The sequence below is a fragment of the Camellia sinensis genome, chromosome 8, assembly GCF_055761805.1.
Source record: "Camellia sinensis isolate YWXY chromosome 8, ASM5576180v1, whole genome shotgun sequence".
Taxonomy (NCBI): Eukaryota; Viridiplantae; Streptophyta; class Magnoliopsida; order Ericales; family Theaceae; genus Camellia; species Camellia sinensis.
The window spans coordinates 142107415-142179503 of record NC_138968.1 but is presented as its reverse complement, the minus strand read 5'-3'; the positions used below and the strand labels follow the sequence as shown (position 1 = coordinate 142179503).

At 33.5% G+C, this 72089-nt stretch overlaps 4 protein-coding genes and 2 pseudogenes across 11 annotated transcripts in view; 5 read left to right on the top strand and 1 right to left on the bottom strand.

The window, feature by feature from the left end:
* Positions 1-8929, top strand: part of LOC114303058 (cytochrome P450 CYP72A219) — a 12479-nt gene extending 3550 nt beyond the window's left edge. The window contains exons 2-6 of one of the 6 annotated variants that reach the window (XR_014339036.1): positions 552-769; positions 1321-1568; positions 2062-2449; positions 5067-6787; positions 8350-8929. Coding sequence is in view for 2 of the 6 variants with exons in the window: in XM_082884715.1 (XP_082740841.1) it covers positions 546-769; positions 1321-1568; positions 2062-2449; positions 8350-8778 (1289 nt within the window). In the remaining 4 variants the exon portion in view is untranslated. Of the gene's footprint in view, positions 1-545; positions 770-1320; positions 1569-2061; positions 4840-5066; positions 6788-8349 lie in introns of those variants that run through there. The other 5 variants (XR_014339035.1, XR_014339034.1, XR_014339033.1 and 2 more) reach the window with 5 other exon arrangements.
* A 4031-nt stretch (positions 8930-12960) lies between these two features.
* Positions 12961-21470, top strand: LOC114303057 (cytochrome P450 CYP72A219-like; annotated as a pseudogene). Its single transcript, XR_014339032.1, has 5 exons — positions 12961-13178; positions 18117-18334; positions 18890-19137; positions 19620-20007; positions 20891-21470. The product of XR_014339032.1 is annotated as a cytochrome P450 CYP72A219-like (transcript).
* An 11816-nt stretch (positions 21471-33286) lies between these two features.
* On the top strand, positions 33287-37175 carry LOC145798139 (uncharacterized). The gene is made up of 3 exons (XM_082885619.1): positions 33287-33809; positions 34238-34491; positions 37101-37175. The coding sequence occupies exons 1-3, from the start codon at positions 33290-33292 to the stop codon at positions 37173-37175; spliced, it is 849 nt and encodes a 282-aa protein (XP_082741745.1). The 5' UTR covers positions 33287-33289.
* A 6933-nt stretch (positions 37176-44108) lies between these two features.
* LOC114270852 (cytochrome P450 CYP72A219) lies at positions 44109-55326 on the top strand. The gene is given in 6 exon segments (XM_082884712.1): positions 44109-44338; positions 44340-44490; positions 47517-47734; positions 48285-48529; positions 49015-49402; positions 54747-55326. Coding segments are annotated over 6 exon segments (1542 nt in total). The 5' UTR covers positions 44109-44227; the 3' UTR covers positions 55176-55326.
* Positions 55327-61495: 6169 nt separating this feature from the next.
* LOC114321764 (cytochrome P450 CYP72A219) lies at positions 61496-69054 on the top strand. Its single transcript, XM_082884710.1, is given in 6 exon segments — positions 61496-61737; positions 61739-61889; positions 65939-66156; positions 66699-66946; positions 67425-67812; positions 68441-69054. Coding segments are annotated over 6 exon segments (1545 nt in total). The 5' UTR covers positions 61496-61626; the 3' UTR covers positions 68870-69054.
* Positions 69055-70168: 1114 nt separating this feature from the next.
* On the bottom strand, positions 70169-71505 carry LOC114270854 (plant cysteine oxidase 4-like; annotated as a pseudogene). The gene is made up of 3 exons (XR_014339031.1): positions 71223-71505; positions 70550-70755; positions 70169-70431 (listed from the first exon to the last, which is right to left on the bottom strand). The product of XR_014339031.1 is annotated as a plant cysteine oxidase 4-like (transcript).
* Positions 71506-72089: the final 584 nt, after the last annotated feature.

Genomic DNA, 72089 nt, shown 5'->3' with positions numbered 1-72089 from the left:
ATTTTTGATAGTGACACAAGGGAGTGAAATTGGATACAATAAAATCTAATCAAGAAGGTAAGATTACTGTAGATGCAGAAGAATTTGAATCAGCAATTGAATATGTAAACCAAAACAACTCAGATAATTGAAACAAGACAGATTTGACTAACGAGGATACATCTCAACTTGAGAAGTTGCAGTTGTGGAACAAAGTTGAGAACAAACTCTAATGAGATTGCCAAAAGACGGAAAATTGTTACCAGAGTAAGAAGAATGATGTCTTCAGTTGATGACGGACGGAACAGCGTAGCACTACTAACTAACTCAATGATGGACACAGTCGTAACTACCATAACTAACTCTTTTTGCTTACTATAAGCAAGAATTTTACTTTCTTAATTTGGAAAATATAGGTCCTGTGATATTATTAATTAACTCATCATGTCATTGTCTTATGAACTTCACTATTTACGTATATATATTGCTTGCTTCAGTTTGTTCAAGGAATATTTATTTGATCGCTCTTGATTCTTGAACTTCTATTTGACGTTTTCGGTTATAAGTTGCAGGAAAGAAGTCTTTTACGTGGTTTGGACCAATACCTAGTGTTACCATCATGGACCCTGAACTTGTAAAGGAGGTCTTGTCTAAGAATTTCAAATATCAAAAGGCCAAGTCTAATCCATTTGTCAAGTTGTTAGCCAATGGACTAACTAGCCTTGATGGTGAGCAATGGGCTAAACACAGAAAAATCATCAACCCGGCTTTCCATATGGAGAAGTTGAAGGTTATTTCCACCATTTTTCTTATATCATTAGGGTTCAATACAGTGTTGGTTCCCAAAGTATGCACTCTGTTTCATTTTGGTTTCCCACTCTTCGATTTTTCAATGGAGTCAATTTGATCCCCAACTAATATGGTTCGACATTTCCATTCAAATTTTGGGAAAAAAAAAAAAAAATACCCCATCCTTCCATTATAAAATTTGGTTGAAATGGTGCTAAGGACCATTTAAACACAAATTGGGCAAGTTGGGGACCAAATTGACGGGTTGAAATATCATGGATTAGAATGACATAGAATGCATACTTTGAGGACCAATAGTGTATTTAACCATATTAGTTATTTAAGCTTAGTTGCTCTATTTAGTTAAATATTTTAGTGGTCATTTGCTGTGTCTAAATACAACTTCATGATAGAACAAAATTCTACATATATATATGTATATGTATCAATTGGTTTCTTAGTGTTGTCTTCTTCTTCTTCTTCTTCGTGTACAGCCTGCAATATGGTTACTGACGGAGTCTTGGTTTTTTGGTCTTTTGATTTTGTTTATAGCATATGGTACCTGCATTTTATTTGTGCTGTAGTGAGATGATAAACAAATGGGAGAACAATATTGCCTTAACAGAAGGGTCATGTGAGGTGGATGTGTGGCCTTATCTTCAAACTTTGACTAGCGATGTGATATCTCGCGCAGCCTTTGGTAGCAACTATGAAGATGGAGGAAAGCTATTCAAACTTCAGAAAGAACTAATTGTCCTTATAATCCAGACTGTCAGTACAGTTTACATCCCAGGTGCGAGGTAAAATCAAATTGTCTCAAATACTTAATTTGAATATTTTTTCTATTTGGTTGGACTTGCATATATTAGTTTGAGAGGAAGTATAGGTAAAATTCTAGGTGTATCTAACAATGCTTTATTAGTTTAGCTCCTTTTTTTGTTAGAAAATGTGAAAGATATATATTTCAGTACAAGGGAAGATAAATGGAAATCTAAATATATGATATTTGAGGGGGGGGGGGGGGGGGGAAATTGAAAAGAAAAAAAGATAGGGTGTACAATGACCAAATTGACACAAGGGATAAAGCTTAAGGACCATCTATATAATTTTCCCAAAAAGATGTTTATTTCTGTTTTTATATTATTTATTGGGTATATTGAACGGGGAGGGGGAATCGAACCTATGACCTCCTAGTAAAGTTGATGAGCTCTGGCCACTCGGCTAATGCCAATAGTTAAAAAGATATATCATGGTTGTTAGCTTGCTATATATGCTTCGCTACTGCATGTGTAGGTTTTTGCCAACTAAGAGGAACAGGAGGATGAAAGAAATTGACAAAGAAATACATGTTACACTGAGTGTTATCATTGATAGAAGAATGAAGGCAATGAAGGAAGGAGAAACTAGTAAAGACGACTTACTGGGTATATTACTAGAATCCAATCTCAGAGAAATTGAACAGCATGGGAATAACAGGAAAGATGGAATGACTATTGAAGAAGTAATTGAAGAATGCAAGCTATTCTATATTGCTGGGCAGGAGACCACGTCGATTTTGCTTGTGTGGACTATGATTTTATTAAGTAGGCATCAAAATTGGCAACAACGTGCAAGGGAAGAGGTATTGCAAATATTTGGGAACGACAAACCCAACTTTGATGGCTTAAATCGCCTCAAAATTGTAAGTACATACCTTCTATACACACTCTGGGAAATCATTAATTCTTGTGGACATTATTGCATAAAAGATTATATTCCTACTTACCAAACAAGTATTCGTTGTGCTTTTGTTTCCCTCATTGTTTCTTTTTTTCCCTTTGAAATTCAAATTCATGACCAGTATAAGACCCTTAAAATGCATGTATCATTTTGTTATGCCAATAAGATCTGGGAATGTTAATTTTCTTGCATATTTATATAAAGAAAATGTTAGGCTACCAAAATTTCTATGCAAGATCCAAAATGATATATGGCAGTGACATAGTTATAAGAATAATTCTATACACCATAGTGGACTTCTAAACCTGTCTTAACCAACTCTGGAACAACATATTTATGCAGAACGCCATGTTTAGTACTATATGACATGTGTTTACATATTTTGTTACACAAATTTTTTAGAATAGTTGAAGCTATGTGTCATTTATTTATAGTTGAGGTCATGTGTGTCATTTATTTATATAATGAGGGGTACAATTGTCATCATGTAAGACTTGAGTTAAATATAAATAAAGTGTTGAGGTGAAGGGTTGAATTAATAAACCCAGAACCCTATTACTTACGTATTCCTCCTCTGCCTTCTTCTTCTTCTCTCTCACCTTAACCTTAAATTCTGTATACTTTAATCTTTGACTTGGTATCAGAGCAAGGTTTAACAGACTCTGGAGATTTTTGCAAGGTAACAATGGTGTGCTGACGTCATCGTACGAACATCATCCGTACGATGACGTCAGCATAGTGTCAGGTCCGTACGGACAACTTGATTTGGGAAAACCGTTGTCTGATTCGAAATTTCGTCCTGGTATTTATGGTTATTTTTACACAATTAATTGGAGACATCTGATGTAAGTGTTTGATTTTTGAATGTTTTTCGGCAATACTGTGGCCCATCCTGTGATATATGATTCCAGCACCTGTTGCCTAGTTTTGGTTGTTAAAACATCATCTATGGGAGCTGACTGAACCCATTAGGGCTTTCTTTGATGTTTGTTTGATGTCTTGGTGCACTTAGGCTGAGATTTCATTCGTTTTTGGCATTTCTCTACCTATTTCAGCACAATGTTGTTAGTCTGATTGCTTGTCTATGGCTGGAACAGCTCTATAACTACCTTAATTAGGTAATTTGGATTGTTGCTTGTTGGTGTTGGGTGGTTCTTTAGGTGGTTTTGTTCTATAGTTTTTTTTTTTGGGTATTTCTTTACAACTTGGGTCTGATGGCTGATGCATTACCTCCAGCAGTGAACGCTGAGGTATCTCACTCTCCTTTGTTCAAAGATGATGACGTGCCAAGTCTGTTACTACCAAAAAATTGAATGGTTTAAACTATCTTGCTTGAGCTCATGCTGTTAATGTTTTTTTGCAAGATAAGAAAAAATTGTGTTCCATCACTGCACTTCCTCCATCTGAAACGGATACCACTTATGATGATTGGTGCAGCGAGGATTCTTGTGTTATGGGTTGGCTTTGGTATAGCTTGGAACCTATTGTTGTTACCACTGTTGAGTTTTGTGAGACATCTAAGCAAATTTGGGATTCTCTTGCTGATTCTTTTTCGCATCAGAGTGATGTGTCTCGCATGTATGATTGTATGAGCAGATTTTTGCTACTAAGCAATCTAGTCGACCACTCTTTTAAGTATCACAGCAGACTTACACATCTATGGGATCACTTGTTACAACATCGACCTTTCACTACAGACTTTGGGAGGAGTTTATGGTTGCTTCTTTGCTCACTGGTTTAGATTCCAATTTGTGTGGCTTCAAGGATTATATTTTGGCCAGCGAGATTTTACCTTCAGCAGCCAATGCTTATTCTCGCTTATTATGATCTTCTTTGGGACACAATTGTAGTATTTCTGGCTCTGCTCCTTCGATTGGTGCTTTCTCTGCTTTGGTTTATGGTCTGGTACCACTCTCAGTGGGTCTCGTGGCAACTTTGGGTCTCATGGTTCCCAAACTAGTTATCGTGGGAATAGTTCCCGTGATAGTGGTTCATATCGTGGCTCACGTGTAGTGGTTCACGTGGTGGTCGTGGTTCAGCTTCTCATGGTGACTGGAAGTGTGATTATTGTGATTCCATTGGTCATACTGAGCCTTGGTGTTGGCAAAAGTATGGCGAGCCTAATCATGTAAATCAGGTCTTTGATGTTACTACCTCGTCCCCGACTCCCTTTGGCTCTGTAGCTCATCGTCTGATTCTCACAAGGCACTCAGTACTTGGATTAATGAGCTTACTTCCATTCTTTGGTCTGCTCTTCCCTCATCCTCTACTGCCACCGTGGTGGGTTTAGGTAATATTGCATGTATGGTCCAATCTAACCAACCTTGGCTCCTACTAGTTCTCACATTTATGGTAATTCATCACTTTTTCATGCTTTTCATCCTATTACCCATAATATTGTTCTTGCTGATGGGTCCTCTCGGCCTATTAGTGGGATAAGTACCCTTCATCCCACCCCCGCTTTATCTTTACCCACTAGTCTATATGTTCCTCATTTTCCATGTAATTTGTTGTCTGTTAGTCAATTGACTAAAGCTCTTCATTGTTCTATAGCCTTTTCTCCTACTTGTGTTTTGTAGGACCTCAAGACCAAGAAGATGATTGGTTCAGACATGAGCAGCAAGGCCTTTATTATTTGGATACTGACAACTCCTGTCTCCCTTCAACTCCTATTCTGAGTGCCACCATCTCTCCTCTGCAATGACATTTTTGTTTGGGTCATTCGTCTTTGGCCAAGTTGAAGTTTGTTGTTCTTGGTTTTAGTCATGTGTCTACCGTAGAATGTGAAGCTTGTCAGCTTGGAAAACATCACCGTAGTTCTTTTTCTAGTCATAGTGTTAGTCGTGAGTTTGAGTCCTTTGATGTAGTCCACACGGACATATGGGGTCCTTCTCGTACGTTCACCCTTCATGGTTTTTTATATTTTGTTATTTTTGTGGATGATTTCTCCCGAATGACTTAGTTGTTTTTATTGAGAAATCGCTCTAAGTTCCTCACGTATTATTCACGTTTTATAATGAAATTTAAACTCAGGCCTCGTTTGGCAACAGACCAGTTTAGCCAAAAAGTCAAAAAGTAGGCCTCGTTTGGGATGTTACTAAATTAGCCAATTAGCCAAAAAGTTATTAAATTAGCCAATTAGCCAATTAGTCATACCAAAAAGTCAACAATTATGGCTTCTCTCTACTTTTTGCACAGCTTTTCGTAATTAGTCAAAAAGTCATCCCAAACATACAAGTTTTTTTTACCTACCTTTTTAGCCAATTAGCCAAAAAGTTACTAAATTAGCCTGTTCCCAAACGAGACCTAAAAAAGTCAAAAAGTCAACAAACCATACCAAAAAGTCAAAGATTCCCTTTTCTCTCTACTTTTTGCACAGCTTTTCATAAAAAGCTAAAAAGCCATCCCAAATATACTAGTTTTTTTTACATCACATTTTAGCCAAAAAATTAAAAAGTTACTAAAAAAGCCTGTTCCCAAACGAGGCCTTAGTTTGTTAAGTGTATTGAAGTGTTTCGTTCTGATAATTCAATCTATTGTTAACTCTTTTTGTGTTGATCGAGGTATTATTAATCAGACTACTTGTGCTCGCACTTCTCAGCAAAATGGGGTCGTTAAACGGAAACACCGTCATGTATTAGATGTTGCTCGTACCTTATTATTCAAGTGCCTAAACACTTATGGGCGATGCTTTCCTTACAACATGTTTTCTCATTAATCGTATGTCATCAGCTGTGTTGCATAATCAGTCTCCGTTCTCCTTGTTATATCCCTTTTGTTCCTCGTTCCCTTTTCCACCTCGGGTTTTTGGTTGTGTAGCATTTGCTTATGTTCTTGATCTTAGTCAGGATAAGTTGTCCACCCCCCCCGTGCTCGCAAGTGTGTTTTTTTAGGCTATTCTTATATACAAAAGGGTTATTGTTGTTATCATCCTGAGTCCCGTTGTTATTTAGTCAGTGTTGATGTCACTTTTTTTTTAGTCCACCTTGTTCTTCTCTACACAAGGCCAACAGCTGTCTCCAAATCTGTTCTCGTGTCGTGAGAGGGAGCCTTTCTTTCCCTCATCCACTCCTATATCTACTCTTCCCATGCCTGATGTGTTCTCATATTCCATTCTTTCATCTCCATTTCTGCTGCCACATGTGCCTCCCCTCCGTCTTCTCCATTGCCCACTTCGTCTTCTCCATTGCAGGTCTATCAGAGATCCCAGAATTGACGATCAGTACATCTTCTCCGTCTGAGGTTCCTGTTCTCTTTTCTCCTTCAGCCTCTGCTAATTTGCCTATTGCTTTGCGTAAAGGTAAACGTATTTGCACTCAGCATTCTATTTCCAAGTTTGTTTCCATATGCTTGTATTTCTCTTGTTTTCCTTTCCTTTGCTTGTAGTTTGTCTTCTCTGTCTATTCCCACTTCTTATCGACAGGCTATGTCTAGCTCTAGCTAGAAACATGCTATGGATAAGGAGATACGTGCTCTCTACCAAAATCAGACATGGGAGCTTCCTACTCTTTCCTCTAGGAAGCCTATTGTTGGGTGTCGTTGGATTTACACTGTTAAGTATCTCTTTAATGGCTTCATTGAATGCCTTAAGGCTTGTTTAGTTGCAAAAGGCTACATCAAAACTTATGGTGTTGATTATCTTGAGACTTTTTTCCTTGTGGCTCGTCTTAATTCAGTGTAGATACTCTGCTCTGTTACTGTTGATTGTTCTTGGCTCTTATATCAGCTTGACATAAAAATGCCTTTCTCCATGGTGATTTGCAAGGCAAGGTATGAATGGACCAAACTCTTGCTTATGTTGTGACTGGCTCTTAGCACCTTGCCTGTCATTTGCGGAAGGCTTAATTGAAAAGCCTAAGTATTAAGGAGAGGGAAACTGAAGCCTTATAATCAGTACAGATGGGGCAATTCCAAGCGATGTGGGGCACATTTCAACACACCTTCCTGGACCACAACATACAGTAGCTGAACAAACGACACACCAATCACAGGCCCAACCAAGCCCTGATACCAAATTGAAGGGTGTTTTGGGAAGTTGGTTAAAAGCTGACTTTTTGGCTTTTTTAGCTTATTTTGTCTTTTTGTGGGTAATTCATGTGAGATGATGTGACCTAAAATGGGTTAAAAGCTAGAAGCTAGTTTTTAACCAGCTTCCGAAAAACGGCCTGAAAAGCCCAGCCCACACTTCTCCTTAAAATCCAAGTATTAAGGAGAGGGAAGTTAGAACCTTATAACTAGCATAGAAAGGGCTACTCCAAGCGATGTGGGACACATGCCAACACATCCTCCTGGACCACAACATACAGTAGCCGGACAAATGGTACACAAATCAGTGGCTCAACCAAGCTCTGATACCAAGTTAGAAAGTTGAACCCACACTTCTCCTTAAAACCTAGATATTAAGGAGAGAGAAGCTGAAGCCTTACAACCAGTACAGATTGGGTAATTTCAAGTGATGTGGGACACATTCCAACAGGTTTTATATGGATTGAAGCAATCTCCCCGTGCTTGGTTTGGCCACTTCAATCATGTTGTGCTTGCCTATAGTTTTCAAAGATCTAGATCATTCTATTTTTGTTCGCTAGTCCTCTGCTAGGGTTGTAGTCTTGATTGTTTATGTGGATGATATCATTTTTTTCGGCAGTGATTCTCTTGGGATTGCTGATTTGAAACACTATTTAAGCAGTTTCATACTAAGGAGCAACATGTTTGCATGAGAAACTACAATTTCATTTGCTAAAAACCTAAAATTTCTGTCAAAATTTGTATAATATTTTAGGGAAAGAAAAATATTTTGTATGCACAATGTTGCACTTCATTTAAATTTAATTAACTGTTATCTTTAAAATTTCTCCTTCTCAGGTGACTATGATTTTGTATGAAGTTTTACGGTTATACCCACCGGTAGTTTGGTTGCACCGAGTGGTCCATGAAGATATGAAATTAGGAGGAATCACCCTCCCAAAGGGAGTGCTACTTTCTTTACAGGTAATGCTACTTCATTATGATCATGAAATTTGGGGTGAGGATGTAAAAGTGTTCAAGCCAGAGAGGTTTTCAGAAGGAGTGTCGAAGGCAACAAAGAATAACCAAGCTTCATTTTTCCCATTTAGTTCGGGGCCTCGGGTATGTATTGGACAAAACTTTGCAATGTTAGAAGCCAAGATGGCCATAGCTATGATTCTACAACAATTCTCTTTTGAGCTTTCACCATCCTATACTCATTCTCCGTTCCCTATGGGAACTCTTCAGCCTCAATATGGTGCTCACTTGATTCTACACAAACTTTAAAGCCGAGTCTTTGCATAGGATTGAGATGGATTTCCTCTATTGCTTTGAGGGAAATGCTCCGGTATTATTTTATCAGTCCTTTCATTAATGTTTGACTTCATATACTTTCTACTATCTTGAAATTACATCAATGAACGTCTTATTTGAGTCATTTCTATCTTCTTTTACATGGTGTATGTTTTGCTGGAATGAAATTGTTTATTGTTGGTTTGAAAGCTTGGAATATTAGCATATCATCTTAAATTTTAAGACCATGATTCCATGAATTCCAATCATAACTTGCATTTCCAGCTTCAAAAAAAAGAAAGGAAGAAGATAGAAGAAAGGAAAAAATAAATTATTTGTGAAGATATGTGAGGTTCATGATAATACTAACCCCCTTGTGTAGTCTTAAATTTTTATTGTCACACTGCCTTGGGTGGTTTTGCTCCATTAATGACATGCCCGCCCAACACGAGAATTGACACCTCTTTGGTAAATTCATCTCTGCAATGCCTCTTATGTACATACATACTGTGGGAAACTAATGACAACAAACTACATTTCAGATGGAACATGATGTGTTGAAAAGGACATTTCAGCCCAACTCGGCCTGGCCCACTCTTGATTGCATCCATTTCTAATTTTATTTTGTTTAATTTTTTTGGATAAATTTTGAGTTAGTTTTATATGAAACTTAAATAGCTATATAGGTCCTGTACACCTTAATGCAGTAATAAGTCTTAGCTTGATAAAGGTTTAGGGGTGGCTAGATTCCCACCTAAACCCTGACCACAGTGGCTCCTAGCCCAATGTAGATACCGACAACAAAGATAAGGGACAGGAGAAATGATCCCGCTTGAAGCTCTAACAATGGAGCAAATTTTACAAAGAAGGAATTGGGGTGGTTGTGTTGTGTCCCGTACAGCGGCTACTGGTGTGCCGTTGATGAATCTCATTTTAAGATTTTTATATATAGCTAAACAAAAAAGTGGTAAGGAACGAAGAGGAACCGAAAAAGTTATCAAATTACGATTCAATTAATTCTTATGCAAGTTTCTAAATAAATGAAAGTTATGAGAAAAAAAATTATAGAACAACTAACACCTGAGATTCAGATCTATGATCATAACAAAGCCTATGGCAAAGCATATGACAAATTGTATTTATAGACCAATTCAAAGAGCACTAAATATTAAACTTGTAAAACTCAAGTTGTGTGTAGGATTATTTTATTGGATAGATTAGTGATAAAATTAACTTATATGAGTCATTTATTAATATCAAAGAATTAGTTATGAGATGGCATTATATTTCCTATTACTTAGATGGGCAATTTTGTAACTTTGAGAAATTAGGTTAATAAGCCCACCTATTGTGGCTTTAAGTCTTGGAAAACAAACAAAACAGAGGCTATGAATTGCTCCATAGGCGGCTAGGGTTTGAGAAGGTAAAAGAAAAAAGAAAAGAAAAAGAGAAGAGAGGCTTGTGCTGCAGAAAGGGTTTGGAAGAGTTAAAGGTGAAGGCAGCAAGCAAGGGTTTGGAAAAGTTTAAAATTAAAGAAAAGAAACCCAAACCAAGGAAGAGGGAGGATTCATAAGAGTGGTGGTTTTGCTTTATTCATCACTTAGGTAAGATTTATTTTATTGTATTCCTATCTATGATTTTAGTGTTAATATATCAATAGATGATTTTATGGGCATGTATGATTAAATAGATATATTGATGTAGTCTATCTTGGGGGTCTCAATTTTGCTCAATTTTAGAGTGTATTTGGCATCCCATTTGGGTGGTTCATATTTTGAGATTGATATGTGATGGGTTAAGTTTAATGGTGGTGTATTTGTGGGATACACGATTGACTACAAGCAATTACAAGTTTTTACATGTATATAAACAACAAAAGAATAATATGGGTTGAGAATTTCTAAAGCCGTGATGGCTTTGTTTTGATGCTAAATCGTGGGAGTTCCTAATAGACTATTGGGTTAATTTATTCTATTGTTGTTACAAGAAGAGATGGATGGGTGCACATAATAATTGTTTATGCGGTGTAATATTTTATTAGGTTTGTGAGATTGAGGTGGATCTTGGTAAATTGAGATTAGCTTGGGAAATATTATTTTAGCTGTTTGAGGTAAGTAACCCTCTATCACTGTTGGTACATTTTTTATTCCTATTGAATCATTTAAAATTATAAGTATTTATTTATAGCCTTCCTGTTCTCTTAAAATAAAATATGGGTCAAGTATAAAACAGCATCGAATATTATTATGAAAATTATTTGAATATTTTGTGGAACTATTTTGAAAATTCTACTAAACGTTTATTCTGAAAATATCGAATGTTTTATTTAAAATTTGTCTATTGTTTGAATTTTGAACATCACTCTAGTCTGACTACGATTTGGACCCTAGCCAATGGGGGTTATTTATTGGCACAGAAACTAGTTTCTTTTGGGGCTTTACCACCGGCCTATGTGTGGTTCTGGGCCTTGTCACGGGCTAAGTGACCGTAGTCATTAAGACTTGGGTTTTGTGAATCAAATTATTGAACCATCTGAATATCGAACCATCGATTTTTGAATTATCTCGTTGGCTTTTCATTTAAAATGTATTGTACATTGTTTATTTTTAGCTATGAAACCACCTTACAAATAATTGTTCATTTATTGAACTGTAGAAAAAATTATATTTATTGGTTATCGATTTAGTTATTTATTTTTGTATACTTGATCCAGCTAGCAGTGATGGTTGGTTATTTACTGGGCTATCTAGCTTACTCTTATTTTTTTCAGATTCTGAAGAGTAGAGCTGCGCGGGATCTTTTTTTTACATGTGGGAGTGCCGAGAGTAGGAACATGATTTAAGTACTTGGATTATTGTTTTGTTAGTGGTTTAAATTAGTGGACTTGGTGGACATTTTCATATGAGAACTATTTATATTTATGGATTTTGGCATTATGATAATTAAGGATTTCATTTGAGTATTTTATTTTGTGGGTTATGTGATTGGATTCTTAGCCTTGCATGCTTACTTATATGAGTGTGCGGCGTTGTCACAGAGCTTGGGGCGTGACAAAACTCGTGCATAAACATATCATAGTAACTTCGTGGATACAATTTGAAGACATCTCAGCAATTTTCAAAACAATTCAAGTTTTTACTTTTTATTTGTATGGTCCATGATTTGTGTGTTCATAGGAAAATACTACGGCACACATTCTATGCATCTTATAACTAAAAAAAAAAAAGACACAATTTTAATTTTTTAAATCATAACTAAAAAAATGAAAAATTATCGTAACTAAACATAATATAAAACATAACTGAATAAGTTATGAGTCATAACTAAAATAATATTATAACTTAAAAAAAAGAATAATGCTTGGGACCCCTCACCCCTTTTGTCATGTGGCGGGTGGTGATTGGAGGAGCAGGAAAAAAAAAAAAAAAAATGTAACCAATGGGAGAGAGAGGGGGTCAAAGGGGTGAAGGGAAAAGGGGGATGAATCATTGTTGCATTGTCATATTTAAAAAAACAACAATGATTCATCCCCTTTTCCTCCCACCCCCTTTGACCCCCTCTCTCTCTCTCATTGGTTACTTTTTTTTTTTTTTTCCTGCTCCCCCAATCACCACCCGCCACGTGGCAAAGAGGGGTGAGGGGGTGACCCCAAAAGGGGTCCCAAGCATTATTCTTAAAAAAAACCATAATTAAAAGTATATACGCTGCATCCTTTTTTAAAAAAGATGTATATTAAAATTTTCTGGGTTCATAACATGGTGGCCATTTAGGCATATATTGTCAAACACATAGTCAACATGTGCGTGTTTTGTATTAGGAAAACATGAATAGAACTTCACATAGGAAAAAGAGAGTTGCAATAGGGAAAGACAACAATAAGGGCATGTTTGGCACTTTCATATAATGGTCATGGTACCCCCCCTATCTATATATAATGGTCATAGATAAGGATGGAGTAGAGTCAACAATGACTTCTACACCAAGAAAATTGTCAAATTTGGGGTATGAGTCTGATACCCTGCTCTCTGGTTATCCAATTCCAAGCTTCTTTCTCTCATTTCTCTCTCTTTGTGTGTGAACTCTCATGGGTACACATATGGAGAAAATAAATGAGTGGTCTGGTGCAATCGGATGTGGTATAATTGTTGTAGTATTATTGAGCTTGATATGGGGATCATGGAGAATATTGAATTGGGTATGGTTAAAACCGAAGAAGCTAGAGAGTTGCCTCAGAAAACAAGGTCTCAATGGAAACTCATACAAGCTCTTCTTCGGAGACCTAAAAGAGAGCTCCGCCATGGATAAAGAAGCTAGCTCCACTCGCATCAGCATCTCCGATGACGCAGTGCCTAGTCGTGTCTTGCCCTTCATTCATACCAACATCTCCAACTACGGTGCGTTTCATCACGTCTCTCTGTTTTGGTTTGGAGTGAAATGGGCAACTCTTTTTTATTTTGAATTTTGGAAAATATATATATTTTTTTGTGTGTGTTTTTAATCTGTATTTTTTTTTTTTTTTAGTTTTTAGTTAAATAGTTAGAAAATTCTATTTGATGGAGTTGTACCCAATTATTATAAGGGTGAAGTACTAATAAATTTCAAAAGATAATATTGTGAATTATTTTGTTCTTTATTTTTTCTTATGAATCTAAAGGTGCATTAAAGTGGAAATTACGTAAAAAGGTAGTCACTTACATATAGTCTAATTTTTTAGGGATAAAAGTGAGTTTCTCAAAATGTAAAATTATATATTTGGGCAATTTATACTATAGAAGTTTTGGATTTTCTCTCATTTTAGAACAAATCCCACATTACAAACAAAAACCTAACACTCTAATATAACACTCCAATAACGTAGCACTTCAATATAATACACTAAAAGTTCATTGTTGTACTTTTTCTAAACGTAATGACGTAATACTTAAAAAAAACTTTTTAGTGAACTTTTCCCAAACATAACGCTCCAATGTAACTCACAAAAAAAAAAAGGTATAGTTTTCTCAAACGTAACACTCCAATTAGTGTAATATCAAACGTAATATTCCAATATAATATACTCCAATGTAACACACAAAAACACTAAAAAAAACTCCTTATGCTGTGTTTGGTTGGGGTTTTTGGGGTGGGATTTGGAAAAGGAATGAGAAATGTAATCCTATTTATGTTTGGTTATAATAAAAAATATATTGGAAAAGAAAGGGGGTGAGAAATAAATAAAGAAATAGGAGACCTTTTAGGACATCAATTCTATTTTATAACCAACACAACCAAACATAGTTGGGATTTGGAATTCTATTAATTCTTTCTCCTTTTCCTTTCATTTCCATTTCCCTTCCCAAATCCCCCAACCAAACACAGCGTTAGTGTATGTTTTCTAAATGTAACCCTCACAATTTGAAATTATACATTTGTCCAAAACTTACTAAAGAATATATATACTCCTTTCGGAATAGTTTGAAGAATCTCACATTCTTTTTTTTTTAGTGTTATATTGGAATGTTACGTTTAGGAAAAATACACTAAGAAGTTTTTTTTTTGGTTACATTGGAGCGTTACGTTTGGGAAAAGTACACCAAAGAGTTTTTGTTTTTGTTTTTGTTTTTGTGTGTGTGTTATACATTAAAGTGTTATATTAAGAAATTTTTTTGGAGTGTTGTATTGAAATGTTACGTTTGGAAAAAGTATACTGAGGAGTTTTTTTTGTGTTACATTAGAATGTTACACTAAGGAGTTTTTGTATATTAAATTAGAGTGTTACACTAAAGAGTTTTTTTAGAGTATTATATTAGAGTGTTACATTTGAGAAAAATATACTAAGAAATTTTTTGTGCGCGCTATATTAGAGTGTTATACTAAAGAGTTTTTTTGAAGTGTTATATTAGAGTGTTACGTTTGGTAAAAATATACTAAGGAATTCTTGTGTATTATATTAGGGTGTTACAATAAAGAATGTTTTTGTGTGTTACATTAGAATGTTATACTAAGGAGTTTTTTTGGAGTATTATATTAGAGTGCTACGTTTGGAAGAAGCACAGTAAGGAGTTTTTTTTTGTGTGTCACATTAGGGTATTGCACTAAGATTTTTTTTTTTTTAGTGTTACATTGGAGTGTTACGTTTGAGTATTACGTTGGAGTATTACAGTTTGAAATTATAAATTTGACTAAAATTTACCAAGTAATTTTTGTACTCATTCTGAAATATTTGAAAAATCTCACATCCTTTCGGAATGTTTGAAGAATTCCATATTTTAAGTTATTTTTGTATTCCTTTTAAAATGTTTTCCAAATAAAAAAAAATTTTACCTAAAAATTTATCCCAAATTTGATTCCCATATATTGTGTACCTTATTTTTTTAGCACAAAAGAAAAAAAGAGAAGGAACATAATAGAAATAAGGGTATAATCGTAAATATAATTTTTAAATAATATATTAAATCTACCTTTCCAAAATCTATGAAACTAATTGGTCTATAAAAAAATCCTTAGGATTAAATGGATCACCATTCCTTAAGATAGGATTTATAGGTAAATTTTCCTCATTATAATATATTTTTGTATTTTAATAAATCATATTATTTAGACATTTAATTAATTAAATCTTAATTATTATATTTAAGATATTTTATAAATAATTTTACCTTATAAATATTTTTTTAAAACATCATCTCTAACTTTGAATAGTAGAAGAGTTCAAATATGTTTTGTATTTTTTTATTTTTATTTACCAAGGTCGCTCGATGAAATTTCTCTGTGATCATACTAGAGAAATTTTAAAATTTCTTTGTAAAATCAGAGAATTTTTTTTTAAAAAAATTGAAAATTCTTTGTGTTTGGGAAAATTTTCTCTGTGAAAATGTTAAGAGACCCCAACTATTATAAAAATATTATATATCTTTTATATTATAAAATCTTTATATCAGAGATGTTAAAAAAAAAAATTCCTCGTGAAATTTATAAAATAATTTATTTTTTGGTAAATATTTTACTTTTTTTAAGTATATTTAAAACATAAAAAAATATTAAAACTGTTTGCTAATAGTAGAATATAGGAATTGAAAGTTAAAAAATTATTTTTGAAAACTCAAAATCAAACAGAAATACTTTTGATTTGGAGAATGTAGTCAATATAATTTTACATCTTCACTGTCCATGGCACTTGTTTTTCGTTAATGGAACAATAACCATTCCCATAATACACTAATTCGCACTATAAAATACGCCTGCAGACTATCATTATTATTTAACCTCCGATTATACACATTTAATTTGACCAAGCCATTTGCATTGGGCGTGCAAAGAGAGAATATTTTATCAATCTTAATACTGTTTTGTTTGTATCTCAACCTCAGTTGAGAAGAAAAATTAGGCAATGCAAGTTCAATACAACTGAAATCACTTGCTAAACACCTTCAACAACACCAGTTTTTATATCGTCAACCTCCATCCATCTGAACATTACAAATAAAATTGCTTATAAAAAATAATTCTAAACAGTTTTAAAATACATTTGACTCCTTAACGTAATCTTGCATTCTTTTCCGCTAACAGTAGCATCCATTAAATATATCGCACCCTTCTGAATACTTCCAACATTACCAAACAAAGTATCTTTGTAGTCCATCTAAACATCAACTAAGAAAAACCGATCAATAATCTCTATTCCGTGACAAACATACTCTTTATCCTTGCCACCGACGAGCTTGAATCTCATTTTCTTCAACATCCGAAACTTATCAAACTGGTCAGGATAAAAAATCCAGGTCTCAAGATTATCCTCACCAACTCCAATAAATATCTTGTCAGTTGTGGGGACAGAACTATTATCACTTATGATGAAAAACAAAACGTGGTGGGCCACAGCTTCCTCTTTAGCGTCTTGTCCCAATTAATTTTATATCCTTAACCACGATTTTGTCCGATTGACAATCATATCTTTTATTTTCCAACTCAATACCATTTAGCAATCTCGCCACACCTTTGTTGTCAAATTTAACCTCCCTTAATTGTTCATCATACAATTGTAACTTCCTTACTCCCCTCTTGTTCTTTTTAATATATCGGGGAATATTCTGCACATATTGTCTATGAACATAAGCCGTCCTAAAAGGTGCACGACCCCTATAACTACGCTTATATCCACTGACTGCTGGTATCCTTGACCTCTAGTAAGCAAGGGGAGTCCGATACTAGCTTCTTACCACTCCTTCCATTTTTTAAAACACACTCCAACTGTTTTATCCTAACATTTCTACTGGATCTGTTACCTCTGTTAACCCTTCTGTTCATACTGCTGTTGGTAGTATTGAACAGTTTGTGCTTTTAGCTGGGTTTGATTCATGGATTTGGGGATTGATATGGATTTGGATATGAATTTATAAAAAAAAAGGGGAAACGGTTGGTGAAATATGAATTTACATTTCACATACCTTTTCTCTTTGTCTTTCCAAATCCATAAACCAAACACCGCCTAAGATCATGAATATGCTATGTGACTTGGATAAAGAAATGTATTGACTTGATAGAGAATGCCAGACTTCATGCGCTTGTGTTTGCCCTAGAACATGGGGCAAAAAGGGTTTGAAATGCTATTTCTAGATGAATCAGTGAAAAATGATGGTGGGCATGGAATGGATTCATAAACATAACCAAGAAGAGCATAACTTTCGACTTGATTCTTCTACAAAATGAAATTTTTTATAGTGACAAGGGAGTGAAAATTGGATACAAGAAAATCTAGTGAAGAGGGTAAGAAAATTTGAATCCAGCAATTGAATATGTACAACTTAGATAATCGAAACAAGACATATATGAAATAATCACAATGAAGACTGAGGAAGATAAATCTCAACTTGAGAAGTTGCAGTCGCAGAACAGAGTTGAGTTAAGAACAAACTCTAATGACATTGCCTATGGAAAATTGTTACCAGAGAAAGAAGAATGACGTCTTCAGTAGATGACGGACACAACAGTGTAGCACTACTAAGTAACTCAATCATGGACACAGTTGTAACTACCATAACTAACTGTTCTTGCTTACCGTAAGCAAGAATTTTACTTGCTTAATTTGGAAAATATGGTTGTGTGATATTATTAATTAACTCATCATGTCGTGGTCACGTGTACATATTTAGTTTGCTTTATAAACTTCACTAAAAATCAAACCAAATCAAATCAAGCCTTAAGTCTCATCAAATGGGGTGAGCAAACCAAACCAAGCTTTATGAACTTCACAATTTACATATATATATATATTGCTTGCTTCAATTTGTTCAAGGAATATTTATTTGATCGCTCTTGAACTTCTGTTTGACGTGTTCATTTTTAAGTTGCAGGAAAGAAGTCTTTTACGTGGTTTGGACCAATACCAAATGTTAACATCGTGGACCCTGAACTTGTAAAGGAAGTCTTGTCTAAGAATTTCAACTATCAAAAGACCAAGTCAAATCCATTTATCAAGTTGGTAGCCAATGGACTGACTACCCTTGATGGTGAGCAATGGACTAAACACAGAAAAATCATCAACCCGGCTTTCCATATGGAGAAGTTGAAGGTTATTTCCACCCATTTTTTATATTATTAGGGTTCAATAGAGTGTCGGTTCCCAAAGTATGCACTCTGTTTCATTTTGGTCCCCACTCTCCGATTTTTCAATTGAGTTAATTTGGTCTCCGACTAATATGGTTTGATATTTCCAACAAAATCTGGAAAAAGAAAAAAAAAAAATACCCCATGCTTCCCTTATAAAATTTGGGGCAAAATGATGCTAAGGACCATTTAAAAACAAATTGGGCAGTTGGGGACCAAATTGACACGTTGAAACATCATGGATTAGAATGACAAAGAATGCACACTTTGAGAACCAATAGTGTATTTAACCATGTTAGTTATTTAAGCTTAGCTGCTCTATTTAGTTAAATGTTTTAGTGGTTGTTTGTTGTGTCTAAATGCAACTTCATGATAGAACAAAATTCTACATATATATATATATATATGTCAATTGGTTTTCAAGTGTTGCCTTCTTCTTCTTCTTTGTGTACAACTTGCAATATGGTTACTGACAGAGTCTTGGTTTTTTGGTTTTTTGGTCTTTTGACTTTGTTTATAGCATATGGTACCTGCATTTTATTTGTGCTGTAGCGAGATGATAAGCAAATGGGAGAACAATATTGCCTCAACAGAAGGGTCATGTGAGGTGGATGTGTGGCCTTATCTTCAAACTATGACTAGCAATGTGATATCTTGCGCAGCTTTTGGAAGCAACTATGAAGATGGAAGAAAGATATTCAAACTTCAGAAAGAACTAATTGCACTTATAATCCAGACTGCCAGTACAGTTTACATCCCAGGTGCGAGGTAAAATCAAATTGTCTCAAATACTTAATTTGAATATTTGGTTGGACTTGCATATATTAGTTTGAGAGGAAGTAAAATAGTAGGTAAAATTTTAGGTACCTCTAACATTGCTGTATTAGTTTAGCTCCTTTTTTTGTTAGAAAATGTGAAAGATATATATTTCAGTACTAGGAAAGATAAATAGAAATCTAAATATACAATATTTGAGAGAAAGAAAATGAAAAGAAAAAAAGATAGGGTGCTACAAGGACCAAATTGACACAAGAGATAAAGTTTAAGGACCACCGATATAATTTGCCCAAAAAGATGTTTATTTTTGTTTTTATTTTTTATTTATTGGGTATATTGAATGGGGAGGGGGAATTGAACCTACAACCTCCTAGTAAAGTTGATGAGTTTTGGCCACTGGGCTAACGCCAATAGTTAAAAAGATATATCATAGTTGCTAGCTAGTTATATATGATTCGCTAGTGCATGTGTAGGTTTTTGCCAACTAAGAGGAATAGGAGGATGAAAGAAATTGATAAAGAAATACACGCTACACTGAGGGTTATCATCAATAAGAGAATGAAAGCAATGAAGGAAGGAGAAACTAGTAAAGATGACTTACTGGGTATATTACTAGAATCCAATCTCAGAGAAATTGAACAGCATGGAAATAACAGGAAAGATGGAATGACTATTGAAGAAGTTATTGAAGAATGCAAGCTATTCTACATTGCTGGGCAGGAGACCACGTCGATTTTGCTTGTGTGGACTATGATTTTATTAAGTAGGCATCAACATTGGCAACAACGTGCAAGGGAAGAGGTATTGCAAGTATTTGGGAATGACAAACACAAATTTGATGGCTTAAATCGCCTCAAAATTGTAAGTACATACCTTCTGTATACACTCTCGGAAATCATTAATTCTTGTGGACATTATTGCATAAAAGATTATATTCCTACTTATCAAACAAGTATTCGTTGTGTTTTGGTTTTCCTCATTGTTTATTTTTTCCCTTTCAAATTCAAATTCATGACCAGTAGACCCTTAAAATGCATGTATCAATTTGTTATGCAAATAAGATCTGGGAATAAGGGGTGACCATTGGTTCAATGGTTAAGATTTGGCCTAATAACTTTGAGGTTATGGGTTCAAGTTCTGAGACCACCACTTTGTGCATTATGCCAAAGGTTAGGTGTGTACTCAATCTTTTCTCTTCCAAACACACATTAATGTGTACGAATTGGGCGTTGTTTTTTAATAAGATCTGGGAATGTTAATTTTGTTTCATATTTATATAAAGAAAATGTTAGACTACCAAAATTTCTATACAAAATCCAAAATGATATATGGCAGTGACATAATTATAAGAATAATTCTATACACCATAGGGGACTTCTAAACCTGTCAAGAGGAGGTATATGGACCAATGTTGTTACTGGTTCTGAGCCCCTTGTTTGTTGTTCGCGGAAGGCTTTATATGGATTGAAGCAATCTCACCGTGCTTGGTTTGACCGCTTCAGTCATTTTGTGCTTGCCTATGGTTTTCAAAGATCTACCTCTGATCATTTTGTTTTTGTTCGCCAGTCCTCTGCTGAGGTTGTAGTCTTGATTGTTCTCTTGGGATTGCTGATTTGAAATACTATTTAAGTCAGTAGTTTCATACTAAGGAGCAACATGTTTGCATGAAAAATATTTTTTATGCACAATGTTGCACTTCATTTAAATTTAATTAACTGTGATCTTTAAAATTTATCTTCCTCAGGTGACTATGATTTTGTATGAAGTTTTACGGCTATACCCACCGATAGTTTGGTTGCATCGAGTGGTCCATGAAGATATGAAATTAGGAGGAATCACCCTCCCGAAGGGAGTGATAGTTTCTTTACAGGTAATGCTGCTACATTATGACCGTGAAATTTGGGGTGACGATGTAAAAGAGTTCAAGCCAGAGAGGTTTTCAGAAGGAGTGTTGAAGGCAACAAAGAACAACCAAGCTTCATTTTTCCCATTTAGTTCGGGACCTCGGGTATGTATTGGACAAAACTTCGCAATGTTAGAAGCCAAGATGGCCATAGCTACGATTCTACAACAATTCTCTTTTGAGATTTCACCGTCCTATACTCATGCTCCGTTCAAAATGGGAACTCTTCAGCCTCAATATGGTGCTTACTTGATTCTACACAAACTTTAAAGCCGGGTCTTTGCACAGGATTGAGATGGATTTCCTCTATAGCTTTGAGGGAAATGCTCTGGTATTATTTTATCAGTCCTTTCATTAATGTTTGACTTCATATACTTTCTACTATCTTGAAATTACATCAATGAACTTCCTATTTGAGTCACATCTATCTTCTTTTACATAGTGTATGTTTTGTTGGAATGAAATTGTTTCTTGTTGGTTTGAAAGCTTGGAATATTAGCATATCATCTTAAATTTTAAGACCATGATTCCATGAATTCCAATCATAACTTGCATTTCCAGCTTCAAAAAAGGAAGATAGAAGAAAGGAAAAAATAAATTATTTGTGAAGATATGTGGGGGTCATAATAATACTAACCCCCTTCTGTAGTTATTTTCATACCGCCTTGGGTGGTTTTGCTCCATTAATGACATGCCTGCCCACCTCTTTGGTACATCCATCTCTGCAAAGCATTTAGTCTTATGTACATACATACTGTGAGAAACTAATGATAAATTACATTTCAGATGGAACATGTTGTGTTGAAAAGGCCATTTCAGCTTGACCTGGCCTGGCCCACTCTTGATCGCATCCGTTTCTTATTTTGTTTTATTTTATTTTTTTGGATAAATTTTTAGTTAGTTTTATGTGATAAACTTAAATAGCTCTAGGTACTGTACATAATGATAAACTTAAATAGCTATAGGTACTGTACATAGTTATGTGATAAACTTAAATAGCTTTAGTTAGTTTTGGTTAGATTCCCACCGGAACACCGACCATAGTGGCTCCTAGCCCAATGTAGAAACTGACAACAAAGATAAGGAACAGGAGAAATGATCCCACCTGAAGCTCTAACAATGGAGCCACTTTACAAAGAAGGAATTGGGGTGACTGTTATGCTCCCTATACCGTAGTTATTGTTGTGCAGCTGATGGTTCTTATTTCAAGATTTTTATATATATAACTATAGAAAAGTGATAAGAAACGAAGAGAAACCAAAAGAGTTTTCAAATCACGATTCAATTAATTGTTATGCAATTTTCTAAATAAATAAAAGTTATGAGAAAAAAATTGCAGAACAACTAACACCTGAGATTCAATCAAGAGCTTTTGACTGACTCCTAGATCTATGATCATAACAAAGCCTACGGCAAAGCACATAACAAATTGTATTTATAGACCAATTCGAAGAGCACTAAATATTAAACACGTGCATAAACATACCTTAGCAACTTTGTGAATACAATCTGAACAATTCAAGTTTTTATTTTTTATTTGTATGGTCCATGATTTGTGCGTTGGAAATACTAGGGTACACATCCTATGCATCTTCTAATTAAAAAAAAAAAATGACATAATTTTAATTTTTTAAATCATAATTAAAAAAAGAAAAAAATATCGTAACTAAACACAACATAAAACATAACTAAAGAATTTATGAGTTATAATTAAAATAATATTATAATTAAAAAAAAAACATAATCAAAGGTATATATGGTACACTTTTTTTAAAAGGGGGTATATTAAAATTTTCAGTGTTCATAACATGGTGGCCATTTAGGGATATTGTCAAATGCATATAGCTTGCGTTTGGAATTTTGTTTGGAATGCGAGTTGATTTTTTGATTTTTTTGACTATTTTAACTTAGACTAAAATGCCTCATTTGGGATGAGTTTTTTGATTTTTTTTTTTACTATTATGAGAGAAAAAAATGAAATGATTATAGTTTAAATGTAATATTTTAACTTATTGACTTTTTAATTTATTTTATTTTTTTAACTAACCAAAAAAAAAAAAAAAAAAAAAAAAAAAAAAAAAAAACATGCCAAACGGAGCCATGGTCAGCAACATGTGCGAGCTTTGTAATAGGAAAACATGAAAAGAACTTCACATCGGAACAACAGAGGATTAAATTGCAATAGGGAAAGACAACAATAAGGGCATGTTTGGCATTTCATGCATTAGGTTCACTGCATTTTTTGGCCTGGTTTGGTAGAGCTGTAGGAAAGTGATTATAGCTTATACCTTAACAGCTTATAACTTATAACTGTGAACATAAACTGATTTTTGACTTATAAATTAAGCTTCTCCTCTCCCACTCAAAAAATAAGTTTATTTTTGACTTACAAAAAGTTATAAGCTGTATTGTTAAGCTATAATAAGTTGATTTTTGATGTATAATAGCTTAACAATACAACTTATAGCTTTTTGTAAGTCAAAAATCAACTTATTCTTTGAGTGGGGGAGGAGAAGCTTAATTTATAAGTTAAAAACTAGCTTATGTTCACAATTATAAGCTATAATCACTTTCCCACAGTTCTACCAAACGAGGCCTTTGTAATGATTAATAGATAAGGGTGGTGTAAAGTCAACAATGAATTTTATACTGCCGACAAAATTGTCAAAGTTGGGTGCCATCACATCACCATGCTTCTGCATCTGAGGCTTTTTCCATATTAAACCAAATTACTATCTTAATTCTCAAATTAGGCCTAGTTTGGACGGAATTCCCAAACTAGGCTAAAGCGTTATTACAAATCACGCTTTCACTGTTTGGAACATAAAATTTGATGAATAGTGAAAGCGTTATTACAAACAACGCTTTTAATTAAGAAAGCGTGGTTACAAACCACGCTTTTAACATAAATATGGAAAGCGCTATTACAAACCATGCTTTCACTGTGCATATTGTTTAAATTTTTTTTTTGAAGAAAACGTGGTTCCAAACCACGCTATCACTGTGCATACAATTTAAGTTTGTTTTCTAAAGAAAACGTGATTGTGAATTGCGCTTTCACTGTTCACTACAATAAGCGTGGATTGAAACCACGCTTTTACTGTTCATTTAAATTTTATTTTATTATTATTATTTTTTTTTCCTATTGTCATTATTTTGGTGATAATGTAATTCATAAATTTTTTTTGGCTTTTCTAAAGTCGTTCTCATGTTAAATTTTTTTTTTCTTTTGTTTTTGTTTTGGGTTAGAAGGTGTAATTCAAGAATTTTTTTTGGCTTTACTAAAGCCGTTTTCATGTAATTTTTTTTTTTTCTTTTGTCTTTGTTTTGCGTTAGAAGGTGATAATGAAATTCAAAATTTTTTTTTGGCTCTACTAAAGCCGTTTTCATGTAAAATTTTTCTTTTTTCCTTTTGTCTTTGTTTTGGGTTAGAAGATATTATTCAAAAATTTATTTTGGTTTTACTAAAGCCGTTTTCATTTAAATATATATTTTTTTCTTTTGTCTTTGTTTTGGGTTAGAAGGTGATAATGTAATTCAGAAAATCGGTTTAGTATAACCGTTTTCTAGCCGTTTTCATTAATTTTTTTTTTCTTTCGTCTTTGTTTTGGGTTAGAAAGTGATATACATGGTCTACAGTCCGAAGCACACCCAGACACTGTGCAGTTCGACGAACAACGACGAAGGGTGAGACGCGAAGAGCACCGCGGAGTAGGCCAAGAAGACGAAGGCCACCGTGAGAGCTGCAGCAAAAAGGAAGAAGAGAAAGACCTCAAATTTTGGTGATGTATTTTTTACATACGAATGGTACTTTTTCCGTTTTTTGCTATGTAATGTAACTTGTATGTAATTTGAATTCTGATTACGAACATGAACTTATGTAATGTAAATATTGGGTTGGAGTTGATGTTATTGTGATTCAATTGGTTTCACTTGTTTCATAAGACTGATGTTGTGCAATGAATGAATGAATGGACAAATTATTTGTTTTATTCAATTGGTAGTGTATTTTTTTATAAGAATGAGAACGTTATTTGTTATATTTAATGAATAATGATTACATTTTTGGGTTGTCACGATTGAGAAGATGAACAAGTTAAGAGAATGTGTATTTCTCCTAAAATAAATTTTGTCAACATTTTTGTAATAAAACTTAATACATAATATACGAAGTCACTAATTTACTAAATACTCATACAGGCATGAAAACAACATAACTGAAGTTACAAATGTAACAGTTTCCAATTACATAGGTAGTACAGACATAAGTCTCCGACAAAAATACATTCTGAACACCATAAACTGAACACACAATACATACATCCTGGACACCCTGAACTGAACACACAATACATAAACATAATAGTTAGACAGACAACTATTAGGCAGACAATCTGACAAACTCATTACGGAAACACTTAGTCTAACACAGACATTACATATTAGTGTATGACCTAATATTGCTGAAGTGTAGACATTAACACCTAATTCACACTTAAATCGGAAATCTCAAAGTCTGAATAATCCGAAAGATCAGAGTCGGAAACAAGTTCAGGATCCTCCATGATACTCTTGATAGCCGCAACATTTGGTTCTGTTCTGTTCTTCTGGGCATCCTTCTTAACTATGTATAGTGGCATATCGTGGGCTAACTTACGGCGCATTTGAGAAATCTCACGTTGTAGTCTTTCACATAGTCGATCAATATTATCAGGATCTTCCTTTTGGATCTTAACAGAACGTGCTTTTGGCACCTTAAGTTGATTTTCCCGACTTAAGGTTTCCAGCTGTACCCGCTCTATAAATAGTGCGGGCCACTTGAGACGAGCAGCGTCAGATAAACCATATCCTGTTTGATTGTCAGATGGGTCCATACATGAAACTCCTTGAACTCGATAATACTTGGGCATCAAAACACGTCGCTTCCCAAACCTATCACGATAGCCACAAGCATAATCTAAAACAGGTATTGTTGTTTCGTCTTCAGCATCACCACGTCCCCTTCCCCCTCCTCGTCGTGAACTGTCACCCCTTTGCAAGTTCCTACCACCTCTGCGATTCCCACTCCCTCCCATGAATCGTGTAGCCATGCTTATTTTTTAAAACAAATGAATGATAATTTTGTAGGGCGAAATGAGTTGTAAGGTTGTGTCTTCACCTTTAGTCGTTTAAATAGTTGGTTATGAACGGCTTTAGAAAGATGCTTCTGCATCACAATTCCACATATACGAACAAGGTATGAGTTGTGAATAAGGTATGATTTGTTACTAGAATGACAAAACAGAGAAAAACAAATACTGTGTACCAAGTCACGTGAGTTGACAATCTATCTGCATATACCGACAAAATAAGGGCATGCTCACTGTAAGGTAAAGTAGTGAATTCACTGTTGCCATGTGACTTTCTAAATTGACAATCCCACATATATCAATAAGAGACGAATTGTCACTGTAATCAGAAAACAGAGAAAAGCAATGCTTGTGCACCAAGTCACATGACTTGACAATCCATTTGCATATACCGACAACATAAGGGCATGCTCACTGTAAGCTAAATTAGTGAATTCACTGTTGCCATGTGACTTTCTGAATTGAGAATCCCACATATATCAATAAGAGATGTGTTGTCACTGTAATAAAAAAATCGAGAAAACCAAAGCCTGTACACCAAGTCAAATAATGATCCTCTAGGTAAAGAATTTTTACAGTTGATTAATTACATATTCAATTGCATATCAGAATTTTCTCATAATTTTTAGGAGTCAAAATCTATATTAACTGGTGCATTCAAATATGTACAGAAAATTGGTGTTAAACAGTAATTTCGGAAGTATTGTTCTCTTTGGGTATAAATTCGGAAAATCTCAAATTAGCGTCATTAGAACTGCTTAGAAGTCTAGTTTCTTTCATTTTTTGCCTCGCGTTGATTGCTATTCTATACTAAGAGAATCGTCAATTTCTTTAAAGAGGTGCATAACACAATCTGTTTCGGTATAATTAATTGTAAATAGATATTTTGACAAGCAAATTAAGTAAAACCAATTGGGTTTTAAACTTAGTCCCCAAACTGGACCAACCACTTGGCTTTGAGCTTGTTTGTCCAGCTCCCAAGTTTAGTTTTCTGTCAACCCCTCATTCTTTACCAGGGTCATCATGCTGACTAGACTTCCAGGAATTGGAAGGCGACTCTTTTCTTCTTTCCTGATGGAGACTAAAATTCTTTACCTAGAGGATCACTATTTGACAAGCCCCAGTTAAGGGAAGTTTTTCACCGAGCTACCTGTTCTGTTTTATGTGTTGTTGAAGGCAGTAGTTCGTTTGTCTGAACTTTATTAGTCCCTCAACTGGACCAACCACTTGGCTTTGAGCTTGTTTGTCCAGCCCCCAAGTTTAGTTTTCTGTCAACCCCCCATTCTTTACCAGAGTCATCATTTTGACTGGACTTCCAACAATTGGAAGGCGACTCTTTCTTCTTTCTTGATGGAGATTGAAATTCTTTACCTAGAGGATCACTATTTGACGAGCCCCAGTTAAGGGAAGCTTTTCACCGAGCTATAAAAGAGCAGGGGGAGAGCAAGAGCGAGAGTCTGAGAGGGAGAGTCGAAAAAAACGTAAGTGTAAAAACGTGATTGCAAATGAGGGGGCTTGGGGTTTTTATATAAGTTATAAAAGCGTGGTTTCAATCCACGCTTTCATTTATGAACAGTGAAAACGTGATTGTGAATCACATTTTCTTAACAAAACAAATATATGCACAGTGAAAGTGTTATTACGAATCACGTTTTCTCAAGAAAACAATATGCACAGTGAAAGCATGGTTTGGAACTACGTTTTCTTCAGAAAACAAAATTCAAACAATATGTACAGTGAAAGCGTGGTTTGGAACCACGTTTTCTTCAGAAAACAAATTTATGTTAAAAGCGTGGTTTGTAATAACGCTTTCACTATTCATCAAATTTTCTGCTCCACACAGTGAAAGCGTGATTTGTAATAGCGCTTTAGCCTAATTTGGGAATTCCGTCCAAATTAGGCCTAGTTTGAAAATTAAGATAATAAATTGGTTTAATATGGGAAAAGTCTCTCTGCATCCAGCATTGCCATCAATTCTACCTCTATATATAAAAAATAAAGATACAGATTAAATTATTAAAAAAATAAATTACAATTAAGGTTATAAGATTATAAAATATAAAAAAAAAAATCAAAACATGATACAAACTAAAACAAGTGTGTTATGCAAACAGGAATTTCTACCAAAATAAGTTTTGGATGGAATTATCAAGGATACAACAGGACTGACCTTTGCGAGATTATTTGGTGGTCTTGTAATAATGTATTTCAATATTCACTTTTAACTTGTCTCCATTACTTAGAATATCTCCAACTCTGTACTAATTTTTTTAATTTAATTTTAGGATAAATTACACTTTGCCCACTTTATATTTAGTGACTTTCTCATTTTGTCCCTTAAAATTTATTTTTTTTCATTTTGACCCTTTATGTTTTAAGTTTTTCCTACTTACTTCTAAAGTTAATTTATATTAAAAATTAGAAAGAAAAATGTCACAATAACTGTTATGTAACATAAAAAATATATTATTATGCTGGAGTTTATATTTATGTTAGCATTGTGAGTTATATATAATAAAATATTATTATACTACGTGATTAGTAATGTGTTATTTTTTGGTCTAATTTTTAATAAAAATTACATTTAGGAGTAAAATAAGGAAAACTTGAAACATTAAGGGTCAAAATAGGAAAAAATAAATTTTAAGAGCCAAAGTGAGAAAGTGGCCAAACATAAAGATGGCAAAGTGTAATTTACCCTTAATTTTATTTTACATTTGAAAAAAAATCTTAATTTGATATGAACTACTCTAATCTACTTATCAAATTTTTAAAAAATTCTTGTTAACAATTCTCCTATTATTGTAAAAAAAAAATTTCATTAAATTTGGTTTTAAAAAAAATCTCCAATATTTTATCTTTTTAAATTTCATTAAATTCAAATTTGATGAATTCTCAAATTGATTTAAAAAAAAGTTTATCATTTAATTTGATGATTAAATATAAATTTTGAACATTTTCTTATTAAATTTAAACTTAACAAAAGAAAAAAATTAGTAGATATTCTTATGTCTAAAAATTCAACATAAATCTAATGAGTTGGACTATGCCTCCGTTTGAGAAGTGGGTTGGCTTTTTGGTTTTTTTGGCTATTTTAGGCTGGGCTAAAAAGCTTGGTTTGGGAAGAGCTTTTTGGCTTTTTTGACTTTTTTTGTGAGAGAAGAATGTAATGATTATAGGTTGGATATGATGTTTTGTTTGTTATGGCTAAAATAGCTTATTTTGTTTTTTGTGGCTAAAATAGCCAAAAAAGCCTGAAAAAGCCCTTGCTAAACACAGGCTCCCATCCAATATACCCCTATATATAATTTGAGTAAATTATACTTTGCCTATTTTATATTTGGTAATTTTTTCACTTTAATCCTTAAAAAAAATTCTCACTTTATTTTTTTATGTTTTAATTTTTTTTTCCATTTATTTCAAAAATTAATATATGTACAAAATTAGATAAAAAAAAAATTGATATATTAACAATCACGTGACATAAAAATATTTTATTATATATAACTCAAATTTCTAATAAAAAAATAAATTATAATATAATAATATATTTTTTTATGTCATGTAATAGTTAATATGATATTTTTGGTCTAATTTTAAAAATAAATTAAAAGAATTTAAAACATAAAGGTCAGAATTAGAGGCAAAAAAAGGGAAAAATTACATCATAGTGGATGTAAAAAAAAGATAAACATTATAAATATTAATTATTAACTTTTCTGTATAATAATTTTTTAGAAATCATCCTGAAGATAATTTTCTTAAAAAAAAAACCTTCAAGATTCAAAAGTGAGAAAACGACAAAACAATTAAGGGGTCAATTTTCCCCACTTGAATTTTACATCAGTCACATACCTTATTCCACGGCAAATTCTATCATACACACTTCTATCCTATACCTTCTTAAATTATGTAATTTTTTTTAATTATGATTAATTTTTTTTAAATTATGATTTATGAAATTTTTAGTTATATCTCATGTATTGTTTGGTTATAATTTTTTTTATTTTAGTTATGATTCAAAAAATATAAAATTATGACATTTTCTTCTTTAGTTATAAAGTACATATAGTACACACCATTTGAAATGTGTATATCATTTGCACTCTTAATTATGTCATTTTTTTAATTATGATCAATTTTCTTTTTTAATTATGATAATATTTTAATTATGACTTATAAAATCTTTGATTGTACTTAATGTAATATTTAATTATTTTTTAAATTTTTTTTTATAATTATAACTCATAAAATATGTAATTATGTTAAAAGTGCATAGGATAGAAACTCCTCAAATAGTCTTTCCCCGTACTATGCTCTCAAGTTATCAATTTATTCAGTAATACTACAAACTTAGATTTATAAAATTACTCAAATTATTATCTTATGATTTCATATTTAATGAATTTAATTTCTACCATTTAAGTGACTAGAAAATCTGAGTTGATTATTCTATCAATTTCACAATCATTTCTTTTCTCACCTCTCATCACGATCGAAACGGAGTGTTAATTCTAAAAAAAAAATTCTCACTTTAATTTTTTTATATATATTTTTTCAATTTACTCTAAAAATTAATTTATATACAAAATTAAACAACAAAGATACATTAATAATTGCATAATATAAATATATTTTATTACATATAATTCATAACATAAACTTAAATTATAATATGTTACAGGGATAAATGACACTCATCTCCCTTGAAATTTCTGACAATTGCAGGGATCTCTTCTGTAATTTTAATAATTACAGAAATTATCCTTACTTTTTGAAATTATTATTAAGATTCCTCCACCGTTAATTTTCTGTTAATTTATTTAACAGAATATGCTAACACCATGTACTATGAGTAAAAAAATTCAAAATTACCCTTATATATTCAAATAGTAAATTTCACTCACCTCTCCTGAGATTTTACAAAAAAAAATTAATAAAGACCCATACATTATTTTATTAATGTTAAACAAAATTATTAAATTCTATACAATATTTAAAAAAATTCTAAATTTTTAAGACAAACATACATATAGTAGAATAACCAAACATTATCTTATCTTAAAAATAAAAATAAAAACTTAATAAATTGATCACCATTAAATCTTAGGAAAATTGGCCTAAGGTCCCTCCTCTACTTTTGATAGGAGGAGAGGTCCAAAATAATATGTTTTGATAGCTAAGGTCCCTCAAATTTATTTTGGTTATAAAGTACCTAAATTACCCTTCCTTTATAACATAAATTTGTTTGAATATTATATTGTTGACATAACTGATAGATTTTGGAAACCGAATTTGCAGTGAAGATTTCGTCGGAGTTTTCGTCAGAGATTTCAGTGGAGTTGACGAGAAAGATTGGTACGATCGTGTAGATTTCGTTGGAGATTTCAGTGGTGTTACAGTGTGTTGATCGCGTAGATTTTCAGTGGAGTTGAATCAAGTTTGTTTTCGATGGAGATACCACATGCATTTTGGTTTTTGTTTTGAATTTTTGTTTAGAGAGAGGCCAGTTTGATAGAGTTGATTTTTATTTTTGAAATTAATTTTTGATTCTTTGTTTTTTAATCAATTTCAAAGAATGTTGACAGTGTGTTGATCGCGTAGGTTTTTGAGTGGAGTTGAATCAGGTTTGTTTTCGATTTGAATTTTTGTTTAGAGAGAGGCCAGCTTGATAGAGTTGATTTTTATTTTTGGAATTAATTTTTCGTTCTTTGTTTTTTGATCAATTTCAAATAGTGTTGACAGTGTAGGTGATTTTGATGTTTAGAGTTCATTTTTCATGCTCTGTTTTTTTATCAATATGCTGATCAATGATAAGTTTTGTTCTATGTTTTTTCAAACCAGAGAAATTTCATTTTCTGCACTTTTGTTTGTGTAGTCCAGATAAAATTATAAGTGCATATGGACATATTATTAGAAGTTTCTAATGCAGATAGAATATGAGAAAGTGAATGTAAGTTCATAAATTTCTCTGGACTTGTATTTGTAGTTCTGAGAAAATTGTAAGTTTGTTACTCACTTTCAGTTTGTAGTTCAGAGAAAATTATATGTTTGTAGAAAATGAATATAAGTTTTTGTTTCTCTAAGCAAAAGTTATTTTTTGTATTTTTTGTATTTTTTCTTTCAGTTTAGATGGACAATGCAGTGTTTTTTGTTATCTTGAAAGTGTATATAAGTTTGTAAATTTCTCTGGATTTTTCTATGAGTGCAATATTACAGAATGACGTATAGAAAATTGTTAGCTTGTAGTGAGGTGAAAATCACAGAGAAGCCTGCAATTTCATAACAGATATTCTGCGTGATTTTTTTCTATGATTGTGTTTAATAGTTAGCAGTAAATTTCTCTGTGATTCATTAAGTTTCTGTGATTTTGTTTTTTATCATCTTGAAGGTGAATATCAGTTTGTAGATGTCTTTGGACTTTTATTTTAAGTTCAGAGAAAATTATAATTTTTAGAAATTTCTCTGAACTTTTATGTTGTTCTTGTGAAGTGTTTCTATGTTAAACAAATTATTTTTCTTGTTTTTTGTTTTAGTTTCAATGGACAGTGCAGTGTTGTTGCTGTGTAAATATGGGAATGATACTATTGTCATTAATGTTTCATGCGAATTGAATTTTGAGGAATTGGTTGGCATTTTTGTGTAAAACATGGGAGAATTTAAAACCTGAGACGATGTGTATTTCATATTCTATTTTGGGCCATCCGAATTGTATGGTTCGAAATAATATTGATTTTCTGAATATGTTGAGGGTTGTTTATGCACGCAGTGTTGATATAGTTGATGTTTCAGTTACTAGATGTAGTACTTCTGATGAAGAGGATGAAGTGGGGTCTAATTGGGTAGATGTTGTGGATGGTGAGTGTGATAGGCTGGTGGATGTTGAAAGGAATTCACTCTCTAAGTTTTGTTCTCACCAAGAAAAGGTGTTATTGTCGGCTAGTTGGCGGAATAATATTACAAGTGTTGGACAAAAGTTTGAGGGTGGTGTGGTTGAGTTCCGTACTTTTTTATGCAAGTATGCCATTGAGGTTGGTTTTCAGTTTACGTATGTTAAAATGACAAGCTGAGGGTTACGACAGAATGTGCATATAAAGAATCAAGGGGATGTATGTGGCGTGTACATGCTTCTGTTGAAAAAATAAATGGGTTCTTCTACATAAGGACTTTGAACAATGAACATACGTGTGGTGTGGCGGTTCGTACGAGTAAACATTCGAGGATGACTTCCAGCTTATTTTCTGGGCTGATACTTGAAGAGGTAAGTACAAAACCTTTAACTCGTCCAGTGGATGTTGTGAAAGAAATGAAAGACAAGTATGGGGTCTCAATCAGTTATAACTGTGGTTGGTTGGGTGTTGAAAAAGCAAAATGTAGTACATATGGGGATTCTTGTTTGTCATTTGATCAATTACGGTGGCATTTTGATGAGGCATTGAAGAACAATCCAGGTAGTCGTTTTGAGTTAGATTTTGAAGATAACAAGCGTTTCAAAAGAGTGTTTGTGGCTTTTCATGCATGCATTGCTGGTTTCAAATATTGTCGGTCATTGCTTTTTCTTGATGGAACATTTTTGAAAGGACGATACAAAGGAGTTATGCTTGCTGCAACGGGGAAAGATGGGAATGAAGGTAATTGTAAATATATCTAATTTTATCTAAGTATGTGAATTTTCTATGCATGTAGAAATTGAGTGAATGTGAATTTTCTCTGGTTTTGGCCACTGTGTGGATTTTCTATGGTTGTGGCCACTGTGAGAATTTTCACTGGATTTTGGTCAGTGTGTGAATTTTCTCTCGATGTTGTCATTGTGTGAACTGTATCTGTAGGTGGTCACTAAGTGAATTTTCTCTGGATATTATGATTGTGTGAATTTTCTCTGTAGTTGGTTGCTAAGTCAATTTTCTCTAGATGTTGCCAATGTGTGAATTTTCTCTAGAGTGGGGCACTAAGTGAATTTTCTCTGGATGTTGGCAGTGTCAAACTTCTCTGGTTGTTTATTGTTCTATTTTTCTCTGCATGTGTATATCTAATATGCTTGTTCCTATTTGTTTTGTAGGTTTTTTTCCTGTAGCTTTTGCTGTTGTTGATGCTGAGAATAAAGACAATTGGTGTTGGTTTCTTGAACATTTATGTGGAGTATTGGGATCAGAAAGGGTGATAAGTTTCATATCAGATCGACATTGTGGTATTGTGAAGGGAATTGCTAGGTTTTTCCCTAACTGCTTTTATGGATTTTGTCTTGAACATCTAAAGAGAAATTTGAGGGATAAGTTGTCATGTGGAAATACAAATTTGGTTAGGGAGACGATTGTATCCAAGTTTTCAGAATGTGCATATGCTTCAACAAAGACATCATTTCATTTCAAGTTAAATGAATTAAAAAATGAGGGAGGAGACATTGTGAGTGTTTTCTTGAGAAGTTTACCGTATGAAAATTGGAGTGATGCATATTTTGCGGGGAAACGTTATGGTGAGATGTATTCAAATGTTGCTGAGTCATTCAATTCATGGATACGAGAAGCTCGGCACTTGCCAATAACAAATTTGGTGGACATGATACGGTTGCAAATCATGAATATGAGGTCTGATAGGAGGTTGCTCTCTAGTAAATGGAATAAAATTCTGTGTCCTCGTATGGATAGTGTGTTGGAGAAGTTTTTTTTGGACGGGAGGACATGGAATGTGAGTTTATCATCTGATAATGTCTTTGAAGTGCATTGTTTTCCTTCGGTTATGGTTGATCTTGGGTTGAGAACTTGTTCATGTCGAAAATGGGAAATAAATGGGTATCGATGTCAACATGCTGTTGCTGCAATTTTTAGGAGTGGAAAGAATTTGAATTCATTTGTTGAACCATTTTTTCATGCTGATATGTATCGTCAAGCATACTCGTTTTCGATTGGCCCAGTTCCAACTGTTGAAAAACCTGTGTGTAGCATTGAAGATGCTATGATTTTACCTCCATTGAGCAAGAGACCTGCTGGGAGGCCGAAGAAGAACAGAATTGCTTCTACTGGAGAGTTTAAAAGGGTGATTAAGTGTAGTCGTTGTGAGAGTATTGGTCACCATAATAAGAGGACATGCAAGGAACCTTTGTTAAATAGTTGAGGATTATACATTTTATTGATTGAATAATACATTTGATGATTACTTTGTGTATTTTGTTTTGTGAAATGTATTTTTTAGACAGTGTATATAATAATATCAATCAAATTCATCCAGAGAAATTTTTCAATATCAGTTAAAGTGTGCATTGTGTTTGTTGATATATATTATAGGCAGTGGGTTTGTAATACCTGTCAAATTCATCCAGAGAAATTTTCCTATGGCAAAGAAAATTCTGTGTATTGTGTTTTGAAGCCTCATATTCATCCACATAAATTTGACAATAGCAGAGAAAAGTACTGTGTGGATTGTGTTTTTTGAATTTGATAATTGTTTTGTACTAACACAGTGCATTAGAGATTAAATGATCATATATTCTTTGGCGAGATATGAGTTAATTTTTTCTGTGAATTTCTGGTAACTTCATATCAGTCATTTCAAGAAATGTGCACACCAGACAGAGCATACAAAAAATTATTGCACAACCAAGAAACAAAATTAAGCTCTTTTGAAATTTTTCTGAGTTGAGAATTTCTCTGGACCAGGGAAGAATTTCTCTGGACTCACTTCAATTTAGAAATTTTTGTCAAAGCCAGAGAAATTTCCTCACCAACTCGGAGAAATTCCTCCTCTCCAAATCACTCAATCCAGAGAAATCCATAACTCAGAAATTTCATTTTCTGTCACCATTCGAATTTGTCAATTTCATCTAGAGAAATTTTCCACAATCCAGAGAAATTTTCCTGAGTTGACAATTTTCTCTGTGTGGATTGTGTTGACAATCACAATAAATATATATATATATATATATTTAACCATCGATAAGTATGAAATTTACATTAGTCGAAATAAAAAAAAAATGAAATTTAGATTAGTTAAGAAAGGATATATACATATATGTCAAGGATCATCATTCTTTCAATGTATCAACAAAAAACTAAATGGTTAATACTGTATGGATATATACATATATGTGAGACAATTTTCTCTGTGTGGATATGTACATTGTCTTCCTTTCACTAGTTTCACTATTACATTTGTGGTTCTTCTGGAGGTATTTCAATTGGTTCAGTCCATGACCGGCCAACTTCGGTCACAAATCTCTCTATGAGTTCTGCCCTCATCAACCTTATCTCTTGTGTGAACAATTTGGAGCTGATAGGTTCATGCTTGCTATATTGTTTCATTATATAGCAGACAAAGAGGCCACAATCCAGACTGCATACAAATTATAGGTATGGTTAGTTTTAAGAAACATGCAAATCAGATTATCTTATTTATAGATATATGAAACTTACGAATCACTTTCTTGTTGTGGAGCATTGTTGACATACTCAAAGTCGTAACTTGTGTTTTGTGAGTTTATTAATTTGAAAGAGGGTTGTGATTGAGCGTCTCTTTCAATGCAAGCTTTCAAAAAATTCTCCACGTAATCTTGCTGCAAAAAAATAACTTTTAAATAACAGAGAAATTTACGGACAAATCAATGGGATTCTATGAAAATTATCATTACATAAAGATGATGATGGATCAGAGAAATTTGCACTCGTTACCAATTGTTTTGCATCTTTGACATATTTGTTTTCTGCATCATCCCTCCTTGGCCTCAGTGAGTTGTAGAACCTCCATAAATTGCCTTGTTTGTCCAGGACAAGCAAGGTCAAGTGATTTCCATGTGTGGATTTGTCATTACCTCCAGTATTTATTGGGAAATAGAGGAACCTGTAGTCCTCCATGCTGTTTCAATATGCTTGTCAAATAAGGACACTCGAAGAGATTGATTTTCTGTCATCTTGATGAAATTCTGTGTTCAGAGAAAATCAAAAAGTGGTTTTGTTATGACTAGTGACATAACTGGCTTCAAGAAGTATCTTAAGAAGAGAAAGTAGTAAGTAAATTCGAGAGAAAATCAAATAAAATAGTAGTAACATACTAAGCTCATGGATGTGAAAAAAAATGAAGTTGGTTGTTGTCTCTCTCTCATTTGGTCAGCCAAAAGGATCTCTCCATAGCCATCAATGACCTGAAAAATATGATTTATAATTGTAATATTGGTTTATAAAAGCTGATGGAAGATTGCAGAGAAATTTTGATGAAAGGGAAAGACTTACATTGTTGGCAATTTCTTTTTGCTTTATTAGGTTTCCAATGTCTTCAAAGGTAATGAGATTTAACTCACTTGTCCAAATTAAAGCCCTACAAGATGACAAAGAAAGGATTGAATTGTTGTTAATACAATATAAGTTTGTAATTTGTTGTTTGTTATCTTTTATTTTGTTTGTTGTACTTACTTAAGTCCAGACACATTTGATATGTGCTGCAAGATGTTTTTTACATGATCTTTTATCAATCTTGAAATCGGAAGAGTTTGTGGAAAGACTCAAGATTTTCTAATGTTTATAGGTTGAGGCAATACGTACGCATCAGCATCAAGCACTTCTTTGTCCTTCATGCTTTGCTCAGCTTGCTTTGTAGCTTGTTTTGAAGCTCTAGTCACTTTTGCAACTTTGGGATATTGGAATTCTGGATCGTGCTGCTTTTCCTTCCTTTCTTTTGCCTTTAAATTTTTTATCATTGACGTCGGATCTTTTTTGACTGTAGACAGTGAAAAAATTAGGAAAAGTGAAATTTCTCTAAAATAACAGATGATATTTCAATATGTAAATTTATTTGATTCAATATTTTGCAGTTACCATAGACTTTTGTCTTTTGTTTCGGTTGTTCTTTGTGTGCCATTTCTTCTTGTTGGGTTGTCGGTTGTTGTTCCACTTGCATTCCAACTATACACAGTGAAAATCAAACAAGCCCTAAAAATGGAATAAGAAAATATACAGAGAAAATGAAATGAGCAGTAGAAATATAACTAATGTGTTTAGAGAAATATAACTTCCAGAGAAAATTACCAATGATAGAGAAAATTATAATAAATAGAAATTTCTCTGAGTTATGTTGACACAAGGACATAACTTTTTGTGGCTCAAGATTTTCACTGACCTTGTGGTTGAAGTTGTGTTGGTGTTCGGTATGGTTGTGTTGCTAGTTGGACGGATAGTTCTTGAACTTATTCATGCAATTTAGCATTTTCAGTTTCAAGCTCCGAATTTGAACACTTCAACTGTTGAATTGTTTTTGTATCGTCTGCTTTTTCAACCTCCAACATCCTTAGTTTCATTTGGATTGTGCTTTCTTTTTCTTGAAGTTCTGAGTTAAGTGATGTCAGGATTCTTATTGAAATATCCTTTTCAGCAAGTAATTCAATCCAATTTCTCTCTTCTTCTTTTTTAGATTGAGAAAGTGCCTTCAGTTTTTGACGTAGATCAGCAATTTGGGCATCCTTTGATTCCTCAAATTCTTCAGGTTGATGCATTGTTGAGCCACAAATGCTATCACGTTGTTGGTCCATTGGCTCATTATGTTCTTCTTCATCACTTTCCTCCTTGTTTTCTTCTTGCTGTTCATCTTCTTGTTCACTGTCTTCTTCTTTCTGTTCATTTTGTTCTTTGTCTTCTGCTTCTATTTCTTCACTTTCTTCTCTGGTTTCTTCTTCTCCACTGCTTGCTTGATGTTCTTGTCCATTGCTGGCTTCGTATTCTTCTATGTTGCCTTCTGCTTGTTCATTCCCTCCATCTTCAGATGGATCTTGTAATGTCTCCTTGAATTTGACAATTGCCTTTTTTGATTTTTTCTTCGTCTTTTTGCGAAGACAGAACTCCTTTGATGAGTTTTTGACTAGCTGTTTGTTATCTATCTGTAACAGGAGACTCTTTTATTAAACAAATGTTACAAAATTCACTGAGAGAAAAAATTCAAATAAGGAAAATAAAATTCATCTAAATGATACTAATGGGAAACAAACTTCAGAGAAAATTGTATGGGCCAAAGAAAATTAGAGACAATGAGTTAATTTTACGAGGCAGAGAAAATTATGAAACAAGCAACATAATTTAGATATCAGAGAAAATCAATCAAGGCATATAAGTTAATGTTTTACTATAATTGTGTCAGAGAAATTTGGATTCCAAAGAAAATTCATTAGAAGGGTAGAAATAAACAGTGTTTGTCAAAGATGCAAGGCACATAAGTTATGGGTAGAGAAAATTACACATAAGGAGATAAAATTTTATGGGCCAGAGAAAATTATGAAACAACCAACATAATTCAGATATTAGAGAAAATCAATCAGGACATATAAATTAATGTGTTACAATTGTGGTCACAGAAATTTGGATAGAAGAGAAAATTGATTACAATGGCAGAAATAGACCAGTGGTAACCAAAGAAGAAAACATAAATTGATCTTAATCAATCAATGCATAAGGAGGGAAACAAAGCAGTGGTCAGAGAAATTTTGGAATTTCACTGAGATTTCAGTAGCAATAGGAATCTAACCTATCGAGGTGCAAGAGAGTGGACTGGTGTCTTCTGCAGCTGTTTCGTCAAGGTTTGCAGGTTCCACTTGACACATCTTGGGAAGTCAGCTGTGTTACTGTCTTCCGAGTCAATGATAGTTGCATGTTCACATAGCCAATACTGTGATGAAAATTAAAGTAAATAAAATTTTCTAAACTCACAAATTTGTAAGTATGATAACTGCAAATTTAAATGGATATTATACTTACCAGCAATGCAATGACACACCCCGCAACTTTTTCTGGAATTTTGTACAATGCCATGATAGAATCAATCAATGTTGATGTGATTGCTTCCGGCCAATCATATTGTTTCATTGATTCAAGAGGTTCCACATACTTTATAAAAACCCAACCTATTGAATTCCCACTTGTTGCAAAAAATAGGGTGAGACACAAGTACAATGTAACAATGATTGCTACATCTTTGAAGTCAGTTGGTTGCTTGCCTTTCATTGTTTTGACCAAGGCATTTTTAAGAACAGGACCAGTGAGCCTTGTGTCCTTTTGGAATCTTCTCCTAAGGAATGCAGATTTTGGCTTTTTAGAGTATCTTAATGACATGGCTCCTTTCCCTCATTCCAAACCAAAAATCAAGGTCATGTCATTTGTTGTAAAGGTTAGGTTCTTCTTACCAACTGTGAATGCTTTTGTTTTTTCATTGTAACATTGGATTATGGCAACTACATCATCATCGGATTTTCTAGATTTCTTTGGATCCATCCTTCCAGTGGTTAGAGCTTGGATCAAATACCAGAATGGGGTCTTTTGAAGCTCTAGAAGTTGTTTTGAATTGAATTTAAGTGTTTGAAAAAAGGAGACGACAGATGAGAGGTTGGATCGGAATTGAATGCTGTAGTGAGCTCTCTTTCTGTGGAGTTTAACAAGTTTTTTCCCCCTTGAGCTTGAGTCTTTTGAAGTTGGGGTACTCATCTGGATGCTAGTTGCTTCATCACCTTGGATTTGTGTGTTTTGGTGAGGAGTTTGTGGTGTTTTGCTGCTGGTTTTTTTATCTTAGATGATAAGAAGACTGAGAGAGTTGTTCTTTCTTGCTTGGTGTTTCTAGTGTTTCGCTGCTGGTTTTTTATCTTAGCCCATAAGAAGACTGAGAGAGTTTTTATTTTTTGCTTGGTGTTTCTGGTGTTTCGCTGCTTTTACGTTTTACCATTTCTAGACAATGATTAAAACATAAAGATGTCAACATTAAATCCCAGAGAAAATTGGACATGTCAGAGAAAATTACAGTTAAGGGAGAAAATTACAGAAAAGTGAAAATTGGAGATGCCAGAGAAAATTACAGATAAGGGAAAATTACAGAAAATTGGACATGCCAGAGAAAATTTGACATTAAAAATTAAATGTCAGAGAAAATCAAGACAACATCATAAACATGGGAGAGAAATTTTCAATAATTGTTAAAATTACATATAGAAGTAAACATACCAGAGAAAATGATGATAGAAAATAGTAAACATGGCAAGCGAAAGAAAATTTCCATTCCACAATTAGCAAGATAAAATAAACAAAGTAATATAAACATGCCACTGAGAATTACAGCATATTGAAACCAAGAATTGAACAAAATAAACATACCAGAGAAAAATACACATTCCGGAGAAAATTACACATTCTTGAGGAAATTTCCATTCCAGAGAAAATTTCAATTCATAATATTAAAATGCAAGAGAAATTTATATACACAACCAGAGAAAATTAACCATGATAGAGACACACAAGGGAGGAAAGTGGTGTGATGTGGTCATAGAACATTATAAATACCAGAGAAACTTAGACAGGGGCAAGAGAGTAATAGACATTGCAGAGAAAAATACATATTCCAGAGAAATTTACAAAGCAGAGAAATTCATAGACAAAATCACAGAAACATGTTCAAGAATAAGATCAAAATTCAGAGAAATAACTTTTTCTCAAAATACACATGACAGAGAAAATTCAAAGAAGAAATATTCATTCTAGTCCATAATATTAAAATTCTAAAGAAAATTAAAAATGATAGAGACACTCAAAGGAGGAAAGTTACGTAATGTGGTCAGAGAAAATTATAAATACCAGAGAAACTTAGACAAAGGCAAGAGAGTAATAGACATTCCAGAGAAAGATAGACATTCCAATTAAAAATACATATTATAGACAAATTTATAGGGGAGGGAAATTTATAGACAAAATTACAGAAACATGTTCAAGAATAAGATAAAAACACATAAAATTATTTTTGTGAAAATAAACATGCCAGAGAAAATTGAAAGAAGAAACATACATTAAGCAAAAATTAGAGAAATTCAAATGTCAGAGAAATTTACAGATAAAATCACACAAACATGTTCAAGAATAAATTCAAAACACACAGAAATAACTTTTTCCAAATTCAGGTAGCTTTTTACTACGAAATTGAAACCCTAATTTATGGAAGGTTAATATAAAATGCTATTAACTGTGTTTCCAAAGAAAATCTAGTTGCATTGTAGAAAAACTGACCAGAGTTAGGATGAAACTTGAATGACGAGCTGATATGGCCTGAGATGAAGATGCGGCGTGACGAAGATGGACTGAGATGATGATGAGCAATGAAAACGAAGCTTTAACGCAGGTCAGAGAAATTTGTGAGGAAGGAATGGGAATGATTTTTACAGAAGATAACGAAGCTCTAATATCGATGGTGAAGATGATGTTGAAACCCTAATTCTGCTGTTCTCTTGTTCGTGAAATGCTGGATGTTTGGAATGGAACTCAGACGTCGGAATGAGTTTCGTTTCTGTGTTAATTTTGGCAAGGGTGTTTTGGTCCACAAAATAATTAAAAACGTGCGCCAAGTTGTTCAGGGACATGATGCATTACTATTTTTTTGGATGCCCTTTATCCTCTAAATTATTATTATTAGGGACCTTAAAAAAAATTCCCCTTAAATCTTATACTAGATTAAATACAATCATTTATTTGAGAATTATGAAACAAAGTATAAAAGAAGTTTTATTTTTTTAAAAAGACCACCAATTTTATAAATAATTATTTTGAAAAATTAGAATTTGAATAAAAATTTAAAAATACATATAGGTATTTGATTTTTTTCCTAATAAAAAATACATATTTGGAGAAATTATCCCTCACTTTCCATTTTCTTTATTTTATTTCTTTCATTTCTCTTTCTATTTATTTTCTCATTTATTTTTTCATGGTGTCACTGTAGCAAATAGCAACACCATATAAATTTATTTATTTATTTATTATTATTATTATTATTATTATTATTATTATTATTATTATTATTTGTTCTCTTCTCTATGTTTTTTCCTCAATTTTTTTCATATTTTTTTCTCATCAATGTTAGCTAGCATCATCCAATTCCATAGCAACTTATGAAACCTGAATTTTTCTTTTGTTTTGTAAACATATTTGTGTATTAAATTTTTTTAAAGAAAAATAGCATAATAACATTTCATATTTATAATAAAAAAATTGACTTAAAAAATTACCAAATGTTATCTCATAAATATATAAAAAATTTATCTTTTCACAATCCTATATTATGCTCAAATTTTAATTATCATTAAAAAAATAAGTCAATATTTCTCACCTTAATAATAAAATTTTTAAAAATAAATATAAAAATGAAAAAATATCTAATCACATTACAATAAATTAAAACTAGATGATAGGGAATAAAAGATAAATAAATTATTTTAGAATAATAAACTTTTAAATTTGTCATTTCTTACATTTAATTAAAATAGAATTGAAAAATGCTTCAAACCACTAATTGAAGATCACTAATTGACTACTAATGATGTGACATCATGTGGATTTTTTATTATTGATGTGATAGTTTGGCTTTTATTTTTTTATTTTCTTGCACTGTTAACTCATTAGAGATAATTAGTGCTATCAAATTAGAGCACTGAATCAGTGATGTTTCATTAATGGTTGATTTTATTTTTATTTTTATTTTTTCAACTTATTAAAGTTCAAAATTTATAGTGAAAAAAAAAATACAAAGGTAAGGAAATACCAAAAAAAAAATTGTAAGAAATAAAATAATAATTTAATATATAGGTAAATTACAATTATAGAGTATTAAGTGTATAGGGTATTATAGTCATTTGTATAACTAAGTTAATACCGTTTGACTTAAATTAACCGGAGTAAAAAATCTTGACAATGTCCAAAAAAAAAAAAAAAAAAGAGAGAAAATTTTGTAATTATGAAAATTATAAGAAAGATTCCTATAATTATTAAAATCTCTAGAAAGATGGGTGTAATTTACTCCATGTTATAGTGAATATGATATTTTTTTTGGGTCTAATTTTAAATTAAAATTAATTTTAAAAGTAAATTAACCAAATTCAAGGTCCAAAAGTGAGAAAATGACTAAAAAACAAAGGTGTCATTTTTCTCATACTCTGCTCTCTGGTAATTCAATTCCAAGCTTCTTTCTCTCATTTTCTCTCTCTCTCTCTCTCTCTGAACTCTCATGATACACATATGGAGAAAATAAATGAGTCGTCTGGTGCAATCGGATGTGGTATAATTGGTGTAGTATTATTGAGCTTGATATGGGGATCATGGAGAATATTGAATTGGGTATGGTTAAGACCGAAGAAGCTAGAGAGTTGCCTCAGAAAACAAGGTCTCAATGGAAACTCATACAAGCTCTTCTTCGGGGACCTAAAAGAGAGCTCCGCCATGGATAAAGAAGCTAGCTCCACTCGCATCAGCATCTCCGATGACGCAGTGCCTAGTCGTGTCTTGCCCTTCCTTCATACCCAAATCTCCAACTACGGTACGTTTCCACTCTGATTGTACACATCTATCTTTGGATTTATTTTATTTTATTTTATTTTTATGTTTTAAATTCGTATTTTTTGTTTTTGTTTTTGCTGAATATGTTAAAATATATAAAAGTATATTAAATACAAAATTATTAATCTATTTAATCTGATAAAGTATAAAATTTAGAAAATTTTAGATCAAGGTTTTTTATATTAAGATTTTATAAAACTAAATTACATACAATATTTTCATAATAGTGAAATCTCTTAATATTTTTATTGAGAAATTTCTTTTCACAAACTCTTCAAAGAAAAATTTCACCTTATAAATTTTTAGGTGTTAAAATTTTTCTAATAATATTATTGAAACACCTTAACTAATAAAAAAAATATATTGAACTTCCATTACTATTAAAAGTTAGAGAGGGATAGCTCATTGATTTCTTCTAAAATTTATAAAATAATTTTTTAAAAATTTACTAAATACCAAAAATATAAAATTTTATTTTTTTGTATTTATTAATTTTTTTAAGGAAAATATATATATAAAAAACTTAGGGTTCTTATAACAAAATAAATTTTGAATTTTAAATTTTATTAATTTAAATCTTAATCTTTTGATTTATTTTCAATTTAAATAATTTACCTATTTTTGTTTAAAAAAATTAATCGAAAAGTAACATTTTAATTATTAAAGAAAAAAAAATATTTTAGACATTTTATGTACACTTAACTAAAATATTGTTTTTTCGTCAGTTTATTTAACGAAAATAAGCAATGATTTATATTAAAAATTAATTAAAAGATAAGGGTTTACTAACTTGATAAAATAAAAGAAGTTTAGATTTATTTTGTTGTAAGAGTCAATTTCTTTTGTAATTAACCCATTTTTTTAATAAATATTTTACTTTTAAATATATTTAAAGCATAAAAAAATTAATTAAAATATTAAAAATGTTCACTAGAAAGCAAAAGGAAAATTTATCTATGAATACCATCTTGAGGAATGGTGATCTGTTTAGTACCAAGAATTTTTTTTATAGACCAATTAGTCTCATTCATTGATTTTGAAAATGTAGATTTAATATATTATTTAGAAATTGAATTTACGGTTTTATGCTTATTTCTATTATGTGTCTTTTTTTCTTTTGCACTAGAAAGATAAGATACACAATATGTGAGAATTAAATTTAGGATGAATTGTTATATGAAATTTTTTTTATTTGAAAAACATTTCAGAAAAGTAAAAAAATGACTGGAAATATGGAATTCTTCAAACATTTCAAAGGAGTACAAAAAGTCCTTAATAAGTTTTGAGCAAATATTTAATTTCAAACTGTAACACTCAAAACGTAACATTTTAATGTAACACTTCAAAAAAATTTCTTAGTGTATTTTTCTCAAAAAAAAAAAAAAAAAAAAAAATCTTTAGTGTAAACTCCAATGTAACATACAAAAAAGTCCTTAGTGTATTTTTTCCAACCGTAACACTCCAAAAAAATGATGTAGAACTCTTCAAATCATTCCACAAGGATGTGAGATTCTTTAAACCATTCCAAAATGAGTACAAAAGTTCCTTAATAAGCTTTGGGCAAATGTATAATTTTAAATTGTGGGTGTTACGTTTGGAAAAAGTACACAAAGGAGTTTTTAGTGTTTTTGTGTATGTCACATGGAAGTGTGTTATATCGGAGTGTTACGTTTGGGATTATATTGATTCGAGTGTTACATTTGGAAAAAAGTATACTAAGAAGTTTGTTTTGTGTGTTATTTGGGTGTTACGTTTGAAAAAAGTATACTAACGAGTTTTTTTAGAGTGTTACGTTATTAGTTTGGAAAAAGTATACTAATGAGTTTTTTAGTGTGCTACACTGGAGTGTTACGTTATCAGAGTATTACATTGAATGGTAACGTTTTTGTTCGTAATGTGAGATTCGTTCCAGAAGGAGGAAAATTCCAAAACCTCTATAGTGCGGATTGCCCAAATGTGTAATTTCACATTTGGAGAATCCCATTTTTATCTCTCAAAAATTGAACCCAAATATGTGCGACTATCCTTCTGTGTAATTTCCACTTTAATAGAACTTTTGGGTTTATAAAAAAAAAATGAAGGACTAAACAGTTTACAAGATTACATTTTGGGATTTATTGGTGTTTCACCAAAGCAAAAGGAAAATATTAGAATTGAAAAACAGAAATACTTTTTTGATTTGGATAATATAGTCAGTATAATTTTTCATTGAAGGTCTCTTCTTAGCATTGAATAATTTGCTCTTAAAGATCATGAATATGTGACCTGAGTAAAGAAACGTATTGACTTGATAGAGAATGCCAAACTTTATGAGCATTAATGCGATTTCCAGATGAATCAGTGAAAAATGATGATGGTGGGCATGGAATGAATCCATCAAAATAACCAAAAAGAGAACTAGATCTTACATAAGTTTCGACTTGATTCTTCCACAAAATTTAATTTTTGATAGTGACACAAGGGAGTGAAATTGGATACAAGAAAATCTAATCAAGGAGGTAAGATTCTGTAGATGCAGAAGAATTTGAATCAGCAATTGAATATGTAAACCAAAACAACTCAGATAATTGAAACAAGACAGATTTGACCAAGGAGGATACATCTCAACTTGAGAAGTTGCAGTTGTGGAACAGAGTTGAGAACAACCTCTAATGAGATTGCCAAAAGACAGAAAATTGTTACCAGAGCAAGAAGAATGATGTCTTCAGTTGATAACGGATGGAACATCGTAGCACTACTAACTAACTCAATGACGGACACAGTCGTAACTACCATAACTAACTCTTCTTGCTTACTATAAGCAAGAATTTTACTTTCTTAATTTGGAAAGTATAGGTCCTGTGATATAATTAATTAACTCATCATGTCAATATCACGTGTATTTATTTAATTTGCCTTGTGAACTTCACTACTTACGTATATGTATTGCTTGCTTCAGTTTGTTCAAGAAATATTTATTTGATCGCTCTTGAACTTCTATTTGACGTTTTCGGTTATAAGTTGCAGGAAAGAAGTCCTTTACGTGGTTTGGACCAATACCTAGTGTTAACATCGTGGACCCTGAACTTGTAAAGGAGGTCTTGTCTAAGAATTTCAACTATCAAAAGACCAAGTCAAATCCATTTGTCAAGTTGTTAGACAATGGACTAACTAGCCTTGATGGTGAGCTATGGGCTAAACACAGAAAAATCATCAACCCGGCTTTCCATATGGAGAAGTTGAAGGTTATTTCCACCATTTTTTTTATATCATTAGGGTTCAATACAGTGTTGGTCCCCAAAGTATGCACTCTGTTTCATTTTAGTTTCCCATTCTTCGATTTTTCAATGAAGTCAATTTGATCTCCAACTAATATGGTTCGATATTTCCATCCAAATTTTGAAAAAAAAAAAAAAACCCCATGCTTCCATTATAAAATTTGGTTGAATTGATGCTAAGGACCATTTAAACACAAATTGGGCAAGTTGGGGACCAAATTGACGCGTTGAAATATCATGGATTAGAATGACATAGAATGCATACTTTGAGGACCAATTGTGTATTTAACCATATTAGTTATTTAAGCTTAGTTGCTCTAATTAGTTAAATATTTTAGTGGTCGTTTGCTGTGTCTAAATGCAACTTCATGATAGAACAAAATTCTACATATATATATATATATATATCAATTGGTTTCCTAGTGTTGTCTTCTTCTTCTTCTTCTTCTTCGTGTACAGCCTGCAATATGGTTACTGACTGAGACTTGGTTTTTTGGTCTTTTGATTTTGTTTATAGCATATGGTACCTGCATTTTATTTGTGCTGTAGTGAGATGATAAACAAATGGGAGAACAGTGCCTCAACAGAAGGGTCATGTGAGGTGGATGTGTGGCCTTATCTTCAAACTTTGACTAGCGATGTGATATCTCGCGCAGCTTTCGGTAGCAACTATGAAGATGGAAGAAAGATATTCAAACTTCAGAAAGAACTAATTCTACTTATACTCCAGACTGTCAGTACAGTTTACATCCCAGGCATGAGGTAAAATCAAATTGTCTCAAATACTTAATTTGAATATTTTTCTATTTGGTTGGACAAGCATATATTAGTTTGAGAGGAAGTAAAATAGTTGGTAAAATTTTAGGCACCTCTAACATTGTTGTATTAGTTTAGCTCCTTCTTTTGTTAGAAAATGTGAAAGATATATATTTCAGTACTAGGAAAGATAAATAGAAATCTAAATATACGATATTTGAGAAGAAAAAAAAAATGAAAAGAAAAAAGATAGGGTGCTACAAGGACCAAATTGACACAAGGGAGAAAGTTTAAGGACCAACGATGTAATTTGTCCAAAAAGATGTTTATTTTTGTTTTTATTTATTATTTATATTGAATGGGGAGGGAGAATCAAACCTATGACCTTCTAGTAAAGTTGAGGAGCTCTGGCCACTGGGCCAACGCCAATAGGTAAAAAGATATATCATAGTTTCTAGCTAGCTATATATGCTTCACTACTGCATGTGTAGGTTTTTGCCAACTAAGAGGAATAGGAGGATGAAAGAAATTGATAAAGAAATACACGCTACACTGAGTGTTATCATCAATAAAAGGATGAAGGCAATGAAGGAAGGAGAAACTAGTAAAGACGACTTACTGGGTATATTACTAGAATCCAATCTCAGAGAAATTGAACAACATGGGAATAACGGGAAAGGTGGAATGGCTATTGAAGAAGTTATTGAAGAGTGCAAGCTATTCTACATTGCTGGGCAGGAGTCCACGTCGGTTTTGCTAGTGTGGACTATGATTTTATTAAGTAGGCATCAAAATTGGCAACAACGTGCAAGGGAAGAGGTATTACAAGTATTTGGGAACCACAAACCCAACTTTGATGGCTTAAATCGCCTCAAAATTGTAAGTGCATACTTTCTATATACACTCACTTTGGAAAATCATTAATTCTTGTGGACATTATTGCATAAAAGATTATATTCCTACTTACCAAACAAGTATTCATTGTGCTTTTGTTTTCCTCATTGTTTGTTTTTTCCCTTTCAAATTCAAATTCATAACCAGTATATGACCCTTAACATGCATGTATCATTCTGTTATGCCAATAAGATCTAGGAATGTTAATTTTCTTTCATATCTATATAAAGAAAATGTTAAGACTACCAAAATTTCTATACAAAATCCAAAATGATATATGGCAGTGACATAGTTATAAGAATAATTCTATACACCATAGGGGACTTCTAAACCTGTCATAACCAACTCTGGAACAACATATTAATGTAGAAAATGCCATATTTTGTACTATATGACACGTGTTTACATATTTTGTTACACAAATTTGTTAAAATAGTTGAAGTTATGTGTGTCATTTATTTATAGTTGAGGTAATGTGTGTCATTTATATATATAAGGAGGGGTACTATTGTCATCATGTAAGACTTGAGTTTAATATAAATAAAGTGTTGAGGTGAAGGGTTGAATTAATAAACCCGGAACCGTATTACTTACGTATTCCTCCTCTGCTTTCTTCTTCTTCTCTCTCTCACCTTAACCTTAAATTCTGTGTACTTTAATCTTTGACTTGGTATTAGAGCAAGGTTCAACAGACTCTGGAGATCTTTGCAAGGTAACAATGGTGTGCTGGCATCATTATCCGCACGATGACGTCAGCATAGTGTCAGGTTTGTACGGACGACTTGATTTGGGAAAACCCTTGTCTGATTCGAAATTTCGTCCTGGTATTTATGGATATTTTTACACAATTAATTGGAGACATCTGATGTAAGTTTTTGATTTTTGAATGTTTTTCGGCAATATTGTGGCCCATCTTGTGGTATATGATTCCAGCACCTGTTGCCTAGTTTTGGTTGTTAAAACATCATCTATGGGAGCTGACTGAACCTGTTAGGGCTTTCTTTGATGTTTGTTCGATGTCTTGGTGCACTTGGGGTTGAGATATCATTCCTTTTTGGCATTTCTCTACCTATTTCAGCACACTGTTGTTGGTCTGATTGCTTGTCTATGGCTGGAACAGCTCTATAACTACTTTAATTAGGTAATTTGGATTGTTGGTTATTGGTGTTGGGTGGTTCTTCCGGTGGTTTTGTTCTATAGTTTTTTTTTGGGTATTTCTTTACTACCTGGGTCTGATGGCTGATGCATTACCTCCAGCAGTGAAGGCTGAGTATCTCACTCTCCTTTGGTCAAAGATGATGACTTGCCTAAGTCTGTTACTACCAAAAAATTGAATGTTTAAACTACCTTGCTTGAGCTCATGCTGTTAATGTTTTTTTGCGAGATAAGAAAAAATTGCGTTCCATTACTGCACTTCCTCTATCTGAAACGGATACCACTTATGATGATTGGTGCAGCGAGGATTCTTGTGTTATGGGTTGGCTTTGGCATAGCTTGGAACCTATTGTTGCTACCACTGTTGAGTTTTGTGAGACGTCTAAGAAAATTTGGGACTCTCTCGCTGATTCTTTTTTGCATCAGAGTGGTGTGTCTAGAGTGTATGATTGTATGAGCAGATTTTTGCTACTAAGCAATCTAGTTGATCACTCTTTGAGTATTATAGCAGCCTTACACATCTATGGGATCAGTTGTTACAACATCGACCTTTCAGTACGGACTTGGCCCAATAGTAGCAGCATTGGGAGGAGTTTATGGTTGCTTCTTTGCTCACTGGTTTAGATTCCAATTTGTGTGGCTTCAAGGATTAGATTTTGGCCAGCAAGATTTTACCTTCAGCAGCCAATGCATATTCTCGCTTATTATGATCTTCTTTGGGACACAATTCTAGTATTTCTGGCCTTACTCCTTTGAGTGGTGCTTTCTCCGCTTTGGTTTATGGTCAGGTACCACGCTCAGTGGGTCTCGTGGCAACTTTGGGTCTCGTGGTTCCCAAAGAATACTTCCCATGGGAATAGTTTTGTGATAGTGGTTCATATCGTGGCTCACGTGTAGTGGTTCACGTGGTGGTCGTGGTCCAGCTTGTCACGGTGACTAGAAATGTGATTATTGTGGTTCCATTGGTCATACTGAGCCTTGGTGTTGGCAAAAGTATGGCAAGACTAATCATGTAAATCAGGTTATTGATGTTGCTACCTAGACCCCGACTCCCTTTGGCTCTGTAGCTCATCATCTGATTCTCACGAGGCATTCACTACTTGGATTAATGAGCTTACTTCTCTTCTTCGGTCTGCTATTCTCTCATCCTCTATTGCCACCTTGGTGGGTTTAGGAAATATTGCATGCATGGCCCAATCTAACCAACCTTGGCTCCTAGATTTTGGTACTAGTTCTCACATTTATGGTAATTCATCATTTTTTCATGCTTTACATCCTGTTACCCATAATATTGTTCTTGCTGATGGGTCCTCTCGGCCTGTTAGTGGGATAAGCACCCTTCATTCCACCCCCGTTTTATCTTTACCCATTAGTCTATATGTTCCTTATTTTCTATTTAATTTGTTGTCTGTTAGCCAATTGACTAAAGTTCTTCATTGTTTCATAACCTTTTCTCCTACTTCTTGTGTGTTGTAAGACCTCAAGACCAAGAAGATGATTGGTTTGGGACATGAGCAGCAAGGCCTTTATTATTTGGATACTGACAGCTCCTGTCTTCCTTCGACTCCTATTTTGAGTGCCAACATTTCTCCTTTGCAATGACATTTTCGTTTGGGTCATTCGTCTCTGGCCAAGTTGAAGCTTGTTGTTCCTGGTTTGAGTCATGTGTCTACCCTAGAATGTGAAACTTGTCAGCTTGGAAAGCATCATTGTAGTTCTTTTTCTAGTCATAGTGTTAGATGTGAGTTTGAGTCCTTTGATGTAGTCCACACGGACATATGGGGTCCTTCTTGTACTTTCACCCTTTATGGTTTTTTATATTTTGTTATTTTTGAGGATGATTTCTCCCGAATGACTTAGTTGTTTTTAATGACAAATCGCTCTAAGGTCCTCACATATTATTCACGTTTTATAATGAAATTGATACTCAGTTTTGTAAGTATATTAAAGTGTTTCGTTCTGATAATGCCTTAGTATATTCAGTCTATTGTTAACTCCTTTTGTGTTGATCGGGGTATTATTCATTAGACTACTTGTGCTCACACTTCTCAACAAAATGGGGTTGCTGAATGGAAACACCGTCATGTATTAGATGTTGCTCGTACCTTATTATTTTACATGCAAGTGCCTAAACACTTCTGGGGCGATGTTGTCCTTACAACATGTTTTCTCATTAATCATATGCCATCAGTTGTGTTGCATAATCAATCTCCGTTCTCCTTGCTATATCCTTCTAGTTCCTCATTCCGTTTTCCACTGCGGGTTTTTAGTTGAGTAGCATTTTCTTATGTTCTTGATCTTAGTTAGGATAAGTTGTTCCCCCTGTGCTTGCAAGTGTGTTTTTTTAGGCTATTCTCGTACACAAAAGGGTTATCATTGTTATCACCCCAAGTCCCGTCGTTATTTGGTCAGTGTTAATGTCACTTTTTTTTAGTCCACCTTGTTCTTCTCTACACAAGGCCAACAGTTGTCTCTAGATCTGATCTTGTGTCATGAGGGGGAGCCTTTCTTTCCCTCATCCACTCTTATATCTACTCTTCCCATACCTGATGTGTCATTCTCTTCCACTCTTTCATCTCATCTTCTGCTGCCACATGTGCCTCCCCTCCATCTTCTCCATTGCCCACTTTGTCTTCTCCATTACAGGTCTATTAGAGATCCCACAATCGAGTACATCTTCTCCGTTTGAGGTTCTTGTTCTCTCTTCTCCTCCAACCTTTGCTAATTTGCCTATTGCTTTGTGTAAAGGTAAACCTATTTGCACTTAGCATCCTATTTCAAAGTTTGTTTCATATGCTCATATTTCTCTTGTTTTCCTTTCCTTTGCTTATAGTTTGTCTTCTCTGTCTATTTCCACTTCTTATCGACATGCTATGTCCAGCTCTAGCTAGAAACATGCAATGGATGAGAAGATGCTTGCTCTCTACCAGAATCAGACATGGGAGCTCACTACTTTTCCCTCTAGGAAGCCTCTTGTTGGGTGTCGTTGGATTTACACTGTTAAGTATCTCCTTGATGGCTTCGTTGAACGCCTTAAGGCCTGTTTAGTTGCAAAAGGCTACATCCAAACTTATAGTGTTGATTATCATGAGACCTTTTCCCTATGGCTTGTCTTAATTCAGTTCAGATACTCCGCTCTGTTGCTGTTAGTTGTTCTTAGCTCTTATATCAGCTGGAAATAAAAAATGCCTTTCTCCATGGTGATTTGCAAGACGAGGTATGTATGGACCAAACTCTTGGTTATGTTGTGATTGGTTGTTTGTCGTTTGCGGAAGGCTTAATTGAAAAGCTTAACCCATACTTCTCCTTAAAACCCAGATATTAAGGAGAGGGACACTGGAGCCTTATAACTAGTACAGATGGGGTAATTCTAGGCGATGTGGGACACATTCCAACACACTCTCCTGGACCACAACATACAGTAGCCGGACAAACGACACACCATTCACAGTCCCAACCAAGCTCTGATACCAAATTGAAAAAAACAGCCCACACTTCTCCTTAAAACCCAAGTATTAAAGAGAAGGAAACTAGAGCCTTATAACTAGCACAGAAGGGGCAACTCCAGACGATGTGGGACACATTCCAACACACCCTCCTGGACCATAACATACAGTAGCCGGACAAACGGCACACCAATCACAGGCTCAACCAAGCTTTGATACTAAGTTGGAAAGCCGAACCCACACTTCTCCTTAAAACCTAGGTATTAAGGAGAGGGAAACTGGAGCCTTATAACCAATACAGATAGGGCAATTACAGGCGATGTGAGACACATTCTAACATGCTTTATATGGATTGAAGTAATCTCCTCGTGCTTGGTTTGACCGCTTCAGTCATGTTGTGCTTGCCTATGGTTTTCAAAGATCTACATCTGATCATTCTGTTTTTGTTCGCTAGTCCTCTGGGGTTGTAGTCTTGATTGTTTATGTGGATGATATCATTTTTTTCGGCAGTGATTCTCTTGGGATTACTGATTTGAAACACTATTTAAGCATTTTTATACTAAGGAGCAACATGTTTGCATGAGAAACTACAATTTCATTTGCTAAAAACCTAAAATTTCTGTCAAAATTTGTACAATATTTTAGGGAAAGAAAAATATTTTGTATGCACAATGTTTCACTTCGTTTAAATTTAATTAAATGTGATCTTTGAAATTTTTGTTCCTTAGGTGACTATGATTTTGTATGAAGTTTTACGGTTATACCCACCGATAGTTTGGTTACCACGAGTGGTCCATGAAGATATGAAATTAGGAGGAATCACCCTCCCAGAGGGAGTCCTACTTTCTTTACAGGTAATGCTACTTCATTATGACCGTGAAATTTGGGGTGAGGATGTAAAAGAGTTCAAGCCAGAGAGGTTTTCAGAAGGAGTGTCGAAGGCAACAAAGAACAACCAAGCTTCATTTTTCCCATTTAGTTCAGGACCTCGGGTATGTATTGGACAAAACTTCGCAATGTTAGAAGCCAAGATGGCCATAGCTACGACTCTACAACAATTCTCTTTTGAGCTTTCACCGTCCTATACTCATGCTCCGTTCACTAAGGGAACTCTTCAACCTCAATATGGTGCTCACTTGATTCTACACAAACTTTGAAGCCGAGTCTTTGCACAGGATTGAGATGGATTTTTTCTCTGTATTTGAGGGAAATGCTTTGGTATTATTTTATTAGTCCTTTCATTAATGTTTGACTTCATATACTTTCTACTATCTTGAATTTACATCAATGAACTTCCTATTTGGTTCACATATATCTTCTTTTACATAGTGTATGTTTTGTTGGAACGAAATTGTTTCTTGTTGGTTTGAAAGCTTCGAATATTAGCATATCATCTTAAATTTTAAAACCATGATTCCACGAATTCCAATCATAACTTGCATTTCCAAGTTCAAAAAAAGGAGATAGAAGAAAGGAAAAAATAAATTATTTGTGAAGATATGTGGGGGTCATTATAATACTAACTCCCTTGTGTAGTCTTAAATTATTATTGTCATACGGCCTTGGGTGATTTTGCTCCATTAATGACATGCTTGCCCACCACGAGAATTGACACCTCTTTGGTACATCCATCTCTGCAATGCATTTAGTCTTATGTACATACATATTCTGAGAAACTAATGACAAACTACATTTCAGATGGAACATGATGTGTTGAAAAGGCCATTTCATCCTAACCTGGCCTGGCTCACTCTTGATCGCATCCATTTCTAATTTTATTTTATTTTATTTTATTTTATTTTTTGGATAAATTTTGAGTTAGTTTTATGTGATATACTTAAATAGCTATAGATCCTATACATTTTAATGCACTAGTAAGCCTTAGCCTGATAAAGGTTTATGGGTGGTTAGATTTCCACCCAAACCCCGACCATAGTGGTTTCTAGCCCAATGTAGATACCGACAACAAAGATAAGGGACAGTGTAGACGCCTCATTTTTTACGGCCATTACGATTTGGACACCATCGTATGCACACCCGATGATGAGTTTATATGCTCGCCAAGTGCTCGAAGTCCTCAACGGAATGTCACAACTTTGAGCCTTTCAAACCCTGCACCCTTGTTGCCTTTTTCTTGGACCTAGCTTTGGTCCTTCAAGCCTACAACCCTTGGTGGCCTGCTGGCCACCCTTATGGGCTGCCGGCCATCACTTTTGGGTTGCCGGCCACTGATGTGGCTTGGCAGCCACCAGTTTCTTTTGCAGATATTTTGTGCCAGCTGTGCTAGCTGTTTGCACAGATGCATGCATCTTCACCCACGTGTAGGGCTGGATATCCTTGTAGAGAATTCATGTTTTTTATATGTAGAAGACTCCTCTCTCATGTTTTAGGGTTAGAAAATTTTGAGATTAAAATTTTTCCTCTCTCTACAATTCTCTCTCTTTCTAGCAAATTCCTACACTTTTGCCTACAACTCCTTAACCTTTGACTATACATCCTTAACCAAATCTTCTCATCTTTGAGCTGAGGTATTTTTAAGCTTGGTTTGAGCTCTTGAAGGGTGTGTTGTCTTGGTTTTGTTGCTTGAATTGTTTATTCTCTTCAAGAGGTACAAGGCTTTGTCTATTTGCTTGCTTTCTCTACTATTTTGTTGCTATTTTCCAACAGTTTTTGGGCTGTAAAACTTCTGTATTTTTCGGTTAAAACTTGGGTCTTAAGGCCATTAAAGGTTGATGTGTGTTCCATCCTTCTTTGCACCTTGTTTTGGAGGCCTTTGCCCTTATGTTTCCATCTTTTTACTATATGTTTTTAAGCTTTTTAACACTGATTTTCAGGATTTTTTCAGTAGCCAAAATTATGATTTGAAGTCCAAATTTGGAGGGGTTAGCTTCCCCTCCTTGTGTCTTGCTTACTAGCCTAGCTTGTGCCATGTTTTAGCATATTAATCTAGCTTTTGTTAGCTCAATTCCAGCATGTTTTAGGACTTATTTTAGATTGTTTTAGTACTGTTTTGGGCCAGTAGTTGCATTTGAGCTTTGTTTTGCATACTTGTAGTGTAATTGTCCTCATGAGCTTGGTGTTCTAGGCCTTAGACACCATCTCCTTTGAGTTGATAGTTTTTATTTATGTTTTTCTCACTCATTTTTAGTACTAATAATCTCTGTAACCTCCCTCCTTTCTTGGCTTTTGTTTTGCTTTGAGAGTTGCTTCAAGCCTCTTGTTCTTTTAAGCATGAGATTGAGGTTGTCATGCTTAATGGTTTAATCCTTTTTAGGGGTTCATTATTAACGACCTAACATCTCTTTTATGTCTTAAGTTAACTCTTGGTTTGGTACTTCACTCCACTAGAGGACTTAAACTCACTCTTTGGATTCAATTGATTAAAGAATGGTTGGTAACCTAAAATGGAGTAATTAAAATTGAGGCTAAAAATGGTGAAGATAATAATTTGGTTGTGTTCAATCGGACATTAATTGAACGCATAGAAACTTGAACCATTTCATACTCATTAGTGATGAAATGATTCAAGTCTCCAAGGTCACTACTTCCCTTGATCTTCCATGATAGGGAGGTGGTATGAGTCTTGTTTTGTTGCATTTATTAAACTTGCACACTTGGTTTCATGAGCCATTATGCAATGAAATTGCATCTATTGATGGTTTGTGAACCGAACTTGCTACTTCTTTGATTTGCTCATGAAAAGGAGGGGTGAGTGGTGCAAACAAGCCCTTGAAATACTCTGTATATGCTCTGTTTTTCCTCTGTTGCAGCCAGGAGAACTGGGCAACAGTGGCCGGCAGACCACCATTGATGACTAGCTGACCATCACTGGTGGCCGGCAACCTTCATTACTAGCCGGCCGACCACTAATGCAAAATTCAGCAGTGTGTTCTTTAAGCCAAGCAGAGCTGTTCTGGAAGTGGGCAACAGTGTTAGTGTTCTATTGTGCAACAGAGGCTCTCCGAAAGCAAAACAGTGGCTTTTCGGGTGGAAACTAAGCACGTGCATGATCATTCCTTGCATTTCGAGTTTGTTTTAAGTAGGGGTGAGCAGCGGATATACCGATCCGCCAAAACCGACCGAACCGAACCGATCCGCCACATTTTGGACGGATGCGTGATGATGAGCGGACGGTTGCGGATTGATTTTCTCCAATCCGCCAATTTGGCGGACGGATGGCGGATTTGAGATTTTTTGGCCGCAACCGAACCGCCAAACCGCCAAATCGCGAGCACCTGTAGTAATTTATAAGACTTTGTATTTTCAATTTGTTTAAATATTATGTTTGTGTTTTCAATTGAAAAAGAGTTTAAATATTTTGTTGAAAAAAAGTTTTCAACTTGAATATATTTTTGAATTGAAAAAAATAAACATATTATTCATCTATATTTTTTAGTTTTTAAATCTAACTCTAAAAATAATAAATAAAAAATATGATATATACTGGTTGGTTTTTGTTTTCAAAAACATATGTAGATGTAACAATATAGAGACATTCAATCTCTACTACTGCTCTGTTTATGGTTTTGGTGGTTTGAATTGTTATTATATTTTAAGAATCACAGATTGTAATACTTTATAGGGATGAATCATGCTGTAATTGTAATATGTGGATGAAGCATACAGTGATCGTGATATTCTAAAGTTTCAAACTTTCTTTCTTTGGATAAGGCATACAGTGATTGTAATACTTTTTTAAGTCATTGACTGTAATACTTTTTTTTTTCTTTTTTTTTTAAGGAAGTGCACAAGTTGAATTATGTTGAAAATTTATAAAATTTTAAACCGCCAAACGGATTCGCATCCATCCGCCAATCCGCCAATCCGCTCAATCCACATCCGCCGGATTGGCGGACGGATGCGGATTGATTATCTTCAATCCGCCAATCTGGCGGACGGATGGCGGATTGGAGGTTTCGTGGCCGCAACCGACCCGCGCCCACCCATAGTTTTAAGTTTAAATACTTAGTTTAGATATCCGTTGTAATTAACTAGTCGTAGCTAATTAATTTTGATATGTGTTGTTACTAATTAGTTATTCAATTTCATTTTGTAATCAGTGAGTTAACTAGAATAGTTAGTTGATTTTTTGTGTTGTAATAATTAGTTAAGTAGTTTAGCTAATTTAATTTATTTTGTAATAATTAGCTTAGCTAGTTAGTTAGTTAGCTCATTCGGACTCTCCTTCGTGAGAGCGCAATGTAATAATGTGTGTGTCTTCTAACCTCACTTCTTTTTTCTTTTTATTTACTAGCTTATGATGGTTAGTTTAGGGACATCATGTTTTGTTTAGCATACTTCATGTTTGCATTCACTTGTATTGCATGCACTGATGCTCGGTTCATCATTCTAACTGCATTGTTAGTTTATATACTTCTTTGAATACATGCTTAGACCGCATGTTATCAAATTGATTCATATGCCATATTAGTAGTTGAGCCTAGTAATTGCATATTGCATGTGTTACATTAGTCATATCGCATAGTTAGGGTCATACATTTTTTCTAACTCTATCATTGTTTTGGCTTGGAGTACTAGGTGAGGCTTTACTCGCTTTAGCATATCGCATGAGTGTGATTGTTGCCATGTCTAGCATGCTTGCCATGAGGCTAAGTGCTTAAGTGCTATAATTGTTTGAATGCTTGTAGATGAAGGTTAGTTGCTTAAATTAGAATAATTTGAGTAATATTCATATGAGATCACTTTTTCAAGTGGTACATATTTCGAAATAATTTTCAAAACAAAAACGATTTGAAATGTTCTGATTCTTGCAAGTTAGTCTATACTTGTGTGTGCGCGCATCACATAGTAATGCTAGTCTAATAACTGGAACAAAAGCTTATAATATAAATAAGATTCATATCATGATTAGTAGAGGCCGATCTTTGATCGGGTGAGTGGGGGTGCTCAATTCATTCATGACCTTCCCCTCTCGTACCTAAGTTCTCGAGCCGAAACAATTTTAGTAATGACGGACACGTGACCTTTAGCACGAGTCATGGGTTTTCTAATTTTTTCAAAAACATTTAGGTGGCGATTCTGTATTTGGCAAAGCAGTCCATTTTTGGCAATTTGATTCAAAATCGATTTTTCAAAAGATTTGTCGGATTTGGACTCTTTGGTGATTATTTATTTCACATTGCACTTGTAGAATCAGATTCAGAACCGTGGGAGTTCGAATTGTAGGGTTTATTTCGAACTTCCGAAAGGGGACACTAAAAAGTGGAGCTACAGGAGAAATGATCCCACCTAAAGCTCTAACAATGGAGCAAACTGGACAAAGAAGGAATTGTGGTGGTTGTGTTGTGTCTTGTACATCAGCTACTGTTGTGTAGCTAATGGATCTCATTTCAAGATTTTTATATATAACTAAATAGGAAAGTGGTGAGAAACAAAGAGAAACCGAAAAAGTTCTTAAATCACGATTCAATTAATTCTTATGCAATTTTTTAAATAAATGAAAGTTATGAGAAAAAAAAGTATAGAACAACTAACACTTGAGATTCAATCAAGAGCTTTCGATTGATTCCCAAATCTATGAATCATAACAAAGTCTACGGCAAAGCATGGGACAAATTGTATTTATAGACCAATTCAAAGAGCACTAAATATTAAACACGGGCATAAACATGTCATAGCAACTTTGTGGATACAATATGAAGACATCTCAACAATTTCCAAAACAATTCAAGTTTTTATTTTTTATTTGTATGGTCCATGATTTGTGTGTGATAGGAAAATACTATGATACATATCTTATGCATTTTATAATTAAAAAAAAATTGACATAATTTTAATTTTCTAAATCATAACTAAAAAATGAAAAAAAAAAAATATCATAACTAAACATAATTAAAAAATTTATTTGTCATAACTAAAATAATATCATAATTAAAAAAGAAAATTAATCATAATTAAAAAAATATAATTAAAAGTGTGTACAGTGTGTATCTTTTACATATTAGAATTTCCCGGGTTCATAACATGGTGGCCATTTAGGTATATTGTCAAAACACATAGTTGGCAACATGTGCGAGTTTTGTATTAGGAAAACATGAAAAGAACTTCACATAGGAACAACAGAGTTGCGATAGGGAAAGACAACAATAAGGGCATGTTTGGCATTTCATGCATTTAGGTTCATTGCATTTTGGCACTTTCATATAATGGTCATAGACTTTTCCCATGTACCCCAAAATATATATATACATACATATAATGGTCATAGATAAGGATGGAGTAGATATATATAGATAACGATGGAGTAGATGTATATATATATAATGGCCATAGATAAGGATGGAGTAGATATATATATATATATATATACTGGTCATAGATAAGGATGGAGTAGATGTATATATATATAATGGCCATAGATAAGGATGGAGTAGAGTCAACAATGACTTTTATACTGACAAGTTGGGGTGCCATCATCACATCACCATGCTTGTGCATCAAGCATTACCATCAATGAATGACTTTTATCTGATATTCTGCTCTCTGGTTATCCAATTCCAAGCTTCTTTCTCTCATTTTCTCTCTTTGTGTGTGAACTTCCATGGGTACACACATGGAGATAATAAATGAGTGGTCTGGTGCAATCGGATGTGGTATAATTGGTGTAGTATTATTGAGCTTGATATGGGGATCATGGAGAATATTGAATTGGGTATGGTTAAGACCGAAGAAGCTAGAGAGTTGCCTCAGAAAACAAGGTCTCAATGGAAACTCATACAAGCTCTTCTTCGGAGACCTAAAAGAGAGCTCCGCCATGGATAAAGAAGCCAGCTCCACTCGCATCAGCATCTCCGATGACGCAGTGCCTAGTCGTGTCTTGCCCTTCCTTCATACCCAAATCTCCAACTACGGTGTGTTTCATCACATCTCTCTATGTTTTGATTTGGAGTGAAATGGGCAACTCTTTGTTATTTTGAATTTTGAAATATAAATTTTTTTTTTTGGGTGTGTTTTTAATCCGTATTTTTTTTTTTTAGTTAAATAGTTAGAAAATTCTATTTGACGTAGTTGTATCCCAATTAGTATAATATATTTTTGTATTTTAGTGAATCCTATTATAGACACTTAATTGATTAAATCTTAATTATTATATTTAAGATATTTTATAAATATTTTTACCTTATAATATTTTTTTAAACCCTTAACAACTTGGTGTATATTATTTTCGACTAATTTTTTTTTTTGTATATTAAATTTAAAAAAGAAAAATTAGTGAAACATCCTTGCCAACTTTGAATAGTAGAATAGTTTAAATATGTTTTTATTTTTTTATTTTTTTATATACTAAGGTCGCTCGATGAAATTTTTGTGTGATCATACTAGAGAAATTTCAAAATTTCTTTGTAAAATCACAATTTTTTTTTGAAAATTGAAAATTCTTTGTGTCAGGGTGAATTTTCTCAATGTCGAATTTTCTCTATGAAAATGTTGAGAGACTCCAACTACTATAAAAATATTATATGTCATTTATATTATAAAATCTTGATATCAGAGATTTTTAAAAAAATTCCTTATAAAATAATTTATTTTTTGGTAAATATTTTGCTTTTTTAAAGTATATTTAAAATGTAAAAAAAAATTTAAAATATTAAAACTGTTCACTAATAGTAGAATATAGGCAAGGAAGCACGGGTGCGGGTACGAGTACGGTACGGGTACGAGTGCGGGTATGCCGATTCGGCAAAACTCAAAAAAAGTACGATACGGGTACGGCTGCGGTACGCTGATTTTTTTTAAAATATAATTATGATTAAAGAATTCAACCTACAAATTAAAATTAAATATCAAAACTAAAAAAAGAACTACTCATTTTCCTATAATTTGTGTTAAAAATAATATTTGTGAAATCTCTTACTTTGACATGTTATGCACTGTGAATTTGTGATCATAATTTATTTTTAAAATCTTTCTTTTTGCTCATCAATTTGCTATTTTTATAGGGTGGGACCAAAGAAATAACATGAGACCAAAGAAAGATTTAAAGTTAATTGCCAACAGTAAAAGAAAAAAAATTCTCAATTGGGGCAGGTTGTTAATTGCAATTTGCATAATACATAAAATTGCATCATTCCCAACCACTACTAATCAACTAATACAGTATCAATTTTTAATGATTTGTGCATAAACTTTAAAAGTTTGTTATAATTAAAGATTTTATAAAGAAATTCTAGGAGGATCTGAAGCAAAAACATAATGCATAGTCATACACAGAACTACCCTTTATAGGCCTTGTTATTTTTTTTGGTTCAAATTGCTTTTTAAAAACATCAAAATCATTTGCTGATATGCTTATACAATTTATACAGACAGATAAGACAACAGAGAAACATCAAAATTACTGATTTGCAAGGGCACAAAAAAAATAAAAAATAATAATAATAATTGCTAATCTGCAAGGGCAGGAAAAAAAAAAAAAAAAAAGGCTCTGGCGTACCCACGCCGTACCCATGGCGTACCCGAATGAACCAAACGTACCGGACCCTCTTTTGCCGTACCGGTACCCGTACCCGAACCCGCACCCGCACCCGGTAAGTACCCGGTACTCGTACGACACTATTTTTGGAGTACCCGTGCTTCATAGAATATAGGAATTGAAAGTTAAAAAATTATTTTTGAAAACTCAAAATCAAACAGAAATACTTTTGATTTGGATAATGTAGTCTATAATTTTACATCTTCACTGTCTATGGCACCTATTTTTCGTTAATGGAACAATAACCATTCCCATAATACACTAATTCGCACTGGCAGTCTATAAGGAAAATAAAATATGCCTGCAAACTGTCATTATCATCTAACCTCCGGTTATACATATTTACTCTGACCAAACCACTTGCATTGGACGTGCAAAGGGAGAATATTTTATCGATATTTTATCAACCTTAATTATGATTTTGTTTGTATCTCAACCTTAGCTGAGAAAATAAATTAGGCAATGCAAGTTCAATACAACTGAAACCACTTGCTAAAATACCTTTAATAACACCAATTTTTATATCGTCAACCTCCATCCACCTGAACATTACAAATAAAATTGCTTATAAAAAACAATTTAAAATAGTTTTAAAATACATTTGACTCCTTAACGTAATTTTACATTTTTTTCCTCTAATAGTAGCAGCCACTATATATATCGCACCCTTCTGAATACTTTCGACATTACCTAACTAAGTATATTTGTAGTCCGTCCAAACATCAACTGGGAAAAACCAATCAACAACCTCTATTCCGTGACGAACATACTCTTTATCGACGAGCTTGAATCTCGTTTTCTTCAACATCCAAAACCTATTGGACTAGTCAGGATCAACAATCAGGTCTCAAGATTACCCTCACCAACTCCAATAAATATCTTAGCTGGTGTGGGGACAGAATCTGATGGATTATTATCACTTATGACGAAAAACAAAACGCGGTGGGCCACAACTTCCTCTTTTAGCGTCTTGTCCCAATTAATTTTATACCCTTAACCACGATTTTGTCCGATTAACAATCACATATTTTATTCCCAACTTAATACCATTCAGCAATCTCACCACACCTCTGTTGTCAAATTTAACCTCCCTTAATTGTTCATCATACAATTTTAACTTCCTTACTCCCCTCTTGTTCTTTTTAATATATCAGGGAATATTCTTTATATATCATCTGTGAACAAAAGCTGTCCTAAAAGGTGCACGACTCCGGTAACTATGCTTATATTCACTGACTGCTGGTATCGTTGACCTTCGGTAAGCAAGGAGAGTCCGATATTAGCGGCTTACTACTCCTTTCATTTTTTAAAACACAATCCAACTCTTTTATCCTAACACTTCCACAGGATTTGTTACCTCCGTTAACCCTTCTGTTCGTACTGCTATTGGTAGTATTGAATAGTTTTTGCTTTTAGCTGTGGGTTTGATTCATGGACTTGGGGATTGATATGGATTTGGATATGAATTTATAAATAAATAAATAAAAAAAGGGAAAAGATTAGTGAAATATGAATCTACATTTCACATACCTTTTCTTTTTGTCTTTCCAAATCCATAAAACAAATACGGCCTAAGATCATGAATATGTGACTTGGATAAAGAAATGTATTGACTTGATAGAGGATGTCAGACTTCATGAGCATGTGTTTGCCCTAGAACATGGGGCAAAAAAGGTTTGAAATGCTATTTCTAGATGAATCAGTGAAAAATAATGGTGGGCATGGAATGGATTCATCAACATAACCAAGAATAGCATAACTTTCGACTTGATTCTTCTACAAAATGAAATTTTTGATAGTGACAAGTGAGTGAAAATTGGATACAAGAAAATCTAATGAAGAAGGTAAGAAAATTTGAATCCAGCGATTGAATATGTAGAACAAAACAGTTCAGATAATCGAAACAAGACATATATGAAATAATCACAACAAAGACTGAGGAAGATAAATCTCAACTTGAGAAGTTGTAGTCGCAGAACAGAGTTAAGAACAAACTCTAATGAGATTGCCAAAATACGGAAAATTGTTACTAGAGAAAGAAGAATGACGTCTTCAGTAGATGACGGACACAACAGCGTAGCACTACTAACTAACTCAATGATGGACACAGTTGTAACTACCATAACTAACTCTTCTTGGTTACTGTAAGCAAGAATTTTACTTGCTTAATTTGGAAAATATGGGTTGTGTGATATTATTAATTAACTCATCTTCTTGTGGTCACGTGTACATATTTAGTTTGCTTTATGAACCTCACTAAAAATCAAATCAAGCTTGAAGTCTCATCAAATGGGGTTAGCAAACCAAACCAAGCTTTATGAACTTCACAATTTACGTATATATATATTGCTTGCTTCAATTTGTTCAAGGAATATTTATTTGATCGCTCTTGAACTTCTGTTTGACGTGTTCAGTTTTAAGTTGCAGGAAAGAAGTCTTTTACGTGGTTTGGACCAATACCAAATGTTAACATCATGGACCCTGAACTTGTAAAGGAAGTCTTGTCTAAGAATTTCAACTATCAAAAGACCAAGTCAAATCCATTTATCAAGTTGGTAGCCAATGGACTGACTACCCTTGATGGTGAGCAATGGACTAAACACAGAAAAATCATCAACCCGGCTTTCCATATGGAGAAGTTGAAGGTTATTTCCACCCATTTTCATATCATGAGGGTTCAATACAGTGTCGGCCCCCAAAGTATGCACTCTGTTTCATTTTGGTCTCCCACTCTCCGATTTTTCAATTGAGTCAATTCGGTCTCCAACTAATATGGTTCTATATTTCCATCCAAATTTAGGAAAATAAAAAATAAAAAAAAATACCACATGCTTCCCTTATAAAATTTGGCGAAATGATGCTAAGGACCATTTAAACACAAATTGGGCAGTTGGGGACCAAATTGACACGTTGAAATATCATGGATTAGAATGATATAGAATGCATACTTTGAGGACCAATAGTGTATTTAACCATGTTAGTTATTTAAGCTTAGTTGCTCTATTTAGTTAAATGTTTTAGTGGTCGGTTGCTGTGTCTAAAAGCAACTTCATGATAGAACAAAATTCTACACATATATATCGATTGGTTTTCAAGTGTTGTCTTCTTCTTCTTCTTCTTCGTGTACAGCTTGCAATATGGTTACTGACAGAGTCTTGGTTTTTTGGTCTTTTGATTTTGTTTATAGCATATGGTACCTGCATTTTATTTGTGCTGTAGTGAGATGATAAGCAAATGGGAGAACAATATTGCCTCAACAGAAGGGTCATGTGAGGTGGATGTGTGGCCTTATCTTCAAACTTTGACTAGCGATGTGATATCTCGCGCAGCTTTTGGTAGCAACTATGAAGATGGAAGAAAGATATTCAAACTTCAGAAAGAACTAATTGCACTTATAATCCAGACTGCAAGTACAGTTTACATCCCAGGCGCGAGGTAAAATCAAATTGTCTCAAATACTTAATTTGAATATTTTTCTAATTGGTTGGACCTGCATATATTAGTTTGAGAGGAAGTAAAATAGTAGGTACCTCTAACAATGCTGTATTAGTTTAGCTCATTTTATTGTTAGAAAATGTGAAAGATATATATTTCAGTACTAAGGAAGATAAATAGAAATCTAAATATACAATATTTGAGAGAAAGAAAATGAAAAGAAAAAAAGATAGGGTGCTACAAGGACCAAATTGACGCAAGGGATAAAGTTTAAGGACCATTGATATAACTTGTCCAAAAAGATGTTTATTTTTGTTTTTATTTTTTATTTATTGGGTATATTGAATGGGGAGGGGGAATTGAACCTACAACCTCCTAGTAAAGTTGATGAGCCTTGGCCACTGGGCTAACGCCAATAGTTAAAAAGATATATCATAGTTGCTAGCTAGTTATATATGATTCGCTACTGCATGTGTAGGTTTTTGCCAACTAAGAGGAACAGGAGGATGAAAGAAATTGATAAAGAAATACATGCTACATTGAGTGTTATCATCGATAAAAGAATGAAGGCAATGAAGGAAGGAGAAACTAGTAAAGATGACTTATTGGGTATATTACTAAAATCCAATCTCAGAGAAATTGAACAGCATGGGAATAACAGGAAAGATGGAATGACTATTGAAGAAGTTATTGAAGAATGCAAGCTATTCTACATTGGTGGGCAGGAGACCACGTCGATTTTGCTTGTGTGGACTATGATTTTATTAAGTAGGCATCAAAGTTGGCAACAACGTGCAAGGGAAGAGGTATTACAAGTATTTGGGAACAACAAACCCGACTTTGATGGCTTAAATCACCTCAAAATTGTAAGTACATACTTTCTATATACACTCACTTTGGGAAATCATTAATTCTTGTTGACATTATTGCATAAAAGATTATATTCCTACTTACCAAACAAGTATTTGTGGTGCTTTTGTTTTCCTCATTGTTTGTTTTTTCCCCTTCAAATTCAAATTCATTCCCAGATCTTACTTGTTTTTTCCTCATTGTTTGTTTGTTATCTCAGCTGGTTTTTTTCCCTTTCAAATTCAAATTCATGACCAATAAGATCTGGGAATGTTAATTTTCTTTCATATTTGTTTTATGGAAAATGTTGAACTACCAAAATTTCTATGCAAAATCTAAAATGATATGTGGCAGTGACATAATTATAAGAATAATTCTATACACCGTAGTGCAGAAGACGCTATATTTAGTACTATATGACATATGTTTACATATTTTGTTACACAAATTATACCATGCTTGAGAAAAACTTTTTTCTTTGGAGCATCATTTTTGCATGAGAAACTACAATTTCATTTGCTAAAAAACCCAAAATTTCTGTCAAAATTTGTACAATATTTTAGGGACAGAAAAGTATTTGTATGCACAATGTTGCACTTCATGTAAATTTAATTACCTGTAATCTTTAAAACTTCTCTTCCGCAGGTGCCTATGATTTTGTATGAAGTTTTACGGTTATACCCCCCGCTAGTTTGGATGGAACGAGTGGTCCATGAAGATATAAAATTAGGAGGAATCACCCTCCCGGAGGGAGTGATAGTTTCTTTACATGTAATGTTGCTACATTATGACCGTGAAATTTGGGGTGACGATGTAAAAGAGTTCAAGCCAGAGAGGTTTGCAGAAGGAGTGTCAAAGGCAACGAAGAACAATCAAGCTTCGTTTTCCCCATTTAGTTCTGGACCTCGGGTATGTATTGGACAAAACTTCTCAATGTTAGAAGCCAAGATGGCCATAGCTACGATTCTACAACAATTCTCTTTTGAGCTTTCACCGTCCTATACTCATGCTCCGTTCGCTATGTTAACTCTTCAGCCGCAATATGGTGCTCACTTGATTTTACACAAACTTTAGAATATTTTCTATTTGGGGTTTAAATTTCATGAAATATACGGCCTGTACTTTTGATGAAAAAGAAAAGAATCTTGTTGAAGCCAACATTACACTTGATGCAATAATGTGTCTATTATGCAAATTTGATTTTTATCGTCTTGTATTTTGCTCTTTCATCAATAGATGATTAGATTATTGAGATCTCATTTTGGATTATGAGCATCAGCTTCATATATACTATGGTTTGTTGAGGGAAAAAAAATGATTTTTATTGTTGTATATACACTATACAAAATTGTCCAATAAAGATTATTTTCCAAACTATTTTGAAGAAAGGAAGTGAAGGAAAATATTTTGATTGGCCTTGGTACCCAGTTTGGTTCGACAAACTCTAAGTGGAATACAATAGAATGATTATTTCTTAGTCTTTTTATGAAATAATAATTATTCGATTTATAATGTATTTTCTTTTTAATCATGTTTTGGTAAACCAACCGTGAGAATTGATACTCTGATAAAAATGATCAATTCATTCTACTTTCATTCTAGTAAAATAAACACTTTCAATCCAAAATCTTTGTTTTCATCGTTAGAACCACCAAAAATATATAAAATACAATCATTTAAACACACGCCCAAGGAGACACTACTACAAGTACAATGCACATGATAGAGCATTCCAATGGTAATCAAAATCTATTAAAAAAAATACAACCCTGACCATGAATTCATGCCTGCAGATAGTGTGCAACTTTTTCACTTCTGAGATATTGCAAACTGGAAAATATGAAAGGAAAAAAAAAAAAAAAAGGTTATCAAAATACACTCAAAGAATGTATAAGCAATAGAGCAGAAAGGGAGACCTACTTATCCAAACATGGGGTTAGGCTCTCCACCATTATACAAGAAACACTTGGGACTTAAAAGCGTTGGGGCCCTAACTTTTCCTATATATAAAAGACAACACAATAATATGACTCAGACAATACATCACCTGTTTTATTTTATAAATTTTAAAAAAATTGAGAGAGAGAGAGAGAGAGCCCAACAAAAGCTGAAGCAAAACCATAGAAACCGAGCTTGAGCTGAAATCACGATAAACAGAGGTGCAACACAAAAATTCAGAACACAACATATTTGCTGAACAAAATGAAGGGTTTTTTTTTTTTTTTTTAAACAAAAAATGTTGTACAATCAACAAGAAAAATACTCATGAACAGAACAAGAGTGGGTGCGATTCTTTCAAATTTCGTTGGTGTTCAAAGTGTAAAAGCTGAGGTCACTACATTAGATAACTATATTTACTATGTACAAAGTCAAATGCCTAACTCATATTAGCCAACAGAACTTATTATTGTCATGGCTATTGACAACTCAATTCCAGAATTCAACTCAAACTACCCAAATGAAGTGCTCAATTCATTTTTAAAAAGATGGATACAAAAAGAAAAAGAAAAAAAGACCTCAAGTTTTGATAACACAACCCTTGTACTGCCCTCTCCAAATCACAAAGTCGTCTGGAGGTTGGAACTCTTCCAACCAAGTCACTTCCGAGGTGGTCACTCCATCCAATTCAAGAGTACCTTCAATGAAAAAAAATAAAACAACACCCGAAAGAATAAAAGCAAAAACATAAAAACTGAGAATTCTCATTCACTAAATTATCAAAATTTACGAATAATGTGCACTAGTAACTCTTACCTGGCAAATCTGCTCTTGGAGACTTTTGAAATAAGTACAGTGTCTCCCATCCTCAGAAGAGTAAGGTGGAGACAGGATGTCAAAGATAGTGCATGGAGTCACGGCTTTGAAAGAGTGAATGTTGCCTCCACACGATGGATACAGAATTGTTGGCTCAGAAGGGGCCCTCATCTCACCATTCCTAACAAGCTTGGCAGGTCTTGCACCTGCTACCGAAAACATTCATAACTTTATATAGCATTCTCATTATAGCTTTTTAGATTATTAGCATAAAAGAATTAAAATAAGTTGTAAATCTATTTGATGCAGCTTTTCATAATCTGTGAAAAAAGTTGAACCGGTTTGGTTAAACAAGTTGAGAGTTTTTTTTTTTTTTTTTGGTGCAAACATTCAAAATGCTCTCAAATAAGCTAAAAAAGTTTATTTATAAGTGCTACCAAACAGGGATTTTTTTTTTTTTTGGAGTGTCAGTCCATCAAAAAGAGTTATATTTGAAGTTTAGACCATCAAAGACTTAGCATTTAAAGTTTTAGACCATCAAAAGGCTTGCATTTAAAGTTTTTCCATCAAAGGACATTAGTAAACCCTAAATCAATCAAACATTTTTAGGCAGCATAGAACCAGTTAAATATATTGAAAATATATATATATATATATAGCCAAAAGGGCAAACCTTGCAATTGATCAGAAGGCCCAGGCACATCAATCCAATGAAATAATTTTACATTTAATGTACCGTATAAAAGCTTGCTCAACACAGTCATTCCAGGATGATTATGAAGAGGTATAATAGAGGAAGGTGGCATGCAGAATATTCCCATCTGCAAAAAAATTCAGAAACCAATGGATTCCATGATTTACTTACAAGTTACAGCTTATATCTTTATTATGGATGATCTATTAAGTATTTAAATCTAAAAAAATAAAATAATAAACATTCATGAAAAGCATTAAATAAAATGGGGGGAAAAAACAACTTGGTATGTCTCTAGTGTATCCCCGAAGTGTCCCCAGCGTGTCCTCTGAAAATAAATTAATTAAATAAGAAGGGTCGGTGATTCATAGCCTATAGGTAATATATGCAAGCCATATGCCTTACCATTGGAGTGAAAATTTGGAAGCTTCAAGGTAAAAATAGCAATAACAAGCCATATAGCACACAAAGGGGAAGCTGATAGGGGATCAATTTTACCTAAATATATATAATTATATATGTTCCATGGTTTTCCCAAAATCTAGTGGGGTCAATTTACTCCACACATGTGGCGCCGCCATTATAACACTCGATGGAGTGCAATACAGATTTTTAAGCCAGCAAACATAAACGACATAAAGCATGACATTTACAACAATCTCAACAGTAGAGCGTGGATTAAATATAGTTACCTTACCATTATCCATGGCAAGTAAATAAATATTCAAGAATAAAGCACTAGAGAAAAAATTCAAATATCTGACTAACATACCCAAACAATTTAAAAGAAACATATCAGGCCCAAAGTATACGGTGATGAAACATGGTCAAAAGTAGTCAAATAGA

Coding starts and splice junctions, on each gene's coding strand:
- LOC145798139 (XM_082885619.1), top strand. CDS start 33,290: ATGTGGCGTGTACATGCTTCTGTTGAAAAAATAAATGGGTTCTTCTAC. Junction 33,810..34,237: donor GGGGAAAGATGGGAATGAAG/GTAATTGTAAAT, acceptor TTTGTTTTGTAG/GTTTTTTTCCTGTAGCTTTT. Junction 34,492..37,100: donor ATTTGGTTAGGGAGACGATT/GTATCCAAGTTT, acceptor TTCTGTGTTCAG/AGAAAATCAAAAAGTGGTTT.